Here is a 69,267-nt window from a genome sequence, read left to right as displayed (position 1 = left end):
GTATAGATTTCCCTTCTAGTCCCCTCTTAGTTAACCTGTGCCCAGTGAACAGGGTCAAGTGACGGAGAATTCTGACTTTTTTTTTTTTTTTTAGCTCTGTGAACTTGAGTGAAAGGTTTAATCTCTCTAAACCCATTTCCTTAACTGTAAAATGGGTTATTTACTTCCTCTCTGGGTTGCTTTGTGATTTAAATATGATGACACATAAAATAACTAGAATAGGGAATGACTGTAAAAGGTACTAAATAAAAGTTAGATCTCTCCTCTTCCTCTAAACTTCCCCCCTTCCCATTATATACCTTTCCATTTAAAATAATAGTAATAATAATAGTTATCATTTATTTAGTCTATTCTATGTGTAGGAATTGTTTCTTGCACTTTACTCTTTCACTTAATCCCTCACACAACCCAGTGACATAGTTGAATAGAGGCTTAAGGTCGACAGCTCTCGAAGTGTGGTCTACAGACCCCTGGAGTTCCTGAGACCTTCTCAGGGTTAAAACTATTTTCTTTTCTTTTTTTTTTAAGATTTTATTTATTTATTTGACGGAGAGAGACACAACGAGAGAGGGAACACAAGCAGGCGGAGTGGGAGAGGGAGAAGCAGGCTCCCCGCAGAGCAGGGAGCCTGATGTGGGACTTGATCCCAGGACCCTGGGATCATGACCTGAGTCAAAGGCAGTCACTTAACGACTGAGCCACCCAGGCACCCTTAAAACTATTTTCTTAATAATCCTAAAACAAGGGGGCTCCTGAGTGGCTCAGTCAGTTAAGCATCCGACTTTGATTTCAGCTCGGGTCATGATCTCAGGGTCCTGGGATCGGGCCGCTTTGGGCTCCATGCTCAGCAGGGACTCTGCTTGAAGATTCTCTCTCTCCTTCTCCCTCTGCCCCTCCTCCTGCTCACGTGTGTGCACTCTCTCTCTCTCTTTCATATAAATAAATCTTTAAAAAAAAAATCCTAAAACAGGGACTGAAAATCACTGCTGACATTCTGCTAATGGTGCAAAGCAATGGTGGGTAAAGCTCCTGGCACCGTGTGAATCTAGGCAGTGGCACTAAATGGTCCCCGTAGTCAAATGTACTTTTCGCTGTCATTTGCTCACAGTAAACAAAACAAAGCAAAAAATGTTTCACTTATGACTGTCCTTGATAAAGCAGTAAAAATTACCCATTTTATTAGGTCTTGCTTGACCCTTGAGTCTTTTCAATATTCTGTGCAACAGTGGAAAGCATGTATGAAGAACTTCTGCATACTGAAGTTATGATGGTTGTCTCAAGGAAAAGTACTGTTTTGAGTGTGAGCTGAATTAGCTGCTTTTCTTATGAAATACCAAAGGATAACTGACAAACTAGGGTTGTTCAGACTTGGTTTTCTCAAAATATGAACTGAGACTGTCACTCATGATAAAAGTTTTTGTTACCAAAAATAAAATTTGAGCTTCCCAGTGAATTTTGGAAAACTTACATCTACTATCATGAGCTTGACAGCTTTGCAATACTCCAAGACTTCTCTGATGAGACCAGGGGGGGATATTAATGAAAATTTATTCTAAACAATGTATAATAAAATGTGTAAACATTCGGAAGATCTGCATAACTCAGTGAAGCAGTATTTTCTAAGTGATCAGCACATGATGTTACAAGATCATGTGCAGATAAATCCATTCAAAGGGCAAGAGTCAAAGACCAGTGGATTTTAATGTAACAGCACAAAAAGTTCATTAATATGGCATCAGATTTCAAGTTGCAACTAACCTTTAAGAAACTACTACCTGCTGGGGCGCCTGGGTGGCTCAGTCGGTTGAGTGTCTGCCTTCAGCTCAGGTCATGATCCTGGGGTCCGGGAGCCTGCTTCTCCCTCTCCCACTCCGCCTGCTTGTGTTCCCTCTCTCGCTGTGTCTCTCTCTGTCAAATAAATAAATAAAATCTTAAAAAAAAAAGAAAGAAAGAAACTACTACCTGCTAAATTTTGGTATAGTATCAAAGAAGAACATCTAAAATGATCATTAAGATACCCCCCTCTTTTTCAACCACATATCAATGTGAGGCTGGATTTTCTTCATATAGTTTAACTAAAATAATATGAGAATACAGAATGCAGAAGTATGAGAAACAAGCTACTTTCCTTTAAGCTGGATGTTAGATTTGCAAGAATGTAAAACAATGCTCCTCTTCTCAATGATTCTTTATTTTTTTTTAAGATTTATTTATTTTCGGGGGGGCAGAGGGAGAAGGAGATAGAGAATCTTAAGCAGGCTCCGTACTCGGTGCAGAACCCTATGTGGGGCTTGATTTCAGGACCCCGAGATCATGACCTGAGCTGAAATCAAGATTCGGATGCTTATCCAACTAAGCCACCAGGCATCCCAGATTCTTTCTTTTGAAAAATTATTATTTTTTTAAAACTTTCCAAGATAGCAGAGGAGTAGGAGACCTTAGTTTTGTCTAGTCCCAGGAATTCAGCTAGATAGCTATCAAACACCTGTGAACTCAACCAGAGATCTAAGAAAAGAAATGCTGCAATTCTACAAATAGAAAAGCAATCACTTTCTGCAAGAATGACAAGACAGAAAAACTCACCTCAAAAAAGAGAATAAGAAGCAGTACTGACTGCCAGGGACCTAATCAGTATGGATATAAATAAGGTGTTGGAACTAGAGTTCAGAATAACGATTATAAAGATACTAGCTGGGCTTGAAAAAAGCATAGAAGACACTAGAGAATCCTTTTCTGGAGAAATAAAAGAACTAAAATCTAATCAAGTCAAAATCAAAAAGGCTATTAATGAGATGCAATAAAAAAAATGGAGGCTCTAACTGCTAGGATAAATGGGGCAGAAGAAAGAATTAGTGACATAGAAGACCAAATGATGGAGAATAAAGAAGCTGAGAAAAAGAGAGATAAACAACTATTGGATCATGAGGGGAGAATTCGAGAGGTAAGTGACACCATACAGTGAAACAATATTAGAATAATTGGGATCGCAGAAGAAGAGAAAAGAGAGCGGGGGGCAGAAGGTATACTGGAGCAAATTATATCTGAGATCTTCCCTAATCTGGGGAAGGAAACAGGCATTCAAGTCCAGGATGCACAGAGAACCCCCCCCCTCAAAATCAACAAAAATAGGTCAACACCTTGACATATAAATAGTGAAGCTTGCAAATCTCAGAGACAAAGAAAATCCTGAAAGCCACTCAGGACAAGAGGTCCTTAACCTACAAGGGTATAAACATTAGACTGGCAGATTTATCCAGAGACCTGGCAGGCCGGAAAGGACAAGCATAATATATTCAGGATGCTAAATGAAAAAAAAAAAAATGTAGCCAAGAATACTCTATCCAGCAAGGCTGTCACTAAAAATATAAGGAGAGACAAAAAAGCTCCCAGGACAAACAGAAATTAAAAGAATCTGTGACCACTAAACCAGCCCTGCAAGAAATGTTAAAGGGGATCCTTTAAGCGAAGACAGAGCCCAAGTATAACATAGACCAGAAAGGAATGGAGACAATATACAGAAACAGTGACTTTACAGGTAATACAGTGGCACTAAATCCATATCTTTCAATAGGTTCTCTAAATGTAAATGGACTAAGTGCCCCAATCAAAAGACATAGGGTATCAGATTGGATAAAAAAGCAAGACCATTGATACACTGTCTACAAGAGACTCATTTTAGACCCAAAGACACCTCAGATTGAAAGTGAGGGCGTGGGGGCACCTGGGTGGCTCAGTCGTTAAGCGTCTGCCTTCGGCTCAGGTCATGGTCCCAGGGTCCTGGGATTGAGCCCTGCATCAGGTTCCCTGCTCCACGGGAAGCCTGCTTCTCCCTCTCCCACTCCCCCTGCTTGTGTTCCCTCTCTCGCTGTGTCTCTCTCTGTCAAATAAATAAATAAAATCTTAAAAAAAAAAAAGGAAAGTGCAGGGGTGGAAAACCATTTATCATGTTAATGGACATCAAAAGAAAGCTGGGGTAGCAATCCTTATATCAGACAAATTAGATTTTAAACCAAAGACTAAATAAGAGATGAGGAAGGACCCTATATCATAATTAAAGGGTCTATCCAACAGGAAGATAAGGAGACCTAACAACTGTAAATATTTATGCCCCTAATGTGAGAGCAGCCAATTTTATAAACCAATTATTAACAAAATTAAAGAAACACATTGATAATAATACAATAATAGTAGGGGACTTTAACACCCCACTCACTGCAATGGACAGATCATCTAAACAGAAGATCAACAAGGAAACAAGGGTTTTGAATGACACACTGGACCAGATGGACTTCACAGATATATTCAGAGCATTCCATCCTAAAACAACAGAACACACATTCTTCTTGAGTGCACATGGAACATTCTCCAGAATAGATCACATACTGGGTCACAAATCAGGTCTCAACTGGTACCAAAAGATTGGAATCATTCCCTGCATATTTTCAGGTCACAATGCTTTGAAACTTGAACTCAATCACAAGAGAAAAGTTGGAAAGAACTCAAATACATGGAGGCTAAAGAGCATCCTACTAAAGAATGAATGGGTCAACCGGGAAATTAAAGAAGAATTTAAAAATTAATGGAAACAAATGAAAATGAAAACACAACTGTTCAAACCTCTGGGATGCAGCAAAGGCGGTCCTAAGAGGAAAGTATATAGCAATACAAGCCTTTCTCAAGAAACAAGAAAGGTCTCAAATACACAACCTAACCCTACACGTAAAGGAGCTGGAGAAAGAATAGCAAATAAAGCCTAAACCCAGCAGGAGAAGAGAATTAAAGATTAGAGCAGAAATCAATGAAATAGAAACCAAAAGAACAGGAGAACAGATCAATGAAACTAGGAGCTGGTTCTTTAAAAGAATTAGTAAGATTGATAAACCCCTGGCCAGACTTATCAAAAAGAAAAGAGAAAGGACCCAAAGAAATGAAATCATGAACGAAAGAGGAGGGATCACAACCAACACCGAAGAAGTACAAACAATTATAAGAACATATTATGAGCAACTATATGCCAACAATTTAGGCAATCTGGAAGAAATGGATGTATTCCTAGAAACTGAAACAGGAAGAAATAGAAAACCTGAACAGACCTATAACCACTAAGGAAATTGAAGCAGTCATCAAAAATCTCCCAACAAAAGAGTGCAGGACTGGATGGCTTCCGAGGGGAATTGTACCAAACATTTAAGGAAGAATTAATATCTATTCTTCTGAAGCTGTTTCAAAAAACAGAAATGGAAGGAAAACTTCCAAACTCTTTCTATGAGGCCACCATTACCTTGATCCCAAAATGAGACAAAGACCCTACCAAAAAGGAGAATTACAGACCAACATCCCTGATGAACATGGATGCAAAAATTCTCACCAAGATACTAGCCAATAGGATCCAACAGTACATTAAAAGGATTATTCACCATGACCAAGTGGATTTTATTCCTGGGCTGCAAGGTGGTTCAACATCCACAAATCAATCAACATGATACATCACATTAATAGAAGAAAGGACAAGAACCATATGATCCTCTCAATAGACGCAGAAAAAGCATTTGACAAAGAAGTATCCTTTCTTGATTAAAACTCCTCATAGTGTAGGGATAGAGGGAACACCTCAATATCATAAAAGCCATATACAAAAAGCCCACAGTGAATATCATTCTCAATGGGGAAAACCGAGAGCTTTTCCCCTAAGGTCAGGAACATGACCGGGATGTCCATTCTCACCATCATTCAACATAGTACTAGAAGTCCTAGCCTCAGCAATCAGGCAACAAAAAGAAATAAAAGGCATCTGAATTAGCAAAGAAGTCAAACTCACTCTTTGCAGATGACATGACACTCTATGTGGAAAACCCAAAAGACTCCTCCCCAGAATTGCTAAAACTCATACAGGAATTCAGCAACATGGCAGAATATAAAATCAATGCGCAGAAATCAGTTGCATTTCTATACACTAACAATGAGACAGAAGAAAGAGAAATTAAGGAGTTGATCCCATTTACAATTGCACCCAAAACCATAAGATACCCGGGAATAAACCTGACCAAAGAGGCAAAGGATTTGTACTCAGAAAACTATAGAATACTCACGAAAGAAATTGAGGAAGACACAAAGAAATGGAAAAATGTTCCATGCTCATGGATTGGAAGAACAAATATTGTTAAAATGTCTCTGCTACCTAGAGCAATCTATACATTCAATGCAATCCCTATCAAAATACTATCAACTTTTTTCACAGAGCTGGAACAAATAATCCCAAAATTTATATGGAACCAGAAAAGATCCTGAATAGCCAAAGGAATGTTGAAAAAGAAAAGCAAAGCCAGTGGCATCACAATTCCGGACTTCAATCTATACTACAAAGCTGTAATTGTCAAGGTAGTATGGTACTGGCACAAAAACAGATCAATGGAACAGAGGACCCAGAAATGGACCCTCAACTCTATGGTCAACTAATCTTCGACAAAGCAGGAGAGAATATCCAATGGAAAAAAGACAGTCTCTTCAACAAATGGTGTTGGGAAAATTGGACAGCCACATCCAGAAGAATGAAACTGGACCATTTTCTTACACCATACACAAAAATACACGCAAAATGGATGAAAGACCTAAATCTGAGACAGGAACCCATCAAAATGCTAGGGGAGAACACAGGCAGCAATTTCTGTGATCTCAGCTGCAGCAACTTCTTGCTAGACACATCTCCAAAGGCAAGAGAAACAAAAGCAAAAATGAACTATTGGGACTTCAGATAAAAAGCTTTTGCACAGCAAAGGAAACAGTCAACAAAACCAAAAGGCAATTGACAGAATGGGAAAAGATATTTGCAAATGACATATCAGATAAAGAGCTAGTATCCAAACTCTATAAAGAACTTCTCAAACTCAACACCTAAAGAACAAATAATCCAATCAAGAAATGGGCAGAAGACATGAACAGACATTTCTTCAAACACATCCAAATGGCCAACAGACACATGAACAAACGCTCCACATCACTCGGCATCAGGGAAATACAGATCAAAACTGCAATGAGATACCCCCTCACACCAGTCAGAATGGCTAAAATTAACAAGTCAGGAAACGACAGATGTTGGCGGGGATGCGGAGAAAGGGGAACCCTCTTCCACTGTTGGTGGGAATGCAAGCTGGTGCAACCCCTCTGGAAAACAGTACGGAGGTTCCTCAAAAAGTTGAAAACAGAGCTACCCTATGACCCAGCAATTGCACTACTGGGTATTTACCCCAAAGATACAAGTGTAGTGATCCGAAGGGGCACCTGTACCCCAATGTTTATAGCAGCAATGTCCACAAAAGCCAAACTGGGGAAAGAGCCGAGATGTCCATTGACAGATGAATGGCTAAATAAGCTGTGGTATATATATACAATAGAATACTACTCAGCCACGAAGAAAACAAAATCTTGCCATTTGCAATGACGTAGATGGAACTAGAGGGTATTATGCTAAGCGAAATAAGTCAATCAGAGAAAGACAATTATCATATGATCTCACTTATATACGGAATTTAAGAAATAAAACAGAAGATCATAAGGGAAGGGAGGGAAAAATAAAAGAAGAAGAAATCAGAGAGGGAGACAAATCATAAGAAACTCTTAATCATAGGAAACAAACAGGGTTGCTGGAGGGGAGAGGGGTGGCGGGATGGGGTAACTGGGTGATGGACATTAAGGAGGGCACATGATGTAATGAGCACTGGGTGTTATATAAGACTGATAAAACACTGACCTCTACCTCTGAAACTAATGATACACTCTATGTTAATTAAATGAATTTAAATAAAAATTTTTTAAAGATTTTATTTATTTATTTGAGAGAGAGAATGAGATAGAGAGAGCACGAGAGGGGGGAGGGTCAGAGGGAGAAGCAGACTTCCTGCTGAGCAGGGAGCCCGATGTGGGACTCGATCCCGGGACTCCAGGATCATGACCTGAGCCCAAGGCAGTCGCTTAACCAACTGAGCCACCCGGGCGCCCCTAAATAAAAAATTTTTTTTAAAAAAGTTTTTTTCACAAAAAATTTATTTATGTTTGAAAATATTGATTTATTTAAAATAGTAAAAACCTACTACAGGTTAACATAAATAACAAAAACAAAAGCTCTTTGGGTTCCTCCATTTTTAGAGTATAAAGAAGTCTGAGACTAAAATGTCTGAAACTCACTGACTTAGGGAAGTTAAAACTTGCCCAGTGTTCATACGTTAGTGGTGTGTGGTGTAAGTGGTGTAAGTGGTGGACCCAAGAGTCAAACCCAGGCAGCCTGACTTCCCAAGTCAGTTCTCATCATGAATTTTTTGATGCAGAGCTCCAAAAATATCTCTTACCTCTGAGAAACTGGGAGTAGATCACATCAGGGTTAGGGAATTCCAGGTAGGGAAGCAGAAAGGAGGTGCTCCTTGTTTTCCCTGATTATGCTTGCAAGAGCCTTAGCATTGAATGCTATTCCAGTTATGGACGCAAAGGCCCCTGCAGCCCTTCCCTGAGGCAGATGAAACTTCTTTCCCTTTAAATTGTGAATAAGAAGATGACCCAGTCCTGCCTTGTTCACACATCCCTCACATTTCAAACTTTTTTTTTGCCACAACCCATAGAAATAAGGGACTTTTACCTCCAATGCAGTAGATGCTTTCATAAGTATACATAAACCTGAAACAAAAGCTTCATGAAATAATATCTTTACCACATATAATTTTAACGTTGTTTCATTAAAAAAAAAGCCCGTCATAATTTATTAAACTGATTTTACAACCACCTGCAGTTTAAAAAACTGCAATCCTAGAGGACTTCTCTAGGATGGAATAGATCTAGGGCTGAGACTCGTTAATACAGGCAGTTCTCAACCAAGCATCAGAATCTTTCCAACTGATGCTCACGTTTTACTTGGTTATTTGAAATTTGGAACATTTCCCATGAAACAAGGTGGTTGGGAAGGGAGGCGGCATTTACTGAGGATATATTACATACATTATCTCATATATTACTCCAACAAATGACCCTGACAGGAAGAAAATATTCCACTACACAGATGGAAAAAGTGAGGCTCAGAGGCTAATAACTTACCTAATGTAGTAGAATTGCTAGTTGACCCCAGGTCATTTGAGTCCAAAAACTGTGCTCTTTGTAGTATACTACAGCATTTTATAGGTTTATAATAGCTCACTCCAAACCCCAACTCCTCCAAAAAACAAAACCAAATAATCCCCATTCAACTCAAATTTGGCAGGACACCATAGACTCTAATTACAACTTATGGGGATAATCTTTGTAGACAGTATCCTTAGTTACAACTTGGGCTCTCAAGAACACATTCTCCACAGTGGTAGCAAGTTACTCATACCCCATTAATGGCCCAGTTTACTCCTAAAACAAGCCACAGCAATGGGAACAGAATTCTCAGTGACTTCTGAGGCAGCAGGGAGACAAAGAGGAGATGGGGATGGCTTGAGATATTCCCAACACCCGTAGGGAAAATACGGGCATTTCTAGGGTAGAGAGTAAAGGAGGTAGCAGCCCTGAGAGTGCTACCTCATTTCCATACATATTCTGCTTTCTGACACCCTTCTCCCTACTCAGGAATATCTGGAAATGAAATATCCTGAAAGAACAAGTTCTGCTTTTGCTCAGCATTAACTCTTTTATCGTGAAAGCTGAAGTATGACCCACCATTCCTGATACGAATGTCTGAGGCAGAAACTTTGCACTTTGATACTTAAAGATGGCAGGTTGCATGGATGGGTGGGTAAATGGTTCTTGAGGAACCCGTCTGGGTATTCCTATGAGCAAACTTCCAGGCCTGATAAAGTAGCTCCCGGAATGAAAAGCGAAAAGCACCTGCACGCGTCTCCGCACTGGTACCAGCCTGCGGCTAGCTGTCCGTCACAAGGTGAGAAGGATCCTAGCTGCAGGCCTCTGCCCTGAGTACTGGCTCATCGGGGAATCGAGGCTCCCATATTTATACCCATGAGGCTAAAAACTTCAGGGCTGCTGGGTTTGCCGAGCTTTGGCCCCAGGAAGAATGAGAACTGGAAACGCTCACGTTCTTTCTCGTGTCCTCCCTTCCACTCCCTCCTGAAGGAGAAAGGGTTCCCTCTGCTCACCCCAACTTGTCTTACCTATTACATTCTTTCCGACTCCGTTTTCTATGGCTAGGCACCCCGAGCTAGAGTCTGAGCAAACAAACATTTTATTAGCATTTTATTTATATTTTTGGAGAGGAGCTACAGTTTCACGAGAAACACTGATTTTTCTCAAACAATAGAAAAAGGTTTAAAAAAAAAAGAATGTATCGTCTTAGAAGAACAAAACAAGTCTCTTCAGCAAGCATTGGGCCAATTCAGACTGAAGGAACCAGTGAAGCAGAAGGGACGGACGGGAAGTTCAGATTTATCCAGTTTCAGGAACAATGCAAACAGCTTCTTGTCTAGTTCTGTAAGGTTCCAAGTGGACCATCTCAGTGACACGGTGACGAGGCTGAGAAAGCCAGCCTCCGAGGCCCCATCTGGCTCCTGCATGGGGCGGCTCACTCTGCAGGAGGCTGCATCTGTTTACAGAACTCATCGAACTGCCGCTGCTCCAGCTCTGTCATGACTCTGTTGAGGGCATAGATCTGAAGGGGAGAAAAAGAGCCGTTAGCGGGGGAGGCAGCTGCCCCACCTGTCCTCGGACGCCACCGACGCCACAGGCCGTGGCGTTTGGAAATGCCAGTAATGCAGCAGAAGGGAACCAATTCCACCTGGAGAATCGGGAGAGATGCAGTGGCTTGATCTGGCTTTTACAGGGTCCGGAGGATTTGAACAAGTAGAGACTGGGGAAGGGCCATGAGAGGTGATGGCCAGGGGGCAGTATGATGAAACAAACATAATGGGAAGGTACAGGATGACTTCTGGAAACTTCAACGAGGCCAATATGAAGGATATTATAGAGTTTGGGGAGCTGCAGAAAGTGACAAGTGTGTTGGAGCCTTACATGCCATGCCTCGGCCTCTGGACTCTGGCCAGACTCTGGAGAGCCAGTGAGATTAGTGTGCAGGGAAGCAACCCGATGATATCTCTGCTTTGGGAAAGATAACTGGAGACCATGTGAGGGGTAAAGTGGAAGAAGAGATTAGAGGCCACTTATAGGCATCATTACAATAGTTCAGGGAGGAGGTGGCAAGAATATGACGTAGGGTAGGCAGTGGGGATGGAATGGAAGCTGCAAGAGACATTCTCAGGTGAAAGGTCGGGTATCCACCTCATTCCTCACCTTTCCTTATCCTTGTGGCGTCAATCTGTCCACTAAAGAGCAGAAACCTCAGAAAACTTTCCAATTTGTAGAAGGGAAAAATGAAGGAGTGTGTTTGTGTGTAGGTGATATAACTTGATTCATTTAAGAAAAGACAAGAAAGGGGGGGAAAAAAGAAACCGAGAAGGGAGACAAATAGAAAACAGAAAATAAAGAGCAGAAAAGGCAACCAAATGTGCGAGGATCACCAACCCTGAGAGATAGTTCTTTGAAAATAGTAGAGAAGATCCTGCAAATCTCTGACATGATTCAGCAAGATAAAAAGGGGTTGACATAAGCAAATATTATTGGAATCAAAAAGGAAACATAATTACTGATATAATGGAGATTAAATGAAAATATTATGAACTTTGTGTCAATAAGTTTGAAAACGTAAATGAAATAAATTGCTAGAATGAGTAAAATGATCAAAACTGACTAAATAGAAAGTTTGAATGATCCTATAATCTTTTCCACCCTTTTTTTTTTTTACTGTGGTAAGATCCTATAATCTTTAAGGAAAAGGCGATTCCACAGTGATGAAAACAAGTAATAAATCAACAACACAAATGATTCTCGAAAAGCATAATATTGATGGTTAAAATGGTTAACTTTTCTGTTATGTCTATTTTACCAGAATGAAAACAAACAAAAAAATTGATCTGAATAGTTTAAAAAAAGAAAAGAAGCTGAGTGAAGAGAGCCAGTCACAGAATGTAGTAACATATATAAATTCAGAAACGTGCACAACTATACATTTGAGAGAGAGAGAGTGAAGGTGAGAGAGAGCAGGAGTTGGGGGGCAGAGGGAGCGGGAGAAGCAGGCTCCCCGCCGAGCAGGGAGCCCAACATGGGGCTCGATCCCAGGACTCTGGGATCATGACCTGAGCCGAAGGGAGGCGCCCAACCTATCGAGGCACCCCAGAAACGTGAACAAGTAGACAGTATATTGTTGGGCTACAAAATATTATTTGGGGGTACACAGAGAAATACTAAACTAGTGCAGAACAGTAAGGGCATGATCAGCATTAAAATCAAGGAATGAGGGCACTGCTGGTGGGAAGGGCTGGGGACAGGACCAGAGTGGGGCCCGAGGAGCTTCCAAGTTACTGGTCACACTCTATTTTAGTTGGGTGGTAGACACGGGGTGTTGGTTTTATTCATCTTCTTTAACTGTACACATCATATATATGTGAATACACTTCTAATATATATTCATTTGAACCTCTGCTTCATCCATTCGTGCTTTAACGAGCATTTTAATCTGCATGTGACTGAGCTGCGGACTGAGAGGGCTATTAAGTAGCTCCTTGGGGACCTCTAGATCCAGAAGGCAGGCTGGTGGAAGGGAAAATAGAATAAGCAGAGAAAGAAGAGACTCAGAATGGGTCAGCAGGCCCAAGCCAAGGAACAAAGACTTTCAGGAAGGAAAGGGTGGCCAACTGTGTCAAATGCGGCTTCCCAGCCACATGTGCCCTCTCTTCCATTTACTCGTCACGGCGCTCCCTCACATCTTTCTGGAATGCGGCGTCTCTGTAGAACTGAATGGAAACTGTGTCTCTTCCTCCCCACGAGGGTCTTGTCACATTCCTATCTTAGGAGATTACATTCCAGGCAGCACAGATAGAGCCAACAGCAGGGCGCTTGTAGGGCAGAGCAAAAAGCAGGAGCCCAAGGTCAGATGTGTTGAGCCCGCAGTCTGCCCCTCAATCCCTGAGTAACGAGAGGTTCTGTGCTTTCAAGTGAGGATAATACCTTCTACGTCACAAAGTCACCTATTTTATATTTACATCTCCCGGCCTTATGCCAGCCGGGATTTACAAAGGTCGGGATGGGAGTAGCAACAATAAGCTTTCATGTGAGGATACCCGTGGTCAACCACGTGCAGGCTGGCCCTGGGCCTGGTGGTATTACATCGCAGTATTCCAATACTGAGTTCCAATATTCCATTTCCGCACGACACCAACAATGCGATCAGTCCTTCCACCCGGAGTCCGCACAATAAACGCAGGCCACCTGCTGGGAAGCACATGGTTCCTGCTGCCTTTTACTGAGGGCTTTCTCTGTGCCAGGCACTGCGCTGAGTGCTTTACACACCACATTTCTGTTCCTCGTAACAATCTTGTGAGGTAGATATAATCGCCCTCGTTTTTCAAGGGGGAACTGAGGCACTGAAGTGTAGGGAGCTGAAGCATCCTCTCCAAGGTCCCATGGGAAGAACTGGGGCTCATGATGAGCTGGAATTTGGAGTCGGACCAATACAATCTAACCTGTGGAACCTTACCAGAAGGATGTCAATAAGGACATGAAGAAAGCCCTCCACATCTATCCCTACAGTGTGCACAAAGGACAGTTTCCTCAGGCTGTTCCTTACAACAACCCTCCAACTGCTCCCCAAAGCACAATGCAGTACAATTATCTGGGGGCCTGGATCCAGGTGGCAATGGGGAGGTAAAGGGGAGAATAATTTGTTAGAATCCACGTCTACAACTCTCAAATGGTCTTTTTTTTTTATTAAAGATTTTATTTATTTGACAGAGAGAGACATAGCGAGGGAGGGAACACAAGCAGGGGGAGTGGGAGAGGGAGAAGCAGGCTCCCCACCGAGCAGGGAGCCCGATGCGGGGCTCGATCCCAGGACCCTGGGATCATGACCCGAGCTGAAGGCAGACGCTAAATGACTGAGCCACCCAGGCGCTCCTCAGATGGTCTGTCTTAAACCAAAGGTGGATTTCAGTTTATGGATTAACTCTGAACACACTATTCATTTTACTTATTATACTGACTGTCTGCCTCTCGCACTGAACGCAATCTCCATGAAGGCAGGGATTCTTCTCTGCCTTGTCCACTCGTGTATCTCAAGCTCCTGCAACAGTGTGGGGCACATAGCAGCTCGGGATTTAACGAATGGATCAAATCAACACAAATTTAATGTTGTGGAAAAGAAGTGAGGGATGAGAACTCTCTCACACTTGGTGAGGGGAGTAAACACTTGTACCATCTGTTTGACAGCCATCTGGCAATGTCTAGTAAAACTGAAACACACACTGTAATTCTACTTCTAGTCTATATGCTCTACAGAAATTCTAGCACAGGTGCCAAACATCTAAGTTTTTCACTACAGCAATGTTTGTAGGAGCAAAAAACCTGTAAGTAATTTAAATGTTCATCAGTGGAGGAATGGGTAAATATACTAAAGTGGATTCATAAAATGGACGACCGTATCTCTCTCTCTTCCCCACCCCCATGCTCATTTGTTTTGTTTCTTAAGCCAAGAAACAGATTCCTGAATACAGAGAACAAACCGATGGTTACCAGAGGGTGGGTGGGTGGGGAGATGGGTGTGACGGGTGATAAACACTAGGTGTTGTATGGAAGTGTTGAATCACTATATTGTACACCTAAAACTAATATTACACTGTATTTTAACTACTGGAATTTAAATGAAAACTTAAAAAATAAAAATAAAATTGGGGTGCCCAGCTGGCTCAGTAAGTTAAGCATCTGACTTTGGCTCGAGTCATGATCTTGGGGTCCTGGGATGGAACCCTGCATGGGGTTCCCTGCTCAGGGGCGGGGTGGGGAGTCTGCTTCTCCCTCTACCTCTGCCCCTCCCCCTGCTCTCTCAAATAAATAAAATCTTTAAAAATAAAAAAAAAAAAATATTACTGTAAGCAGTGATGAGGAATAAACTAGATTATATTAACATGAATAGTTCTAAACATAATGTAAGCAAAATGCAAAATAAAACAGAATTTTATTAATGTAAAATTTTAAAACACAAAAGAATATTGTATATTACTCAAGGATATCTATTAATATATCTGAGTGTAAAAGCATAAAAAATTATAGTGGATGCCCACAGAGAGGGAAAAAGGGTATAAGATAGGAAATGGACAAAGAGGACTTTAAATTCATATGCAATTTTTATTTATCTAAAAGGCTCCAGGCGAATATGACAAAATATTAACGACTACCAATATGGAGTGCTGAGTACGCAGGTATTTGTTTTAATATTTTGTTTTTCTGTATTTTAAAATTTCTCAAAAAAGAAACAAATACAATGCCTAGAAAGAGGGAAGAATTTGCAGCAAGCTTTCTTCTGATATTAAATACTAAAATAAAAATACGTGTCTGGATGTGGTTCCACATAGGTAGTGTGAACAGTTTAGCTTTTCATTCTCAACCTGATTCTAAGTGTTGATGGAACAAAGAAATACATTTGGTGGATGTAAAGCTTGGGCCTCTACTTCTGGTTCTGAGCAGCTACTCTCCAGGCCAAAGCCTAAACAAACATCTGTGCTAGGGGGTGTCCAATACTTGTCTCGCGCCGACCCTTCCCTAACATGTCCCTTCTCTTTTTCCGTTCTTTCTTCCACAAAAGCTCTGCACCAGGAGTCATCTGAAGATGGTTAGGGTTCTGACACTAACCTGGCATGTGACTCTGGGCTGCCACTTCATCATTCTGCACCTCAGTGATGTCCTCTTAGGGGAACAGCTGTTTTGCCTAGAGGCAAATAGCACTCCCCCCTCACAGCTCTCCCTCTCTATTCCAGCATCATCTACAGCAGACTACAGGTATACAGGCCTCCTCCTTAATCTCACCTCTGCTCTTTGTCTTTGCTTCAGCTCCTGCTGGGCTGATTTCTGCTTGGCCTTCTCAACTCTGCTGACAGGTTCTTTAACTTTGGATTTTTCTTTACGGGTAGGTTGATCCATGACTTGACTTCTGAACACTTCTTAGCTCTGACCTGGATGGTGCAGAAGAGTCTGCCTGATTAACAAAAGAAAGAAAGGAAAGAAAAGGAAAAGAATTTGCAGTCGCTGCCTTAACTAATATCCAAGTTCAGCACCCTCCTTTGACAGGCGAGGCAGAGTGGCCCCGTGGAAAGAGCACTGGATTTGGTGGACTAAGACCGAACCCACCGCCATGACCTTGCTGGGTGTCCCTGGGCAAATTGTTATAATATCTATTTTTCTGAAATTAAAAAAAAATTCTGTATTTTTAAATTTCTAAAAAAAAAAGCAAGAAAGAATAAAACTAATAGAAAGAAGGAAGGCAGCGCAGCAAACTTTCTCCTGATATTAAATACTTAAATACTGAAATAAAATCCCCTCTCCACTCTGAGCCTTAGTTTCGTGTATGCAAAATGGGACAACAACCCCTTCCCCGGCGTGAGGAGCAAGCGAGAGGGCCTGTGACACGTTCCTACACTGCAGCGCGCTGTTCTAACTGCGAGGCCACCGCGGCCCGGCGGGGCGAGCCAGTCCCAGCCTCGGAGCCGGGCAGCGGGGCGGCCCGGGCCTCGCGCTGTCTCAGAGCCAGGGCCTTCCCACCTCCGGCCGGTCGGACAGTTACGGCCCCGCTCGGTCGCAGGGCCGCCGCCCCGCCCGGGCCCGCCCTCCGCCACCGCCCGCCCTGGGCCCAAGCCCGGCCCCAGGAGACAGACGCTCCCCCGCCCGCCGCTGCCCTCTCCGGCTGCAAGATGGCGGCGGGCGACGGTCAGCAGTCGGCGCCGGCCCTCCCCGTCTCGGGACTCCGGGACTCCGCCGCGTCGCCGGCAAGGCCCCACGTGGGACACCCCGGCCTTCCCCTACCTCCCGGCCTGGAGTCGCGAGCCCGCCGCGCCTCGGATTGGGCGGGGCCGGGGCGGAGACCCGGAGGCGGGGCCGGGAGGCGGGGCGGTGGAGACCGGCGCGCTCTGTGGTCCCGTCCCCTGAGAGGCCCGCGCGTGCGCAGAGAGCATTTCCCGAGCGTGGGCTCTGGGACTGGGGAGCTTTAAACAATACCTTCCCGGGAATATTTTCTGGGGCAGCTGCTAGGCTTTGAAGGGTGAGACCTGGAACCTGGGACGAGAATTGTAACTTCCTGGGCCTCAGTTTCTTAATTTGAAAAGTGGGGATGGTGATTTGCGCCTTCTTGATTTATGAGCTTGTTAGGAAGACCAAGTGAGGTCCTGCTGGCCGCAGTGTTTTGAAGAAGGAAGTCAGGACAAACGTAAATAATCAATATTAGGTATAGAGAAATGTTCAAGCTCACTGATAATACATCATTTTACAATTACAGTTGTTTTACAATTAGAATTTTACAATTATTTATAATAATTTTACAAATTAAAATAGCTGGCTATCGTTTTTCATTTATTAGAACAGGATTGAAGAAAATAGTAGGTAAATGCTTGGACAACAGAAATCTTGTTCAGTCTAATAATAATAACAATAATAACAGCTGCCTCTCTTCGGGGCTTATGATATTCCACACACCGTTCTTAGAGCTTCACATTTATTAACTCATTTATTCCTGTTGACGAATGTGTACAGTAATGTACATGTATAGTGACATGTTATTATCACCATCGTACAGATAAGGGAAGAGAGGCACGGAGAAGTTAAGTGACTTGTCCGTGGTTACACAGCTAGTAAGTACCTCAGCAAGTACTTCAGCCAGGATTCAGGATAGGACAATGGCCTATCCAGAGGAACACATGTCCTCCAGATCCCTGCTTCTGTTCCTCTAAGAGTTAGGCAAGAATTGAAACAATTGATGGATGCTGAGCAGGAAGTTGTTCAATGGATATGGAGTTTCCGTTTTGTAAGATGAAAAAGTCCTAAAGATCTTTTGCACAAGAATGTGCATATATTTAATACCACTGTACTGTACACTTAAATGAGGTGGGAAATTTATGTTTTTTTAACCACAATAATTAAAAAAGCACAACCTTTGACTCAGCAATTCCACTTCTAAGTTATCCTAACTAGATAATCAGAGATAGCACTATTCTTAAGAGTAAGAAACTGGAGGGGCACCTGGGTGGCTCAGTCCGTTAAGCCTCTGCCGTGGGCTCAGGTCATGATCCCCGGGTCCTGGGATCGAGCCCCACATCGGGCTGGTGCTCAGCGGGGAGTCTGCTTCTCCCTCTCCCTCTGCCCCTATCCCCTGCTAGTGCTCTTTTGCTCTCTCTCTCTCTAAAATAAATAAAATTTTAAAAAAAGGTAAAAAACTGGAAACAATCAAAATAATTGTAACAGGGGTTGATTAAATAAACAATAGGATGGCTGGCATGGGATTCCATGCAGCCATTAAAATGACATAGAAGAATATTTATTGACATAATAATAAAATATCTTTATTAAATGAAAAAGTTACAAAGAGGAACATACAACATAATCACAGTAATCACATTATTTGTTTCAAAAAAGATTATGCTATGCGTACGGGAAAGAAGCTTATGAAAACACACCAAAACATAAATCCAGATTATTTTGAGAGTAGAGGGGATTTTTTTTTCTTTTTTTAGAGAGAGAGCTCACGGTCAGGAGCAGGCACAGAGGAAAAGGGAGAGAATCTTAAGCAGGCTCCACACCCAGAGTGGAGCCCAAAGAAGGGCTCGATCTCACAATCCTGAGATCATGACCTGAGCCAAAATCAAGAGTCAGATGCCTTAACTGACTGAGGCACCCAGGTGCCCCAAGAGTAGAGGGGATTTTTACCTTCTTTGTGATTTTCTTTATTTTGCAAAATTTCTACAGTGAACACTTATACTTTAGCAAGATTTATACTTTCTTTTAAAGAGAAGAAAGTCTAACAAATGTTATTTTAAACTTCTATATTAATTTTGGTTGGATTATTGTTAATAATAAACGTGGCCAGATTAGATTGGACTATATTACAGCTGGAAACAGGGCAGGGACCTTTGGAAAGCTTTAGAAAGCCAACTAAAACAGACTGGATATAGGGTATGAAGGAGTGGAAAAGCCAAAGAATATTGGAAAAATAGTGGAGACACTGATAAAAAAGAAGGTATGCTGAGTTGGCTTGGGAAAGGATTGAGGAAGAGGGTAAGTCAGAGGGGTGTGTGTGCGTGTGGCTGTAAGACAGAGTTAGTTTAAATTTAGAGGGTGCAAGAAGAGTTGTCTAGCTCCAGAAAGGTACAGGTGTGGAGACACTGGTTTGGAACGCTTCATCAGGAAAGTGAGGCTGGAGTCTGGAGGGAGTGAAAGTCCCCTCCTTGTTCTTCCTCTATGAGTTTATGATTTCTATCTATCCATCTACCTCTCTGTCTTTCTGTCTTTTTGTGACCATCAACAGACTTGGCCAATGTGCACAATTCCCTAGTTGGCTGAGCCAGAGTTTACATTAACATAACTATGGAATATTTTTACAATTGAGCTGTACATCAGACTGATTACTTTTCACTTTATTGAATAACACTTCTCTCCTAGAGTCAAAATTTGCCTTTTTTTTCCCCATTCACTTAATTATGCATCTATTGTTAATTCTTCCCCCAAATTCTCCATCTGGACTATAAAACATTTCTTGATCTGGTCATGTGAATCTGGTGATCTCTCAGTGTCTTTTTTTTTTTTTCTTGGAGACATCCTTCCTCGGGCCCATCCTCCTCTCTCCAAATTGTCATCTTGGCCTCACGGTCCAACTATTGTCCTAGGATTTCCCCTAACCACATTCTGGGGATTCCCATCTCTACTCTCCGGTGCCAAATCCCCTGATCATCCATTTGTGGTTTATTCTCTCATTTCAGAAGAGCACATTTTCCGGTAACCTCCCCAGAAGGGGTTCATGGGAAGTAAATTTTTGAAAACTTGTCTAAAAATGGCTTTATTTTCTCTCATACTTGACAGTTTGACAGGATACGGATTTCCAGATTGGAAATCATATTCTCTCAGAATTTTAAAAGCATTGATCCATTGTCCTTTAGCTTCTCATGTGGCTAGACTCTGGAGAAGTCTGATTTATTCTGATTTCCATCATGTCCTATGTAATTTTTGTTTGTGAGTTTGTTTTCTGGAATTTTTTAGGATATATATTTTTCCTTCATCTTTGGCACTCCAAATCTTCATAATGATGTGTCCTGGTAAGTCTTTTTCATTCATTGTGCTAGGCACTCAGGAAATGTATAGGCTTTGGGGAGACTTTCTCTGTGATAGATTTTCTTGTTTTTAAAATCTTTTCTTTCTCATTTTCCATCTCTTGGTTTTGCTTATTCTACTTTGTCAGAGATTTTCCTGAACTTTATCCTCTAGTTCTTCTGTTGAATGTTTTAGTTTCTGCTATAAAATTTTAATTTCCAAGACTTTTTCCTGGTTCTTTGGCTTTCCTTTTGGTAACCTCTTGCTTTGTGTTGTGGATTCAGGACCTTCTCTTCTTTCATATTTCTGAGGACATCAATTGTGATTTTCTGCCATTTTTCTTTTACTTCCTAGATTGTCTTTGTTGTTTATTTATTTATTTATTTATTAAGATTTTATTTATTCATTTGACAGAGAGAGAGACAGCAAGAGAGGGAACACAAGCAGGGGGAGTGGGAGAGGGAGAAGCAGGCTTCCCGCTGAGCAGGGAGCCCGATGCGGGGCTCGATCCCAGGACCCTGGGACCATGACCTGAGCCAAAGGCAGATGCCCAATGACTGAACCACCCAGCCACCCTGTCTTTGTTGTTTATTTTAGTCTCTGGCTTTGGCTTTGAAGTTGGAGGCTTTCCTCAAGTAATGATAACAGCTACCATATATTGGGTGTCAAGCACTGTTCTGAGTATTTTACATGTTTTAACTAATTTAATCCTTATGCTACTCTAATGAGGTAGTTACCATTCTTACCGGTAACGAAACCGAGACACAGAAAGGCGAGGCTCTCACCCAACTCACGGAGCTTAGAAGTGAACCTGAATCTAATCAAACCTCTAGCTTTCCAATTCAGCAGAAATATGAGGGATAGAGAAATAAATTAAATGATACCACTCAAAAGCAATCAGCCAAATCCAGAATGTAGGACATTGTACAAGACAAATTTCTAAGTTTTACCAACAATCAATATAAAGAAAATTTTAAAAGAAGGACAGAGGGACACTTTAGAAACTTAACAAAATGTAATAATGTGTATCTTGCTTGGATCCAGATTTGAACAAACCACGTGTAAAAAGACATGTTTGACACTGAAAATGTGTGAACGCAGACTGTATATCAAATAATATCAAGGGATTATTGCCAGTTTTGAGAGGTGTAGGGGTAGCGGGATGTATGTAGCTGGGTGTGTGTTTATGTGTACCTTAAAAATTACTGAGGACCCTAAGGAGCTTCAGCTTATAAGGGTTATATTTTTTGAAATTTGCCATAGTAGAAATTAAGGTAAGAAGTTTTAAATATAATTATTACTTCACTTAAAGACAATAATGGGGGGTGGGGGATGGGGTAACTGGGTGACAGGCATTAAGGAGGGCACGTGATGTAATGAGCCCTGGATGTTATATAAGACTGATGAATCGGGGCGCCTGGGTGGCTCAGTCAGTTAAGCATCTGCCTTCAGCTCAGGTCATGATCCCAGGGTCCTGGGATCGAGTCCTGCATCAGGCTCCCAGCAGGGAGCCCACTTCTCCCTCCCCGCTTGTACTCTCTCACTGTCTCTCCTCTCACTTTCAAATAAATGAAATCTTTAAAAAAAAAAGACTGATGAATCACTGACCTCTACCTCTGAAACTAATAATACATTCTATGTTAATTAATTGAATTTAAATAAAAATTTTTCAAAGGCAATACACATAAACACTTATGTTACCATAAACATGTTAACATAAACATATGTAAACAAAAACACGACATAAACATAACAAATACACATGTTAACATAAACAACACGTTTTATGAAAAACAACTTTTCTGAAACAAAAAAATTAGTGAGAAGAGTGGCACTGTTTTACATATCTATACATCTCTTAAGTGTCTGGCTGGCTGGGACAGCTGGATTCTCATATCAGCTCTTGCATTTAATCTGCGGCAGGAGGCTGTGTGGTTGAAATGGATGGAAAAGGGCATTTCACTCGCCTCCTCAGGTAACTGTGGGTATTCTTCTTTGATACTATAGCCACACTTGGCGAGTGGTAGTTTCTGAAAGGTTACTGCAGCATAGGATCTAAAATCATACCAGTAGGGCGCCTGGGTGGCTCAGTTGGTTAAGCGACTGCCTTTGGCTCAGGTCATGATCCTGGAGTCCTGGGATCGAGTCCCGCATTGGGCTCCCTGCTTAGCAGGGAGTCTGCTTCTCCCTCTGACCCTCCATTCCTCTTGTGCTCTCTCTCTCTCTCTCTCTCAAATAAATAAATAAAATCTTTAAAAAAAATAAAATCATACCAGTAAACTTTTCTTGTCTTTTTCCCCTCAGCTTTATTGAGATATAATCGACAGATAGGTTTACAACTTGTAAGACTGGATACATTTATATGTCGTGAAATGGTTACCACCATAAAGTTAGCTGACACCTCCCCATCCTGTCACATAATTACCATTTCTTTGTTGTGGTGGGAACATTTAAGATGTCCTTGCTTAGCAACTTTCAAATGTATAATACACCAACGAACTTCTTATACTCTGTTACAGTTAAACCCACTGGTTTATCTTGCATATTGAATAGATCTTTTACCTTTGCGTGATTTTTGTCAAGACATGCATTAGCCATTTGGAAGTTATTGGTTCACAGAGTTATGCAGCTCTTTCAAATGTTGACACATTTCATTACACAACATCAAAAAACCACTAATCATTAATGTCACTGCCAGTCTCATGAGAACAATCTTTTTTTATTGGGAAGCTCTCAAGCCCACAGGAACAGATGAAATGTCAACACAGCGAAAAAATAAATAACAGCCTAGTAGTATTATGGACATAAGAATACTGGGGGACCTTATGAAAGGATCTCAGCGGCTCCCGGAGTTCATGGACCCCAGAGACCCCACACATGGCCGTCCTAAAGAAACTCTTGGGCACGTGAACCAGGAAAGAATGTTCCTAGCAGCACTGTTTGTAAAAGCCACATTTTTATCAATGAGGGAATGGGCGAAATGTTGGTATATTCATACACTGTCTACCACACAGTGAGGAATGAATGTACCAGAGCTCTGTGAATCCATCTGGATGAATTTCAATATCTTAATCTGTACTCCAACAAAAAGCAGAGTGTGAACTGAGTCCTTCAGTGCAAGTGCTTACTTGAGAGGTGATCCCAGGAATCAGAAATGGTGAGTGAGAAGAAAAGGAAGAAAAATCACTAAAATGTGCATTATTGAACTACTGATGTCTATGGGTTACTGAGCTCGTTCCCTCTGGGAACTCTCTGAGGTATTGTGTAGAGTACAGCTCAGAACTGTCCCTCCAAAGCTGTGAGGCAGGAGCATTTTCCACTGACGCCTGTCACTGCCCAGTTGGTCCCCTGGGCTATTCAGGTTCCTAAACTCCTGGGCTGCATACAGGTTGAACAGCCTTCCCAGCCTTCATAGATTCAGATAAACAAAGAGACACTGTGGCTTTTGAGGTGGCTTCCTGGCAGCTTGCCTGCAAGTTTCAGCTACCCTAGAATCGGGCAAAGATTGGGGGGATGCTGAGGGTGTATGGTGTGGGCCACCACAGGTGTCTGCTAGACTCAGAAACTAAGGTTGAGTGAAAAAAGGAAATCACAGGGAATTATGTACAATGTGCTCCATTTGTATAAAGTTCAAAAATACATAATGTGTTGTTAGGGATACAATTAGGGATATTATGAATATAGAGTTATGGATATTATGAAAGCAGGACAGGCAGGAAAGGGTTTACATGTTGGGAGACAGTAAGCAAGTCCGTTTTTCAGAAAGCACACGTCAGGGTGCAGCTGGAGATAAAGGTAGTGGGTTAAAGAAGGCAGCTAATTGGTGGGTGTCTTTGAAACCAAACTTCAATTTTACTCTAATATGGGAAGTAAAGGGGAGCAAGCTTGTCAGAAAGAGTGTGATAGGATTGAAATATCTTGAAGGGAACCACTACCTACGCAGTTAGCTTGGGAGGGAAAGGGGGCAAAGGTCCCTTACACCGGGTAGCACTGGGGGGGCTTCCCTCGCTTTTAGGGAGCCTCCTCTTTGCTCTGTTCCTTTATCAGGAGCAGACAGGCAGGGTGTGGCTTGTTGGTGTGTAGGAGACAGCTAGAGAGAAGTGTGTGGGACAGGGGGAGCCCCTGGCTTCGGGCTTCTTCGGGCTTCCAATAAAAATGTGAATTCTTGCCAGGCTCACCTCCGTAGCCTTCCTGATTTTCCTTCCTGATGCCTCATCTCCCTGAATGGACGGAGGGAGCGTTCCCAGCTTGGAGAGTCCAGCTCTGCTGGTGAGGAACAAAGGGCCCTCGATTCCAAAGGTGGTAAGTCCTTCTCCCTCTCTCTTCTCTTCATTCTTTTTAGTCCTCCAGCTTTCTCAAGATCCTCAAGTTCGTTGGAGAAACCATCCCCTTTGTCGTCACTCACATTTTAGAGGACGAAATGGGGGAAGGAGCAATGAGCACAAAAGGATGAGTGACAAGGGGGCTGGATAGGTTTTGACGAAAGACTCTCATTGAAGTATTATTGTTATCATTATTAATTATTACAGGTATCATCTATTTAGCCCTTATTATTAGCCAGGTCCTGTGCTGTGTGCATTTAGACGGATCATTTGTAGATTTTCAGGGTCTTCTTAGCCTGCTTGATGTTGTCAAGGGAACTTCCATTGTGTGTTAAAAGTTTTGAAATTAAACTCTTTAAAACCTAAATGTAAATGAGTGCCTGGGGACAAGATGTTTCCAACATGTATAGTGGAAAAAAATTGTTACTGTATGAATAATTTTGCAAACCATTAAAGAGACAAATGCCCACATAAAAAAAATGGACAAAGTATTTAGACAGGTAATTGACAAAGTCCAAATAACAAATAAGTAATCAAAAAAAATAACTTAAAATAAAACACCATTAATTCTTTTAAAAGAGATGCCATTTTGTTACTCATTAAAATGACAAAGATTTTTTAAAAACATAAAACCCTGTGACAGCAAGGTTGTGAGAAATAAGCAATTTCCTAACTTCGATAAATTAATCTGACCTTTCTAGAAGGCAATTTGGCAGCGCACATTAAAAGTCTCTCTATTTTGGGGCACCTGGGTGGCTCAGTTGGTTAAGCAGCTGCCTTCGGCTCAGGTCATAATCCCAGGGTCCTGGGATCGAGCCCCGCATCGGGCTCCCTGCTCAGCGGGGAGCCTGCTTCTCCCTCTCTCTCTGCCTGCCTCTCTGCCTACTTGTGCTCTCTATCTCTCTGCCAAATAAATAAAATCTTTAAAAAAAATAAAAATAAAAATAAAAGTCTCTCTATTTTAAAGATGGGAAACCCAAAGCCTAAGAGTTTAAGGGACTTGCTTAAAGTTACAGAGTTAATAGTTAGTTAGGGACTAAACCAAGATTAGGGCTAAGACTTCTAACTCTGGCCCTCAATGCATTACCAACTGTAGTAATGCTTATAATAGCAATGTGTCAGAAAACCTAAATATCCTACAGTATAGAATTATTTTAAAAATCCTCTGATATCCATGATGGAACACTTTAGTCATTAAAAGAATATTTGATGGTATGGGGAAATGTACATAATGTAGTGCTTAGGGAAAATGTCAGGTATCAACAGTACATACAGTGTGGTCCAATTTTTTAAAAAAGTTACACACATGCACTGAAAAAATATTTGAAGAAACATGTCTCTGGGTGGAGGGATTACAAATGATTTAAACATTTTTAGCCATTTTTTGGGGTAATTTCCAGATTTTCTACAATAAGTAGGAGAGAGAAAGCAATGCATTTTATTTAGTAAAAACTTTCTTAAAAAAAGATTTTATTTATTTATTTGAGAGACAGAGAGAGAGCACAAGCAAGGGGAGTGGCAGGCGGAGGCAGAGAGAAGCAGGCTCCCCACTGAGCAGGGAGCCCTGTGTGGGGTTCGATCCCAGGACCCCAGGATCATGACCTGAGCTGAAGCCAGATGCTTAACAGCATGAGCCACCCAGACTCCCCCCCAAAAACTTTTTTTTAAATGGCTGAAATGTTCTTTTCAGATGAGATTATGAATGAAATTCACATCTTTAATAAAAAAGCTAAGATCTTACATCACACTAGTCACACTCTACCCAACAAAAGAATACACATTTTTTAAAAAAGACGCGTGAAACATTTACCAAAATAGACCATATGCTAGCACATGAAACAAGTCAGTAAGTTTAAAAGGATTCAAATTGTACAGTGTATGTTTTTTGCCCATGATGGAATTAAATTCAAAATTAATAACAGAGGGGCACCTGGGTAGCTCAGCTGGTTGAGCGCCCAACTCTTGGTTTCAACTCAGGTCATGATCTCATGGGTTGTGGGATTGAGCCCCGGGTCTGGCTCCGTGCTCAGTGGGAAGTCTGCTTGAAGATTCTCTCCCCGACCCCCGCCCCTGCTCACCTTTCTTGTCATGTACGTGCTCTCTCTCTCTCTCTCTCTCTCAAATAAATAATCCCTAAGAACAAGAAATTAATAACAGAAAGGCATCTTGAAAGTTCCCAAATATTTAGAAACGAGATAACACACTCTGAATAACCCATAGGTCAAAGAAGAAATCAAAAGGGAAATTAGAAAGTATTTTGGTGAACATAATGAAAATAAAAACCACCACATATCAAAATTTGTGGGATGTCACTAAAGCAAAAGCTAGGGAGAAATTTATAGTACTACATGACTATATTAGAAAAGATCTCAAATCAATGACCTAAGCAACAAGAAAAAGATAAACCCAAAGGAAGCAGAAGAAAGGAAGTAATAACAATCCTGAGCAGAAACTGATATAGTAGAAACCAGAGAAACATTAGAGAAAATCAATGAAATCAAGAGCTGGTTCTTTGAGAAGATCAATAAAAATGATAAAGCTCTAGCCAGACTATTCAAGAAAAAAGAGACACAAATTACCAATGTCAGGAATGAGAGAGGTGACATCACTACATTAATTAATTAATGAAGCAGATTTTTTTTTAAGATTTTATTTATTTATTTGACAGAGAGAGAGAGACAGCAAGAGAGGGAACACAAGCAGGGGGAGTGGGAGAGGGAGAAGCAGGCTTCCCACTGAGCAGGGAGCCTGATGCCGGGCTTGATCCCAGGACCCGATGCCGGGCTTGATCCCAGGACCCTGGGATCATGACCTGAGCTGAAGTCAGACGCTTAACGACTGAGCCACCCAGGTGCCCCAGATGAAGCAAATTCTTGAAAGACCCAAACTACCAAACTCTCTCAAGAAGGAGTGGATAATCTGAGTTACCCTATGTTTATTAAAGACATTGAATGTGTAGTTACAAACCTTCTCATAAAAAACACTCCAGGCTCAGATGGCTTCAGGAGTGATTTCCATCAAACATTTGAGGAAGAAATAATATCAGTGCTGCATAAACTCTTTTAGAAAATTGAAGAGCAGAGAATACTTCTCATCTTATTCTATGTCAACAGCATTACTCTTAATTACCAAAATCAGAGAAAGGTATTACAAGAGAAATACTGACCCTATCTTTCATGATCTAGAGGTGAAAATTCTTAGCATTTTAAAAAATTTTATCCAAAGATATAGAAAAAGGATACTACATCATGATTGACTGGGGTTCATCCCCAGAATACAAGGTTGTTTAATATTTAAAAAATCAACCAATGTATTTACTATGTTAAACAAACTAAAAATTAAAAGTTATCTGATCAGCACAATAGATACAAAAATGTCATTTGACAAAATTTAACATCCATTCCTGATAAAAACTCTCAGTAAACTAGGAATGGAAGGGAATTTGCTTGATTTAATACAGGGCATCTATGAAAAGCTTGTATTACACCCAATGGTGAAGAAGGAATGTTTTCTGCTAGTATCAGGAACAAGGCAAGGAACCATGCAATAAGGCAAGATAAGGAAATAAAGACCTCCAGATTACGGAGGAAGAAGTAAGACTTTCTTTATTCACAGATGATGTGATCACCTATGTAGAAAGTCCTATGGAAGCTACGGAAAAACTCCTAGAACTAACAAGTGAATTTAGCAAGATCATGGATATAAAACCAATATACAAAAATCAACCATGTTTTTATATGCTAGTAAGGAAAAATCAGAAATTAAAATTAATAACAATACCATTTACAATAGCATCAAATATTAAATATTTAGGAATGAAGCTGACAAAAGATATGTAAGATTTATACACTGAGAACTATAAGATACTGCTAAGAGAAATGAAAGAAGATGAGAATAAGTGGGGAGATAAGCCATACTCATTGGCCAAAACACTCCATGTTGTTAAGATATCAATGGTCCTCGAATTGTGTATGTATATTGAACTTTAGGAAGTGAAATCATATTTTATATTTATTACGAGGACTTTCTTCATAAAGGAATTCCATGATAATCACTCTGAAAAGTGAGGAAGTCATTTGCCCCTTTTGTATCTCATGCTGCAGGTGTATGCCTTCATTCATTCCTTCATCTATTTATCCACGTTTTACATTCTACTTACTTCCAGAAAGGATCCTGTCAGTTTGCTTGCATAATACCCTGGTGTGTGCATGATTGCCTTTCTTATTCCAAGTGTAAAATAAGGAAAGTAATTTCTACTTTTCAGGGTTATTGTCAAGACCAAAGATAATATATGTAGAGTACCTATAGGTATAGGAAACGGGAGCTACTGTTAATATAGAACAATATTAGCAATTCAAAAACATATTTATGATTTAGTGTTAATTCAATCCTACATTAATATAATGTTGATTATTATAATATCGATATATGTTAACTGAGAACTTGTTAATTTTCCATTCCAAGCTCTGAGAATAGGGCTGGCTGAGCAGCTATGGCTGCAGCTTCTGGCTGTGGACGCCGGGGGGGGGGGGGGGGGGGGGGGGGGGGGGGGTGGGCGGGGCACTTCCAGCTGGGCTTCTTTGCCTTCCTGGGCTGTCTGTGCCTTTGCTCAAAGTTTACTCTGTTTCTCCTCCTTCTCCTTGCTTCCTGGTCATCTTCCTCCTCTGTCTTTTAATATTCACTGTGTTTGTTTTGTGATCATCAGAGTTATAGGTATTCAAGGTAGAAAATTTGGAAAATATAGAGGAAATAAGGTCACCTTTAATCCTCACTGCCACCCCCCAGAAGTAGTCATTTTTTAGTATCTACATTCTTGCCTTTTTTTCCTAAGCACCTTCTCCCTAAATGGTATCATACTATGCATGTTGTATTTAAAGTTATTGGTTTGGATTATAGTAAAAATTTCCCGGGGCTATTAAAGATTGTTCTATGGCATGATTATGAAATGCTGCATAGTATTTCATTGCAAGAATGTATCATAAATAGTTCACTATTTTCATTTTAAAGGACTTTTGGGTTTCTTTCAGTTTTTCCTTTTCAAAAATAACTTTGTGATGAGCATGCTCACCAGTTAAATCCTTATGCACATCCTTACTGATTCCTATAGGATTCTTTTCTGGAAGTAAAATTACTGGGTTAAAATTTTGCATATTTACACATCATTTGATACTTATGGCTAAATTATCTTTGTGACAGTTGTTTTGCAATGAACAAGAGAGTTGGCTTGCCCACATGTGTGATAATTCTGGGGATTTTTTTTTTAATATTAGATAATTTGAAAGGAAGACAAAACATATCTAACTGTGGTCTTAATTTGCATTTCTCTTTTTGACTAGAGTGTGAATGTCCTACTGATGTCATCCTCCCCGGGGTTAGTCTGCTCCTACAGCTGCTTTCTGTTCATCAGTAACTTGGTAATGTGCTTCAGGGAGACTCCCCTCCTCAAGCCACCTCAGCTGCCCTCTTACAGAGTGAACAGTATGCTGGAAGGACTTCATTTGCTTTTTTATTTTTAGAATCTGGTGCAAATGATTTCACATGTATTTTCTGTGAATCCTTACTATAGCCCTAGCTATGAGATAGGTACTATTATTAGCTTCCTTTCAGGTGTAAATTGAGAGGAGACTTGGAAAAACTAACTAACTAACTAACTAACTAACTAACCTGTCTAAGGTCACACAGCCAGGTAATGGCAAAGCCAGGGCTGGAACCCAAGCTGACTCTAGAGCCCATCCTCTTAATCACTTAATAATCTATCTGAATCTCAGAAGATGGGGCTGTGGGGGTCTCCTCTTACTTGACTTCAAGCAGCCTTGATTCAGCGTGGAGCTCTGTGTCACTCTGGGCACGTCTATTCAAGGGGTGTTACAAAAGCACCTTCTATTTGAGGGTTTTAGGGATTGGAGTAACTCCTGGGGATCCCAGGCCCTACTTATTTCCACTTTGGATGATAATTTTTTTTTTAAGATTTCAATTACTTATTTGAGAGAGAGACAGAGAGCATGAGTAGGGGAGGAGAGGGAGAAGCAGGCTTCCCGCGGAGCAGGGAGCCCGATGCGGGGTTCGATCCCAGGACCCTGGGATCATGACCTGAGCCGAAGGCAGCCGCTTAACCAACTCAGCCACCCAGATGCCCCACCTTGGATGATAATTGATAAGGCAGAGAGATTTTCTCCCTTACCGAACTTCTCTTGTTCAATTTTCCAGTAGCTGGTAACCTGTGGGAAAATGGGTGGGGTAGAGGAAAAAAAAAAAGTCCTAACTGTAATCCTAATCACACTGTGTCCTGATCTTGTGTTGCCAATTGCAACCCCAGGGGATTAGAGATGGATGTTACATGCATCATGATTGAAAAACAAAAGCAAAACAAAAACAACCCTAAAGCAGTGTGCTGTTTGCCATGAAAGAAACAGAAATGGAAATTTGTTCAAAGTTTAAGTCCAGTTTCCCAACCTCCCTTTGACGGCCCCACCCCACCAAGTCCTGTTTTGCCCTATTCCAAGAGCTTCAGGGGCCTGGCCTGATGACTTCTACAAAAAACCCTCCTCTTTGAAAAGGATTTGAAATCTTGGGGAGAATTCAAGAGACATTATGTCTTCCGGGAGTTTTTTGTTTGTTTTTTTAGAGAGCGAGAGCACGACTGGGGCTAGGGGGACAGACAGAGGGAGAGGAAGAGGGAGAGAGAGAATCTCAAGCAGGCTCCATGCCCAGTGAGGGGCTCGGCGAGGGGCTCGATCTCACAACCGTGAGATCATGACCTGAGCTGAAACCAAGAGTCTGATGCTTAACCGACTGTGCCATCCAGCTGCCCCACTTCCTCCAGTGTTTTTACATTTAAACTTCAACCCCAGTTGTGGCATGAAAGATTTGTTTCTTTTTTTTTTTTTTAGATTTTTTTTTTTTTAGAGAGAGAGAGAGAGAGAGAGTACAAGCAGGGGGAGCGGCAGGCAGAGGGAGAAGCAGGCTCCCCACCGAGCAGGGAGCCCGATGCGGGACTTGGTTCCAGGACCCTGGGATCATGACCTGAGCCGAAGGTAGATGCTCAACCAACTGAGCCATCCAGGTGTCCCAAAAGATTTGTTTCCTACTAAAGGGATTTCTGGCAGTAGCAAGCAGGTGGGGAGAGAATTTTCTAGTAGGGAATCCTTTGGGGTGTGCTTGTGGTTCATGCGCTAGGTGATTTAGTAATACCGACTATAGCACATTTATTGAGCACTTGTTCTGCGAGGCATTTGTGGCAAGAGCTTTCCATGCATTGTCTCCTTGAACCTGGGAAAAAGTTTCCACCTTTATAGATTAAGCACTGGAGGCCCACAGATATTAAGCAATGTTCCCAGGGCCACGGAGCTAGTACGTGAGTGGAGCCGAGACTTGAATCCACTGTGGGTGGAAGATGGGCTAGCAACAGGCCCTTTCCAGGGCTGGCTTGGGACACTAAATGCTAAAAGAAGCCAGTATTCTGGTGTGCACCTGTTTAGTCCTGGGTGCAAGTTCTTGTTCCTGCAGACGGAAGCCCTAAGCCTTCCAAATCACACTCAGTGCCTCACCCTCCGTGTCACCATGGTCCTCACTCATGGCATTTGTAGACACCCCTGACACCAGCCTCCACGTTGAGAACTTCCCTCCTTCAATCCTCACAATAATCCTGCCAGGAGGCACAGTCATTATACTCATTTTGAAGACAGAGAAACAGAGTCTCAGTCACAAGGTTACCCAGAGAAGTTAAGTTGTAAGTTGACACGGAGGTAAGTAGCAGAGCTGGGATTCCAACCCTGGGCTGTGTGATTGCAGAGCGCTTGCTGAGCAGCCTGCATCTGCACCCCACCTCCTTACATTGTCCGCTCGCCCACATCAAGCTCACCAGCCCCTTCTGGTGTCTCCTTGCATCTGTCCTTGCATAGTTCGAAGGGAGATGGCAAGTTCCTCTGGCTCCTGGCTCTCTGGCTGCCTCGTGGCACTCGTGTTCCTCCGGCTGCCGGCGCCCTTGTCAGGTAGGAGTTGGTGAACCTCTTTCCCTGCCTGGGAAGTCGGCTGGAGGAGTCCCAAGAACAAGAGGGCCTTATTTTTTGCGCGCATTCTGTTCTCCACCCCACGCCCAGTCCTTTCCAATGCCCTCCCCAGGCCCTGCCCTTCGCCAAGACATCCCTTTCATCCGCCGCCCAGCTCCTGTTCTCCCGTCCCTCCCAGACGCCCTTGTCCCTTTTCTGTCCACACCGCACAGGGGACGCCGACGACTACCACCTGGCCCCGCTAGGGGGCACAGCCCAGCTGCTCTGCCCGCTCGCCCTGTGGCCGGTCACCGTGCCCGCCGTGGTGACGTGGCTGCGGTCCCCGAGCCCGGACCGCTCCCAGGTCGTGCACGTGTTCCGGGACGGGAGGGACCGGGAGGAAGGCGTGATGCCGGAATACAAGGGGCGGACGGCGCTGCTGAGGGACCCCCGAGAGGGGAGCGTGTCCCTGGAGATCCGCCACGTCCGGCTGGAGGACCGAGGGCTGTACCAATGCGAGGTCCAGATCGGAAACCTGACTCGAAACGGCACCGTGACCCTGCAGGTGGCAGGTTAGTCATTTTCAAAGGGGGGACAGAGGTGCCCCCAAGACCTGAATCGTGGGATGCAGTTACCCTAGAGGCAGATTTGTGAAGGTGTGAGGATGAAGCTAGAGACTCTCTCACCGGGTTGGGAGGAGCACGGGGGTGGGGAGAGGGCAGGCACGCGAGTGCCATGAACAGACCCGCCACCTGGGGGAGGCTGCGGGAGGGGGGCCGGGGCTCCCGCGGGGACCGTGCCCCCACTGCCAGGCGTCTCTGCTCCCTGTCCCCCTCCAGTTCTAGGCTCGGACCCTTACATCCACGTGAAAGGCTACAACGCTGGATGGATTCAGCTGGTGTGCAGGTCGGCGGGATGGTTTCCACAGCCTTTGGCCGAGTGGAGAGACCCTCAAGGCAGGGTGCTTCGACCCCTGTCGGATGCCCATGTCCTGGAAGCTGGGCTCTTCCGGATAGCGGTGTCCAGCAGAATCAGGGACAGCACGCTGGGGAATGTGTCCTGCACCGTCCACAATTTGGCCCTTGGCCAAGAGAAGACCACAGCCATGCTCATAGCAGGTAAAAGCCAGGGCAGTAAACGGGCTTGAAGCCCTTGGCAAAAACTCCTACCTTAACGGAAACTTTATAAAGAATTTTTAAATTCTAAAAGTAACACGTTTGTGGCAGCAAACTTGAAAAAATGATGAACGTTTTAAAGAAACCAAAAATGGCCTATTATGTCATAAATTAGAACCGCTGCTAACCTTTGGGGGCATTTCTTTCAAGACATTCTAGTATGTCTGTATCTCTGAGTGTGCATGTGTTTGCATATATGTATTCTGCTGGGTCTTTTTCCCTTCAGTTACAATGTCATGGGCATTTTCTGCCCATGCCCTTAAGTAGTCTTCTGCAACATGATTTTTAAGGGCTACCCAGTACTTCGTTGTGTGGTTATAGCATAATAAAATTAATCAAAGCCCTATTTCTGGACATCTGGATGGTTTCCCATTTTTCCTCCTATTATAACAAATGGTGCAGTGAACATCTTTGCACATATTTTGGGAAGTGATACTGATTATTTTCTTAGAATGCATTTCTGGAATTAGAATTAAGAGTTTCAAGGGGTGTGAATCTTTTAAAGACCCTTGAAACACGGAGCCATGGGGCAGAGCAGCGTGGTTTTGGAGCCAAGAAAAACAGACTGTGGCCGGGGGTCCCAGATAAGACGGGGTCATGACTTCTGTGAATCCCTTCTTTTTTCTCTGTCCCCCTCCCTTCCCTTACTACAGCCACTGCCCTCTCACCAAGTGCTAAGTGCTTTTCTTGCCTGACCTCTTTAAATCTCCCAACAACCCAACAGGACAGGGATTATATCCTCTCTATTTTATAGATGGTCACCCAGGCTTGGGGAGGCTCAGTCTCTTGCCCAGGGTCACACACCGTTGAGTGAAGTCTCGCATCCAGCTGAGACTCTTCCCACTGGTCACAGAGCTTCTTCTGCTCTTTTTTTTCTTCTTTCCTTTCTCCTTTCTTCTTGCCCAGGCTTTAGGTCTGCTGCTGTATGTAGCACCACAGAAATTGTTCTGCCCCTGCTGGTAGGGCTCAGGGCAAAGATGTCACTCACTGACTTGTTTCACAGCAGTGTGAGGACTTGATGGGGAGACAGGTGGGTGCTCATGAGAAGACTAGAGATGATCCCTGAGGAAGCCCCTCTTATCCTCCAAAGTCCCCAGATAATGGCTCCATATAGGGCAGGACAAGGTTGTGGTTCAAAAGTGGAGTTTCACCCGTTGTCTTCAGGCAGGACCATCAAAACCACTCCTAAGAAATGAATATCTCACTTTAAAGTCATCCCTGAGTCATCCAGGGTTGGAGTTGCTGAGAGAAGCAAAGACCCTCACCAGTCTTGGCTGGAGGTCTCTCCCTAGACCCGATAGAGACAGTTGGAATGTGCTTGAGCCATCTGCCATCTGAAGCAGAGTCCTTGGCATGGGAGAAGCTGTCGAATGTCTCTTTGAGGGTGGCCATTGGTCGTTTCTGTTTTAGCCCCGTCTCCAGGGAGGATCTCCTCCTCAGCAGTGGCTCTTGCTGTGATCCTGCCTGTCCTGGGGATTCTCATCATGGTGGGCATTTACCTCATCTGGAAGCAAAGAAGATCAAAAGGTAACTAATTGGTAAGGGAGCCCCGGCTGGTCAGAAGTGGGACAGGCTTCTCTAGGAAATGGCCGGGAGGAAGTAGACGTGGACATGAATTATCCATAGGTTGGAGACCCTGCAAAATGGCTGAGAGAGAACTAGTAGAGCCATGCTTGGGGACTCCCAATGCAGAGAGGGTCAGAGAAACTGCAGAAAACCCCTGGGCAGAGCTGTGAATCCTTATCTTTTGATAAATTAAAAAATAACTGATCATGCCAGCCTTCTAGTTAATGAAGAAACACAATTCTATCCATGAGATAAAACCCCATGAATACAGTTGAATTTCACAGGATCGCAGGGTTGCAAATGACCCTGAAAGTCACAGAATCCAATACTCCTTCCCCTATCTGATGGTTTGAAGACCCTCTAATCCTTTCAAAGAGTCGCACGCCCACAGTGACAAGGAGCAAAGTCCTACTCGGGCAGCTTGGGTCATCTTTGGACAACCCTGCCTGTTAGAAAAAGCCCTTCCTTAAACTGAGCTGCCATATCTCTCTCTGTCTTCTAGAGAAGCTTCTCTATGAACAGGTGATGGAGGTAGGTAAGTGTCCTGAGCTGGGTGGGGATGTTACTGTGTTTTGTTCGTTTTCTGCTCCCAGGGCCCACTAATCTAAATTGTATACCTGAACATCCCACTATCTGCTTTCCTTGCTGCCAGGGTGGTGGGGCATCTATACCTGTCTTTTCCAATTTTCACAGACTCTTGTCAGAGCTTGCCTTCCAGTATGTTCGGTGATTTTTGTATGTGAACTCACTGCTTGATCCTATTCTGTGGGAGTCTTGTAGATCTAACATGGGGGGAGCTTTTATTCATTCAACAAACAATTAGTAATTGTCTACTAAGTGCCCCAGACTATACTAGACGCTGGGTCACAATGGCGAGTAAAAGCAGACACAGTCTGTGCCTTCTTGGAGCTTTCAGTCTAGTCAGGGAAGCATACCTACGTGAATTAATTACACAACTAAATGTGCACAAAGGCCACGAGAGAAGCCCCAAGGGCCATAAAGGCCACAACCAGGAGGAAGCAACTGACCAAACTTGAGGGACAGGAGCGGAGTCCCCACAAGAAGTGATGTTTGATCTGGAAGACAGGCAGGCTTGGAGGAAGCGGGAACAGAAAAGCTTCCACAGCAGAAAGAACAATATGCAAAAGACACACAGTGCAGAAGTGAGGCGAAAGTTGACAGGGGATGAGGCTGTGGACTTAGCAGGGGTCAGGCCAGGGGAGGCCTTGTAGATCATGTGAAGGCTTTTGGTTTTTCTTCTCGGAGCAGTGGTAAAGCAGTGAACAGGGCAATCCTGACCAGAATTGTGCTTCAAGAAGCTCTCTCTGGCTGCGGTGTTGAGACGGGACCAGAGGGAAGAAGACAGGATGTGGGGGGCACCATTTCTGTCATCCAGATGAGAGATGGTGAGGGTCTGGGTCAGGGAGGTGGAGATAGGGAAGTTTAAGAGCGGGTTAACTCAGTAGGAGTTGGGGACTCTCAAAGTAATGGCACAGAATCTCATTTACTTTTCTTCCTCTAGAAAATCTTCTCTCAGACCACGCAAAAGAAAAAGGTAATTATATGTATAGAATAAAGAGTAGGGAACAAATAACAAAGAACATATTCTTTCTACTTCTACATGAATGCCGACAGTCTATCATACATACATTACACACACACACACACACACACGCACACACACACACACACATCTTCCACTAATATTATTAGAATTTACTTTACCATATCAAGGGGCTATAGGGTGGCCATAGTGAGGGGATGCCCTTGGTCAATATTCATAGGTCTGGATTGTCCTCAGCTCCCTTCATCAGCCTTTCCACCAATCACTTAAAAATACTATTTAAAAAGGTATAACACTCACAGGAACCAAAAAAATTTGGTCATATGGGGTGTATGAGCATCTCAAAAATCCATACAACTTTTGCATTGAGAGAGGGAGTATGATATGATGGGAGGATCACAGACTCTACAGAAAGTGACTGGATCAGTGACACCCGTCTGCCACTTACTGGCCTTGGACAAGGCACTTTACTGCTCTGAGCTTTGGTTACCCCATCTGTAAAATGGGGACAGTAAGACCCTTCACCTGATTATTTTCAGGATTAAAATAGACAACTTAAAAATTTCTTATTACAAAGCCTGATACCCCTTTCCCTTCCCATTTTTCATCTTCATTAATTGAGTATTTGCCCCGGGGCCACTGTGAGTAAAAGTTAGACACACCCAGGGTACTCCCAAAATGGGAGCTCTGCCCTTGGAAGGTCTTGCTGGGAAGACAAGTCCCTGGCTCAAAAATGGCTCCATCTGCACTGGTTTCCGCATCTCCTCTCCTCCAAGGTGGTGAAAGTGTGGGCGTGCACACCTCAGGGACGCTATGGCTATTCTGTCCAAGGGCGGAGGCACAGTGTGGTGTAGTGGGGCCGTCCTCTGACTGGGAGCCAGACAGACATGGGCTGGAATCCAGCCTCCCTGGCCACTTATTAGCTGGATGACCTGGGCAAATCTCCATGTCCCTCTGAGCCTCAGCCCACCACTCTAGAAAATGAGGATACTAATTATAGGCACCTCACATTGTTGAGGGGATTCGGTGCCCACCTCATTATAAGAACAGGACACAACAAATGGAGGCTATTAATAACGGGAATCATAAAAATAAACCATAAGTTCCTTAAGGACCATATCATATTCGGTTTCACTGCCCGAGCGTGCAATGCCTAACACATGCCCAGCCCTTAGCACAGGGCATGGCTGTGGACTCAGATGTATAACTTTAATTCTCTGGCAGGGCCAGCGCTAGGAGAAAATGTGGGCTGATGGCCTTTCTGGAAAAGCCACAAGTACAGTACTCCCCAGAAGCCTAAAGCTTATGTCCCCGAACCTGGGATCTCCAAATGTATCAGTCGGTCTGCAAGACTTCAGGAGAGTCACTGTCGAGAATAATAGAGCCATGTCCACGAGCTGATGCTAGGCCCTTAGCTAGTCTTACAGCATAGCTATTACTAACAGTAGGTTATTAAAGGGCAGCAAGACAAACACGCATGAGCACACAGTTAGAAACACACAGAAACACTCACAGGGACCACAGAAAAGGAGCCGGACAGAAAGGGAGGGCAGAGAAAGGAGAACCCAAAGTTCCAGGCAACTCGGGTCATCAGGAAAGTGGCACCAGCACCAGCAAGTTCTCCAGTCCAAACTTTGAGAGATGTGACTGGTTTTAGGGTCCGCAGGCTGGTCATCGCCCTTTCCACCAGGGGGGATGGAGTGATGAGCCTTCCTGTGTCCCGTCTATTCACTTGTGCCTTTTTCTGTTTTTTTAGGAAGGCTCCATAAAGCCCTCAGTAAGTTCCACTCCTCATCCGTGGCACAAACCTCCTTCTGCTGATGTCTTTGCTTTAGGATGAGTGTCTCGGTTTTACTTCTTGCAGCAGAAGAGGGCGGCAAGGGTACTTGACGTCATGGGGGTTGGAGATGTACTGGCTCTCAAAGTCCTCTCTTCTCAAATATTCCCTGTTCCTCTTTCCCATAGAGCTGTTATCTGGAAAGGCCTGACTAGGAAACCCTCACCTCCCATAGGTGAAGCCACCTGGGAGACCCTTTATATTCCCTAGGCGTGACATTCCCTTAGGAGGGATCCAAAGCATATGGATCCTCATTAAAGTGAATATGTGGAGCAGTGTTTCTCCACCACTTCACGTATGAGAACCTCTTGATAACCAAAAAAATCTTCAGACACGGATGACATGTCTATTTTATTTTACATTGAGAAAATATACCTAAGGAAATCAAATGGAAATTGGGTGATTGTTTTAAATGAACTTATACTTTATTCTTCTCCCACAACATCCTACAAATGTTTACATTGTCATGACCTATATGCAGAAGATGTGTCATTGACTCGGTCTGCTGGGACATTCTGGTGGACACAGGAATTGTTTGACCCTCTGCCATGTCACCAGAGAGCCCTGGTCCATGGCTGGGAGCCACTGCTGTTGCAAGCCCCATCATGGGGAAGCTCAGTGTATTGCTACTGAGGATTCGATGTGGGAATGTGGTTGGGATGGGACTGCAGTGCTCCGGGCACATAGAAGCCCTTGTTCTGATTGGTCCAACTGTTTTTATTCTTTAGAGAAACTCCGGAGTGAACTGAGTAAGTGTCCCATGCTCTTCTAACTCCCGTACCACCTGATCTCCTGTTGGGTCTGTATTTCCAGCAATAGCTCACCCCCTTCTTTCTTCTTGTATAGAGTTGAAAAGAGCTGCGGCGAACTCAGGTGAGGCACACTTTTCCCACACTTGGCCCCCATGCCCCAGGAGTTCTCCATTTTTCTATCTGTAATTCAAGCAACCTCTTTATGTCTTTCAGGCTGGAGGAGGGCGAGGCTGCACTTCGGTAAGTTACACCAGTCAGGTCATCCACAAGTTAGAGCCCATAGCTCTGGTCCTGTGGAATGCAGACTGTCATTTAAAGCTTTTTAAAATCAAATCTCTTTATCTGCTTATCAAATTAAAAAAAATCTTTGTGATTTTTGGGGTCACATTTAGATTTAGAAAGTCTCCCCTCTTAAAGAACACTGATAAATATACATGTTGATCTTCTTTTATTTATTTATTTTTTTATTTTATTATTTTTTAAGATTTTATTTATTTATTTGAGAGAGAGAGAATGAGAGATAGAGAGCACGAGAGGGAAGAGGGTCAGAGGGAGAAGCAGACTCCCTGCTGAGCAGGGAGCCTGATGTGGGACTCGATCTCGGGACTCCAGGATCATGGCCTGAGCTGAAGGCAGTCACCCAACCAACTGAGCCACCCAGGCGCCCAACATGTTGATCTTCTTATGGGTTCTCTATGATTTTTGAGATTTATCTTAAGTTTATTGGTTATTTGTGCATCATCTTTGTGACTTGTCTGCTCCTGTCCTGTCCTGGGTACTTTTTGATTTGTAAGGATTCTTTCTATATAAAGTATACTAGTTCTTTTCATATTTTTCACAACTTATTTTTCCAAGTTTTTTCATTTTCATTTTACTTTCCTTATGGTATTTTTTGAATGCATGAGTGTTTTGTTTTTATGTAGTCAAGTTTATTCGTCTTTTCCTGTGTAGTCTCTTCCATGCTTTCAAGTTTGGGAAGTCCTTCCTAACCCACAATTGGACCAATAGCCAGTGCTCCTATTTCTGTCTACACACTTGCCACATCCTTCTTCAAAAATCAGTTTTCTTGGGGGGGTGTTGACTGAGATTCTCAGAGAAGAGAATGGGTGAGGCCCATGCTCCCACAGTGCAAACTACAAAAAGCTTTCGTAGTTTTTATTCTAAACGATTTGCACATCTCTTTTCATTTTATTCCTAAGTAGTGGGCAGTTTTTTTGCTGTTATTTTAATGAGAACTGTTATTTTCACTGCTTTGCTTATCAGTTTTCTGGCTGCTCATCCCCCTTCTGTTCACATGGCTTCCTTCAGGCAGGCAGGTACAATAGAATTGATGAGTTGGCACTTGAGAGAACACCAGATCACCAACCAAGGTGCTCAGAAACCCTTCTGACACTCACGGTCTGGCTCACTCCCACCACCTGACTGAGTACAGATTTCACGGGTTCACTCTCCAAGAAGAGCCTGTTTTCTGTACGTAGGGAAGGGGGGAGACTCACTGTGACCCTCGTAATCCACAATTTTAAAGAAGAATCCTTCTCTCTATATTACCATTTAGAACTGATAATTATAAGCAGTGATTTTAACTACCAAGCATCACACACTCACTGTGTGAACTAGGCACCATCTCCTATATTAGCTCATCAAATTTGTACAAATTTATAAACATTTTTTTAAAGATTTTATTTATTTATTTGAGAGAGAGAGAGAATGAGAGAGAGAAAGCACTAGAGGGAAGAGGGTCAGAGGGAGAAGCAGACTCCCTGCTGAGCAGGAAACCCCATGCGGGACTCGATCCCGGGACTCCAGGATCATGACCTGAGCTGAAGGCAGTCACTTAACCAACTGAGCCACCCAGGCGCCCCAAAATTTATACACATTTGTACAAATGGGAACCCCTACTCCCATTTTACAGAGGAAGGAACTGAAGTTGGGAGATAAATAACAAGCCCAAGGTCACAAAACCAGCAAGTGGCAGAGCTGGGACTCACACATCCTAGCTGGCTACTGGGTCTAACATCAAAGCCTATGTTTATTATCATACATTAGATTCCCTGGGACCATTAAAGACAAAGGCAGTGTTTCCTAAGGATTAAGGCAGCTTCACAGACAGATGAAATACATTTTCCTCTTTCAACTTAATACACTGCCAGCAGATCTAGGAGACTGGAAGACAGTTTCTCTTTGGCTCCTGAACATATAGGGGAGGGGGAACCATGAGATCAAATAGGCCAATGACAGTGGTCACAGACCTAGGGATTATCTTTCTCTCCAAAGCTACCCAAAAATCCCCTAAGACCTTGCCTTTCCCAGCCTCACCTGTCAGTGACTCTCTGCAGTGGCAGTGACCCTGGACCCAGACACAGCACATCCCAAACTCATCCTGTCTGAGGACCGGCGATGTGTGAAGCTTGGAGACAGAAGGCAGCCTGTACCTGATGGTCCCCAGAGATTTGACTTTGTCGTCAGCGTCCTGGGCGCTGAGTACTTCACGATGGGCTGTCACTACTGGGAGGTGGACGTGGGAAACAAGACCAAATGGGCCCTGGGAGTGTGTAGTGAGTCCGTGAGCAGGAAGGGGAAGGTCACTGCCACGCCCGCCAATGGACACTGGCTTGTCCGCCAGAGTAGCGAGCAGGAGTATGAAGCTCTCACATCCCCGCAGACCACCCTGCGCCTCAAGGAGCCCCCACGGTGTGTGGGGATTTTCCTGGACTATGAAGCAGGCGTCATTTCCTTCTACAATGTGACCAGCAGATCCCACATCTTTACTTTCACCCACACTTTCTCTGGCCCCCTTCGCCCTTTCTTTGAGCCTTGCCTTCATGATGGAGGGAAAAATACAGCACCTCTAGTCATCTGCTCAGAACTCCAGAAATCAGAGCCACCAACTGGCCGCAAGTCAGAAGAAAAAGGCCATGCAAATGGAGACGTGGCCATGAACGTGGACCCTTCCTTACTCCCTCCTCAGGCACCGGAGCTTTTCCCACCTGGGGATATGATCCTGCCCTGGCCCACTGACCTTGCCCCAGCCCTACAGGGGCTCAAGGTTCCTTCTTTTTAGGGCTGTACCTCATTACCTGCTCCCCCGATGGTCCAGGACCCTGCCCTGGATTTCAGGCTGTTGGCCCAACACCTGATTCTGAAACATCCCATTGTCTTTCTCCAGTTCTAGACCTTGTGGTTTTGATTCAAACCACCTTTCACTCAGGGCTCAGTTCTAAACTCTGTCATCCTTCTGGGGACTTAAAACTCCCATTCCTCTGGAAGAATTCCTGAAAACCAAATGAAGGTTTGGTGATGATTAGGTTTAGGTGATGATGGTGAATGTGCGTCATCAAGATACAGGGGTTCTCTACTCGAGGAGCTATTTAGAGGAACTTCACCCTGCCTCATCCTGCCCTTGACCGTTTAGTCATGAAGTTATGGTGCCCAGTCCCTGACTTCTCTCTTGTTCCCTCCAGAATGGCTTTTTTCCTTCTCTCAGTGCAGACCAAAGCCAGCTTTTTAAAAGTAAACATGTTTTGGGTCACACGCTCTTCCTTCTTTCTTCTGGAATATGGGGTGGGGAAGCTGGAAGGGTAAAACACGCCATCCGTTTCTGTTTCCTTGATGCTTGTTTACAGTATAGTTTCCTGACATCCAGAGCTAGTATACACATTTTCAAAGCTAACTTACCTATTGATGCTAACTAGGTGCAGGGATTTTAAATGTGGTAGCCATAATCCTGAAAAGCCTCAAGAGCACAATCAGGGAGCTGGGAGGCACAGTTTCAAACACAGCAGCCCAGCTGTGCGTGGCCTTGGAAAGACAGCCACGGATGAATCTGTCTGTTACCCTGGCCTTTTCAAATTTCCTCCTGGGATTTAGAGAAGTCCAGCTAGAAAAGTGGCAGTTTTAACCACCAATGTAGAGGCCTTTTTCCCCCCAAGACCATTATCCTAGAAGACGTGACTAGTTGTCTAGCAAACAGCCTCTTAGGTGAGAGTATTGATTTCAAATAGGAAGTTGGTAGCTCCTGTGTGAGGTTAAAATAATGAACCTCATTTTTTGGCATGGATCGCAGAAAGAAGCCTACTCACTTTCAAGTCATTCCACATATGTGATCTGGCCTCTTTGTGGAAATACTGGCTGATCTCAGTTTGCAGATGAGTACACAGTTCTACCCAAAAGAAACTGGATCTTTCTGTCAGAAGTGCTCTCTGTTAGTGCTTGTAATAGTTAGGATCCTCCAGGGCAATATATATTTGTTATATTTATATGTATAAAGAGATTTATTATAAGGAATTGGCTCGCATGATTATGGAGGCTGGCACGTCCCTAGATCCACAGGGTTAGTCAGCAAGCTGGAGACGCAGGGGAACCAGTGGCGTAATTCCAGTTTGAAGGTTGACAAGCTTGAGACCCAGGAAGAATCAGTATTTCCATACGAGCCTGAAGGTAGGGAAAAAAGTCGATGTCCCAGGCTAAAGACCATCAGGCAGGAAGAATTCTCTCATACTAGGGGGAGGGTTGCTTTTTGGTTCTATTCAGGCCTTCAACTGATTGGATGGGGCCCACCCACATTAGGGAGCGCAATCTGCTTTACTCATTCTACCAATTTAAATGTTAATCTCATCCAAAAACACCCTTCACAGAAACAGTCAGAATAATGTTTAACCAAATGTCTGGGCACTCTGTAGCCTGGTCAAGTTGGTATCTAAATGTAATTATCACAATGCATGGGTGAAATTTTTGGTTTGCTTTTGTACAGTTCTTAAATAAAATTTGATATTTGTTGTTCGGCATGATGTTATTTTCATCATGAATGAGAAGTTGTGGGGAAGGGCTTTACACTGGTAATAGGAAAACACCTTATGGGATTGGTTTTTGAACAGCCTTGAATCCACCCAGGCAAGCTTTAACCACAGTTAGAAATAAAGCCACAGTTTTATTTCTGATCTGCCTTCTCAGTATTTTATTTATATCAATTTATAAGCAATAGTGTATGTGGGGGATTTATATTTTACTCATTCATACTCAGTTTCAAACATACTTTCCGGAATATCTTAATCTTAAAAACGGATTCCCATTGTTCACACTAGCTGCACGCAAGAGAATTTACCAGCAGGAAAGAGAACTGATATTTGCGGAAGCAGAAGCTTTACCTCATTTAATCCTTAAAACAATTCTGCTAGGGATTTTGTGGGGGAGGAAAATGGTGCTCCAAATGGTTGGGCGGTAGAACTGGGATTATAAATCTAGTTTATCTAGCTCTGAAGACAATATTCTTTGCTCTTTGCGCTGAAATACCGTGCAGGTATGAGAATATTCTATTAGACTTTTTTTTTTTTTATTAACTAAAACTTGGGGGGAAAAAACCTTCACCCTGGATATACCTTAGAAGTCTTATTGTGCCGGCTTGATGAATGGCGGTCAGCTTTATCCAGGTAGGACGCAGAAAAATCCCTGTGCAGAAGCGTTGGGGAACCCAGAGGCAGCGCCTCATACGGGGAACGTTTAGTTTCTCTGACAAACGGATTGGGTTAGTTGATCTTTAATCTCCCTTCTAGTTCTACAATCTTTTGACTTTTAATTATAAACCTCAAGTAAAGCGCGCGACTCAAGGCTTCACGGGATGTCTACAGGATCGTCAAGGGCCACCTACTCAAAGTAAAGAAGAAACTGAGTTCATGATCCCTTGGGGGTCATGCACGTTACCTCTACGTATTCTACTGCTGGCCAGACCAGTGGCCCCGCACCTTGGTCTTTTAACGCGTGAACGTAGAAGGAAATCCGAGCACCTTGTAAGGGAACTCAGTCTCGGCTACTCAGTTCTAAACTTCGCAAATTCCTTCTCCGACGCTACGCTCTTCCTCAGGACTACAACTCCCAGCAGGCCTTGCCCGAGGCCAAAGCTTATTGGCGGCTCCGCCTGGGTTTCTTGCGTTGTGGCAGCCAACATAGCCAGTGGGAAGGAAGGATCCCCCTCAGGAACCAATCCTGGAGAGGTAGGGCGGGTCCTTTCTGGGTTCCGGCTCCGGCTCCTCCCCCGGCCCACCGAGGCGGCGCTGTCCCTGACGGAGCGGCGGGAGCGAGGTGGGTCCGGGTTGGGCCCGAGGTCGCGGGGGGAGGTGGAGACGGCTTCGCGGGGAACCCTGAACGTGGCCCCCTCCCTCCCTCCGGGGAGTTAGAGGCTGTGGCTTTGCTCCCTGGATCCGGCGGGGAGCAAATGGGACCCAGTGGGTCCCCTCGCCCCGACCCCCGGCCCCCGCCCCTGGCCCGCGCGGCCAGGAGGCTGCCCTATCCCCTCCCCACAGGCCCTCCGGTTGGCCTTTCAGTCCAGGTCCCCCCCACCCCCGGCACCGACCATACCTTGGGGGCCAGCCCCTCCCCCTCTCTCATCCCTCCCTCCCAAGCCATCCGGCTACTCAAAACCCAGACCTATGCTCTAGGACGCGCGTTTCCTAGACTCCGCCGTCGGCTTCTCCGTGCTACTCACAACCCGGCCTCTTGGGCCGCGGTCCCGACACCTCTGATTGCAGCCCGCGCCTCCTCTCCCCTGCCCACCTCCTCCGGACCCTCTGACCTCTTTCGTCCCCTCTCTCCGACCCGTTATGCAGCTGCCCGGTACAGTCCCCTGTTCTTCAACACCTTGTCCCTGGTCTTTCTAAAATAAGCTCCTCTCTCTGCATCATCCCCCACCCCCTACCCCTTAACTTGACCCCAAAGACCCCGAACTTTGGCTCTTCAGACCACTTTCCAGCTTGGCCCCTTCACTCTAACCCAGGCCTTGGACCTTCAGCATCTGTGATCACCAGCCCTGTCTTCTTGGCTTTTACTTCTTAGCCCTGGCCGCTTTTCCACTGCCCCAATCCCTTCCACCCTTGGTCCTCCCGGTACCTCTGAGCCTCCTGGGAAAGCAAGCCCAGTGGGCCCTTCTCTCCCCAAATCCTTGAAATGTGACATGAAAGTGCTTCTGTACTTTACCTGCCACTGTGTTCTCAGTAGATAGCGGGCTCCCCATCTCTGCAAGTCCCAATCTTGCTCACCCATCCTGCAAAGTCCTAACTCAGATACCGCCTTATCCATGCAGCTGCGCATCCCTGATCTCTTCAGGGAGACACGCCTGTGTCATTTGAACTCACCTGGCTGGCACTGTTCTTATTCCTTCCTCCTTCCCTTCACTGCCCCCCCCCCCCAGGTCTCCTATCTCCCTTCCCTGCTCCCTCCCTGTCTTCCTCCCTCTTCTGTCCTTTACTAGTGTCATGCTTAAAAGCACTGGTTTTGGAGTGATGGGCATAGGTCCCAGTTCTGCCACTCACTTGCTGTGTGCCCTGGGGCAAGTTACCATTTCTCTGAGCTTCAGTTTCCTCATCTCTAAAATAAGTTGTGAAAATGAAATGACATGATTTGCATATAGTGTTCAGTCCAGGGCCTAGCACTTAGTATGAGCTTCAAAAATGTTTATTATTATTGGTTCCTGTGTAATATGCCAGGTGCTGTGTGAGGCATTGAGGAGTGGATACAAAGATGACTAAGGCACAGTTCCTGACCCCCCAGAACTGAATCTTCTACCCTCTATGCCAGTTTCTGGAGTTCATGGCCTATTTCCCTGCACTGTGCCATAAACTGAGGGTAATAATCATAATCCTAAATCTTTTTGCTCTTATTTTGATCCAGCATTCAGTCCTGAGTAGACTCAGAGCCTGGTATATTGCAGGCTCTTAGAATAACAGGATTGGATGTGAGAGGGGGCCAGGTGGCCCCCTGCATAGAGAGAGGTACTGGAGCCCTAGGTGGGGTGGGCAGGGCTGGGGACTGAATTCAGATCATATCCATTGACTCATCCATTCAGAAAACATTTAAGCAGTGCCTCGTGCTGGGGAGAGATTGCCAAAATGACCCAGTCTCTGCCCTCAAATTGCTTATTAACTGCTAGTGGAAACAGATATGTGAAAAGATCATTGCAAATCACTGTAAAAGCAAGTACGTACAAGATTCTCTGGGTGCCTAAAGGTGGAAGAGTGGGCAGATTCCTGAGGAACAGTGGGTGAGACAGCCACAAATAAGCATGAAATGGGTTCTGGAGACAGGCCTGCCCTTCACTCAGCTCATTCAACGAATATTTATACTAAAGATCTGCTATAAATGACTGTCACTACTTGAGGAATTTGGGTTACATTAGAAAACAAAGACCCTGTCCCTCATGGGACTTACGTTTTAGCAGGGGGAGGCAGACACTAAATAAGAGACATAAGAAATAAATAGAATGTTAGCAGGTGAGAAGTGCCGTGGGGCAGGAGGACTGGGAGTGTGAGAATGGGGTTGTGATTTTTAAAAGGATTGTCAGGAAACAGTGAGTAAGTCTCAAGGAATAAATTGTTTCTGATGTTTACTTGCATTTTTTGAAAGTGAAGCAAGCCTCCTTCATGTCTCTTACCTAGATTCTTCAAGAAACACTCTCTAACAGGGATTGGTAAACTGTAGTTCACCTCCCTTTGTTTTAAATAAAGTTTTATTGGAACACAGCCACACTCATTCCTTTATGTATTGTCTGTGGCTGCTTTTATGATAAGAGGGCAGAGCTGAGTGGTTGCAACAGAGAGCCTGTGGTCCCAGATATTTACTAAATATTTACTGCCTGGCCCTTCCCAGAAAAATTTGCTGGCCTCCACTCAAAGATTTGCGGCTCTGTCAGTATTTCACGTTTTACGTGATACAGAGCCTCATACCATTTTTTTTTCTTGTACAAAATTTTTTTTCTTTTCTAACAAGATCACATAAGGGATCTTTTTCATTCTTGTAATCTGTGCAGGGCTAGGATACAGTGTCCTCCACAGTGGTCATAGCAGCTGTCATTTGCTGCATTACTCGTACGAGCCACAAGCACCCTGAGCACACTGGGGGCATCTCCTCTGCCACAGGGTCTTGCAGTATAGACGGGCATTGTGGTGTTAGCAATGTGGGAGTCGAGGCTCAGAGGGCTTGAACGATTTGCACAGTTGTGTAGCGTGTGTTGCTGTCGGGATCCAGCCCAAAGTGTAGTCAGTGCCATTTCTGTGACTGCTCTTGTGTGTTCCAGAAATACTTGCTGACCTGAAGGAATTCTGTCATGTTCTCCCCTCGCTGGCCTGTCACAGCCTATGCTTCTGCCCCTCGTCTCTTGTTCGCGTCACTGCACAGCATCTGCATGTGCCCACCGGGCCTTCCCTGACATTATTGCCTCAGGGCCCAGAGGAAACACCACCTACACTGGCCCGGAAGTACTTCATCCCCTTGTTGCCTGTCCCGGGCTGTAGGAGCTCAGAGTCTGTGTCGCCCAGCAAGCATTTATTGATGTTTGCCTAAGTTGGCAGTGTGTACGTGTAGCTGTGTGTGGGGGAGAGAATGTGGTTTGTGTCTCCGAGTCTTTGTAGGTGGCGTGTGTGTGTGTGTGTGTGTGTGTGTGTGTGTGTGTGTGTGTGTGATTTTGTGTGGGGTACGGATATAGCTGTATGTGATTGTGTAGCCACATACGTGGCTAAATGGAAGGGCTGTGTGTGTATATGTGATGTGTGTGACTGTTTCTATAAGTGTATGTGAGTGTGTGGTATGTGTGTGTATGTGTCCGTGTGTGGCTGTGTATGTGTGACTATGGTATGAGTGTATGGTGTGAGCATATGGTTGAGTGTGGCTGGTATGTGAGAATGGCTGTGTGAGTGTGTGTGTGAAGTGGTGTGCATGTGGCTGTGCATGGTGTTGGAGAGTGGAAGTAGATATTGACCAATCAGCAGACATAGCCCAGTCCCCTCAGTGGGTTGTGGAGGGCCCCGATGTTACCCCTAGTTGTTAGGCTAGGCTGCGGTCTGGGGAAGGGAAGAGTGGCGGAACATTTAAGAGAATTTAAACAACTGGGAGAGCCTCAAGAATGAGAGGTTCTGTTCATTTTGAAAGCAGGCAAATGGATACTTTTAAGGAAGGTTTTTCAAAAAAGATTAAAAATAAAAGGAGTTTCAGTTAGCTTAGAGTTAGGCAGAGAAATGGAATCGTCCTCAACCGGAAGCTCCTTTAGCTGCACACAAATTCAAGTCTAGACTGTCATTGTTTAGTGGTATGAAGAAAAGTGCCATTATTCACACTGCACAACTATCTGTTGGGAGGGGACAAAAGTGATGCCTTCTTTTTACTCTGATGGGTAGCTTTAAATATCTGTGGAAGGGGCGCCAGGGTGGCTCAGTCGGTTAAGCGACTGCCTTCGGCTCAGGTCATGATCCTGGAGTCCCGGGATTGAGTCCCGCATCAGGCTCCCTGCTCAGCAGGGAGTCTGCTTCTCCCTCTGACCCTCTTCCCTCTCGTGCTCTCTATCTCTCATTCTCTCTCTCTCAAATAAATAAATAAAATCTTTATAAATAAATAAATAAATAAATAAATAAATAATCAATCTGTGGAAGTTTGTCACTTGAGAGTTATTAAGTAAAGGCATTCTCTCCAAGTATTCCCGATAATTGAGGTCATTTCTCATGGATGGTTCCATGGGGAAGGGGTACACCCCTTCAGCCAGAACAAAGTTTCCCTGTGGTGGAGCCAGACCCCAGGAATAAAGGTGTTGGCCATTTGTGTTCATTCTCAGGGTTCAGAAATGGGCAGTGAGAAGGACCAGAATCCGGAACAGCACCTGCCTGAGGAAGGGGAATGGGGTAAGCCGTGGAGAGTGGATGACTCAGAGGGTTTTCGGATCCCAGATGGGGAGAAAGAGCACGGGCAGGAGAGCCCATTGGAGGGTCCGCAAGAGATTCATCCCAAAAAGCCATGGCAGAAAGTCACTGTCCCCACGGGAGAGCCCGGGGACCCCACGGCTCACCCGAGGCCCGAGACCGACGAGAAGCCCTTCATATGTGCCCAGTGTGGGAAAACCTTCAATAATACCTCCAACCTGAGAACACACCAGCGCATCCACACGGGCGAGAAGCCTTACAAGTGTTCCGAATGTGGCAAGAGCTTCTCGAGGAGCTCCAATCGCATCCGGCACGAGCGGATCCACCTAGAAGAGAAGCACTACAAATGTCCCAAGTGTCAGGAGAGCTTCCGGCGGCGCTCGGACCTCACCACGCACCAGCAAGACCACCTGGGCAAGCGGCCGTACCGCTGTGACATCTGTGGCAAGAGCTTCAGCCAGAGCGCCACGCTGGCGGTGCACCATCGGACCCACTTGGAGCCAGCGCCCTACATCTGCTGTGAGTGCGGGAAGAGCTTCAGCAACAGCTCCAGCTTTGGCGTGCACCACCGCACGCACACAGGCGAGAGGCCCTATGAGTGCGCCGAGTGTGGGCGGACCTTCAGCGACATCTCCAACTTTGGAGCACACCAGAGGACCCACAGAGGGGAGAAGCCCTACTGGTGCACTCTGTGCGGGAAACACTTCTCCCGGAGCTCAAACCTCATCCGCCACCAGAAAACACACATGGGAGAGCAGGCTGGGAAAGACTCCAGCTGAAGGACGATGAGGGAGAGAGGCGGAGAGACCCCAGCCTCATGTAGGAAGATCTCTAGGATCTGCTGCTGCCCCCTTGACCTCAAGCCCTTCATCCCACTTTGGAGAATGATTTCCTGTTGCCTCTGAAGCCAGGATCTCTGGAAAGTTCTGAGAAGGGACTCTTGAGTAAGAATCCTTGCCGCTTTCCGGGCCAATTTCTTGCCTTGGAAAGTTTGGAGGATCCGGTCTTGGCTTCATCTCCTTGGGAGGAAAGAGAAGTAGGGTAGGCTTAGCACATGCCCGTATCATTAGGGCAACCATCCCCTGGCCTTTGAGGAAGTACCTGTGAGGTGGGCAATCACTGTCTGAAGGTCCTCCAAATCGTAGATGAACTGCTTAGGGCGTATTGTGGTGGCTCTCAGTTCCCATCTGCTGTGCCCCACCTGCGCTGGGAGGAGCTGCCTTCCCAATGGAAGGGGCCTCCTCAGCCTGGAGAAGAGGTCTGGTCCTGCCTTAGGAACGAAAGGGAAGCCCTCAGGGAGCCACGATCCAGGGACCTTCACAGTCCCCCACGTTTGTGACTTGTTCCCCCACCCTAACCTGCATCTGTGATTCGCAGTAAAACCCTTCAATGAAAAGGACCTGTGTACTTATTTGGGGCATCAAGGAAGTGGGAGCTGGGGAGCTGGTTGCACTGCAGCCTCCCTGCAAGGGGGCTGGATCCCAGGAAGACTGGGTGGCTGCTCTGAAAAGCAGAGGAAAGCAGGCTGAGTTTCTGGGGCCTTTGAGGAGGAAGACAAGAGGAAAGAAAGAACAGTGAGCATCCACATCTGCTGTCACGGGTCACATTTACATCTTTGTCTCCTTGAGCTGGCGCAGCAGCCCTCAAGGGAATAAGATGAGGGCACAAGTGAGGAGATGTGAAGTCACAAAGCAGGGCTGTGGTGGGGCCAGAGTTCACACTTGGGCCTCCCTTGATTCGGAGCTGGTGCCCTTTCCATTGCTTGCACCTAGTGGCTCCAGAAGGAGGAGCCACTTCGGGGGGCTGGCCTGGGACCAAGTGAGTCCCTGGAAGGGGGAGCTAGGATGGCTTCTTGATGTGGCCCCGCACCATTCGCTCTGTGGGAAGTCAGTGCCAAGTCTGAGAACCTTTTCTCCTTTAGATTCTTGATTGGTACTTCCTTGTGTTTAGGAAGAATGATAGTGTTGGGGAGCAGGGGGTGAGGGCTGGGATGAACCCACAATGGCAGTCTTTGCCTTTAGTGGCAATAGTTTAGTTCCCAAGGCTGGGACAGCTTGGCAGGGGTCCTCCCAGCTTCGTGCTCTCCTGGTTTAAGCCTGGCTCCACATGGCGGATTTCAGTGTTTTCTGCATGGCAGTTTAATGTTCACCCAGATTTCCTCCAACAAATACAGAAGACCCCACTCTACATCTTTTGCCAATCAGGTCCTGCTCTTCCAGAGTGAGGGGACTTCTTCATTGTAGCTAATTGCCAGAATATGATTCTGACACCACCCATAACCTGACCTATCACATGGGATCCTGCCACCCACCCAGGAAGGGATGTGCTAGGAGCTTTATACTCATCATGTTGAATTCTCACGTAACCCTGGGAAGTAAGAATCACCCACATATGACAGTTGGAGAAACAGGCAGACAGGAAGTGACTTACTCGAGATTACTTGGCAAGTAAATGGCAGGGTCAGGAACTGAACCTACTTCTGCCTAAATCCAAAGCCTGTATTTTTTCCAACTATAAAAGACTTCCCAAACAATTCCCTGACATATGTAGGATACTACAGTTTACAAAGTACTTTTTAAAAAAACTTTTATTTTAATGACCCAGTGCTCATCACAAGTGCACTCCTTAATCCCCTTAACCGGTTTCATCCATTCCGCCCCCCCTTCCCCTCTGGTAACCAGTTTTCTATAGTTAAGAGTCTGTTTCTTGCTTTGTCTCTCTTTTCTTTCCCCTTTGCTCATTTGTTTTGTTTCTGAAATTCCACATATGAGTGAAATCATTATGGTATTTGTCTTTCTCCAACTGACTTATTTCACTTAGCATTATATCTCTAGCTCCATCCATGTTGTTACATATGGCAAGATTTCATTCTTTTTTATGACTGAATAATATTCCATTGTCTGTACACCACATCTTTATCCATTCATCAGTTGATGGACATGTGGGCTGTTTCCATAATTTGGCTGTTGTAAATAATGCTGCCATAAACAGGGGTGCATGTATCCCTTTGAATTAATGTTTTTGTATTCTACAAAGCACTTTTATTGCATATACATTTTCCTGCTCCTTGAAAATCTGCATACAAGATATTTTAAACATATAGTCACCCAAACTTGCATGTATGAATTGGCACACTCCCTAATAGTTAAAGTTGCCATCAAACACCACTGAGCACCATTTCTCATGCATCTATTATCTCTGATCTCCATAACTATCCTGTAAGGTGGTAGTATCCCCATTTTTGAGATAAAACAAATCTGAAAGGTTAAATGACCTGACCTAATGGCTAAGCTGATCCAAATCAGGTATGTGGGATTCCAAGGCCATGCTCTTCATTATATCCACTAACAAGTTAGGTCTACTGGTCCCCTGTCTGGGGAGCTTGATATCATCCTTCCAGACCTAGAGCCTTAGTGACAATTGCTGTGACTTTCTGGGAGTCTCAGCTGCCAGTAAGACCCAGGACCAATGTACTGGGCATTTGCTTTGATCTTGGGACATGACTTGCTGGCCAATCTCATTTGCTCCTTTTTGACCCAAGTTCATAGGCTAGGGTTTCTGTGTTGGTTCAGACCTGTGAGTCCTGACTAGTCCACTTATTCACTCTCTGACCTCCTTTTTTTGTTAACTTCCCTAATTTCCTCTTTCATTCTCTTCATTTTCTGAGTGTAGGAGATTGGCACATAAACCCAGAGTTACAGTGCAGGTTGATGGGTGTCATTACGGTTGTACTTAGGGTGCTCTAGGAGCCCAGGGGAGGGCCTTAAACTGGCCTGTACTGGACATTGGGGTCCAAAATTGAATAAGACGATCTTTCCTGCAGGGAACTCAGAGGAAGACAAACTCCTCAAAACAGAGTACTGGGAGACCACGGGTGGGAATGGCTAATTCTTTGGAGGGAAGGAGAAGGTGAGATGATGATTGAGCCTGGTCTTGAGTGAGTCGGTGTTTACTAGGCAAAGAAGAGGACGGTTACTTCAGATGGAAGGGAAAGCTTGGTGTTTTAAGGAACAGTGAAACATTTGACATAATCAGAGTGTCCTGTGAGGAGGAGATGAAGCTGGTAGGTAGTCAGGGACCAGATTGTGAAGGGTGTTGGATGCCAGGATAAAGAATTTTGAACTGTAGACCATAGAATTTTCAAGCAGGGGAATGGCATGATCATTCAGGCTAGTGTGGAGGGTGAACTAAAGGGGGTTAGGTAAGTTGGAAATATGCCGAGTGCCAGCTGGGGCCCTCCTGACCCACAGAGAGCTCTGTATGATTGCCTCAGAGCCTTGCCAGTTCCACAGCGTGGGAAAGTCCAAACCCTCCACACAATTTCTGCAGATTCCTGAGATTCATATTCTCATGGTCTCCTCTTGCCTGAGGTTCCCAAGACTGTACAAGCCTCTGTTTTGTCCCTGTCCGCCCTGTCGCAGAACTAAGCACCTTCATTGGCTTCCCCAAGAAATTCTGCCACACCAAGCATTCTGTAAGTTTAGAATTCCTTTGAGAGACTGGAAGTCTTGGGGAGGGGCTCCCATCGTGGCATGTCCCTAGCTTCCTCTCTTCCCTCCCATTGTTGCCCTTATCCTTTTCCAGTTGCCCTGGAAACCAGATTCTTTCACTCTCTTATGAAGAGATTTTATTTATATATTTGAGAGAGAGGGAGGGAGAGCTCAAGCAGGGGAAGGAGCAGAGCGGGGGGGGGGGTGAGAGGGAGAAGGGGAAAGAATCTCAAGCGGACTCCACGCTTTAGACCAACATGGAGCTTGATCTTAGGACGCTGAGATCATGACCTGAACCGAAACAAGAGTTGGGCACCGAATTGACTTAGCCACCCCGATGCCCCAGCTTCTACTCTATTACAAAAAGCTGTTTGGCTTTCCTCAGTCCCTGATGCCAATTTGCATACAGAAACACATCAAGGAGCTCGGCAGAACAAAGGCCTCACCATTTAACAACATAACACCTACCTCATGAAGCAGTTGTGAAAATAAACCAATAAATACCCTTGGAGATTCACAAAGCATGTAAGCATACTAAAGGTTTAAGACTCTAGTCTGAACAAAAGTGATTGTTTCCCCTTCCTTCTGAAATAACATAAAAGGAATCGAAACATAACAGCAGAGAGAATGGCAGGGAAGAGGGGTGGCATGTGCAGAGACTTCAACAATTTCTAAAAGTCGATGACACACACTGATGACTTAGCAGGGTGGAGGAAGCCACAGCCCAGAATTCAGACGATGGAAGTGAGAGCCAGTCTTCCTGGCAAAACCACAGAGAGGCTCTGAGTTCATGGTTGGCAGGTACTGATGACATGAAAAATGGGTCTAAGAACTATAGAGTTTGTAGAAGGTCTGTCTGTGCAGCTGCACCAGGCACCTCCCTCTCACCTCCAGAGTGGAGAGTAACTGATGCTTACCTCCAGACAAAAATAAAACACACATAGCAGGATCCCAGAAGGCTCATTCTATAGAAATCCAATAAATCTGGAGAAACCTGGTGTGTTTAGTATAGCATTGATATCCCAGAATAAAACTTTTGTCATTGTGACATTTACAAAGCCTCTTCCCACCTCATCCTCCAACAATGACCCATCCACTCACACTACAGAAAAGCCTTCCAGAAGACCCCCTCAGCTTTCCTGTTCAAGAGAGTGACCTCTCAGGGAAACATACAGCAACAGAGGGAACCAACTCAATTACTGAGATTAATCAACTTGGTTTGTTACTCCATAAACAGTCAATGAGGAACACCAGAGTTAAGAAGATGGCTAGAGGCATGAAAGAGAGAGACAAGGTAAATAGAATAAGTGACTCCAGACAACAGAAAGTTATAATGGAGCAGTAGAATCTTTTAAAATTCTAATTATATCCTCAGGAAGATCTGGGAAGATACCACCTCCATAAAACAAGCAACGTTGCTAGTGGAAAAGGGAAAATTGGAAAATAGCAAATAGCTTTTGGAAATTAAACATATGACAGCTAACATAAGATATTCAAGAGACCACTTGGAAGAGAAAATCAAGATAAGCCTCTACGATGTAGAGCAAAAATACAGATAAGGAAAGAAGAAATAAAGCACACAGAACATCAACCCAAGAGGTTCTTTTGATGAAGACTGTTGGTCTCGTTTTTTTTGGAGCACTGAACTAACCAACATTTCCCAGCCTCCTTTGCAGTTAGGTATAGTCATATAACTTAAGTTCTTGTCCCTGGAAGATGAGCAGAAATGGTATGTGACATTTCTGGGCTTAGACCTCAGGAAAGCAGCATGTCTTCACCTCATTTTCTTACCGCCTTTCTCTAGTTGTAACCTGCGGGAACCCAGCTTTGATAGTTGCAGACTATATAGTGCCCTAGTGTCAATTTGCCAGATAGAACACAGAACACCCAATTAAATTTGAATTTCAGGCAAACGACAAATAATTTTTTTAGTATAATTATGTCCTGGATGTTGCGTCATAGTGGGTGGCAGAGCAATGGAATAAAAGGGAGTGGGGTCTTGAGCTCAGCATGCAGCAGTGCTATCCCACTCACCTGCCTGGATGCGTCACAACTATTAATGAGAGAGAAACAGAGTTTTTTGTGCTCCAAGCCATTGCTTTCTTGGGCCTCTTTTTTTATAGCACCTTAACCTTTCACCCTAATACTTAGAGGTGAGTTCCTGCCATAACAAGACTGTGGCATATCTTACTACAGATGGTGTCTTACATTGCTATTGGTCATTCTCCCCACCCCCACATTTTAACATCTCCAAAATTGGAATATGTCCAGAAATTGATGCTAGTTCAGATTTGATGAAATATCACATTATAAGAGAGACAAGGCAGTGATATCACCAAGATGGTGGAATAGGAAGTCCCAGCCTTCATTGCCCCAAAGAGACAACGACTTAACAACAAAATATAGACCAAAATACCTTTGTGAGAACTCCAGAAGCCTACAGCTAGCACCGCTCAGCGCAGGTAGTTCTGCCTGGGGTGGGGGTGTGGGGGGGTGTGGTAAGAAAGGCAGGGGAAGAGTGGAACATGTATCCAACGTTCTGGATTTTCAGAGGGCTGCCCAAGGGCCTGGTTTCTATCTTACCTGATTTGGGGTACTGATGGGGAAACCATACTTTCGATGGCACTTTGGATGTCATTGAGTGGGGTGGCTTCATGCTGTTAACACCAGAGAACCTGCAGTACTACAGATAGGCACCAGAGGGAGCAAGAGATAAATGAGCGCCTGAAAAAAAGAAACTAGCAGACTTCTCTAATTGGGAAATTAGAGCATAAACTCTGAGAAATTACATCCACCAAAAAGGCTTTCAGAAGTCCCAGAATCTATAGCCAGGCAGATTATTAAAGGTTTTCCCTTACCTGAAGCCAGTTTGTACAAAAATCAGGAAAATAATACATGAACAAAATGAGAATATCAAGAAAGAAATAGAAACTATAAGAAAGAACCAAACAGTGGCACCTGGGTGGCTCATTTGGTTAAGTGTCTGACTGGATTTCAGCTCAGGTCATGATCTCAGAGTCGTGAGATCAAGCCCTGCGTTGGGCTCTGTGCTGAGTGTGGAGCCTGCTTGAGATTTTCTCTCTCCCTCTACCCCCCCCCATTTGCTTGCTCGCTTTCTCTCAAATAAATTAAGAATAAAAATTCCAGAGCTGAAGAATACAATAGCTGAGCTGAAAAATTCATTAGCGGGGTTCAACAACATGCTTAACCAAACAAGAAAGAACTGGTTATTTGAGATTATTGCGTTAGAGGAACAAAAACAAACAAGAGTGAAGAAAAGTGAAGAAAGCCTAAGGGATTTATAGGATATCATAAAGCCAACCAATGTATGTGTTATTGAAGTTTCAGAAGGAGACGAGAGAGAAAGGGGCAGAGCATTTAAAGAAGTAATGATCAAGGACATACAATTTCAAGACTCTAAGTATGACGAATCCAAAGAGGCTCACAGCAAGACAAATTATAATCAAACTGTCAAAAGTCAAAGACAGAGAGTCTTGAAAAGCAGCAAGAGAAGAACAACTCACTATGGACAAGGGAGCTCCCATGAGATTATTGCTGTATTCTCAGCAAAAGCCTTACAGGCCAGACGGGAGCAAGATAACATATTCAAGGTGCTGAGAGAAAAACTGCCAGCCAAGAATATTATATCTGGAAAAATTGTCCTTCAAAAATGGAGAAATAAACACTTTCCAGATAAACAAAAGCTGAAGGACTTTATCCACTAGACCTGCCTTCCAAGAAATGCTAAAGGGAGTTCACAAGTTGAAACAAAAGCATTCCAGACAGAAACATGAAAGCATATAAAAATATACAGCTTGTTAGTAAATGTAAAAAAAGACAAATAGAGAATACTTTAATACTGTAATGGCATTGCAAAAAACACTTCTAATTCTGGTATAGAATTTAAAAGACAAAAGCATAAAAACAACTATGACTATAAAACTATGTTAATGGATACAATAAATTATATAAAGATGTAATTTGTGACATCAGTAACAATGTTGGGGGTGGAGAGATGCAAAAGAGTTGGGTTTTGCATATGGTTAAAGTTGTTGTCAGCTTAAAATAGATTATTATAAGATGTTTTGTGTAAGCCCTATGGTAACCACACACACACAAATACCTACAGAAGATACACAAAAGAAAATGAGGAAGGAATCAAAGTATGTGAATACAAAAAGTCAACAACATACAAGGAAGGCAGAAAGAGAGGAAACCAGGGACAAAATAGCTACAAGACAGAAAGCAATGAACAAAATGCCAATTGTAAGTCTCCCTTTTAGTTAGTTTAAATGTAAATGGACAAGCTCCTCAAAAGACACAGAGTGGTTGAATGGATTAAAAACAACAACAACAACTATACCCAACTATATACTGTTTACAGGAGATCCACTTTACATATAAAGACACACATAGGGTGGAAACAAAAAGAAGGAAAAAGATTCCATGCAATTAGTAACCAAAAGAGAGCAGGAATGGCCATATTTATATCAGATAAAACAGACTTTAAGTAAAAAGCTGTCACAAGAGACAAAGAAGGACATTATATAATGATAAAAGGGCCAGTTCACCAGAGAGAATATAAGAATTACAAATATATACTGACTGAACATTATAGCACTCAAACATATGAAACAAACATTACCAGAACTGAAGAGAAAAATAGAGTGTAACACAATAATAGTAGGATATTTCAGTACCCCACTTTCAGTAATGAATAGAACAACCAGACAGAAGATCAGTAAGGAAATATAGGGCGTGAACAACACAATAAGACAAATGGACCTAACATGTATATACAGAACATTCCACCCAACATCAGCAGAATACCACATTATTCTCAAGTGTACATGGAACATTCCCCAGGATAGATCACATGTTAAGCCACAAAACAAGTCTTAACCAAATTTAAGAGATGGAAATTATACCAAGTATCTTTTCTGACTACAATGGAGTAAAACTAGAAATCAGTAACAGAAGGAAAATTGGAAAGTTTACAAATATATGGAAATTAAACAACACACTCTTGAACAACCAAGAGGTCAAAGAAGACAAGGGAAATCAGAAAATATCTAGAGATAAATGAAAATGAAAACAAAATGAACCAAAATTTGTGGGATGCAGAAAAGCACTATTAAGAGGGAAGTTGATAGCCAAACATGCCTACATTGAAAAAGAAGAAAGCTCTCAAACCAACAACCTGACTTTATGCTTCAAGGAACTAGAAGAAGAACAAACTAAACCCAAAGTTATCAGAAAGAAGGAAATAATAAAAATAAAGGCAGAAATAAATGAAATAGAGATTAGAAAAACAATAGAAAAATCAACAAAGTACTGAGTTGGTTTTTAAGATCAATAAAAATGACAAACCCTTAGCTATAATAAGTAGGACAAAAAAGGGGAGGCTCAACAAAAATCAGAAATGAAGAGGAGACATTACAATTGATGTCACAGAAGTAAAAAGGATCGTGAGACTACTATGAACAATTCTATGCCAACAAACTGGATAACCGAGAAGAAATAAATAAATTCCTAGAAACATACAACCTGCACAGACTGAATCATGAAAAAATAGAAAATCTGAACAGACCAATAACTACTAAGGAGATTGAATCAGTAATCAAAATGCTCCCAACAAAAGAGTCCAAAACCAGATGGCTTCAAGGGAGAATTCTACTAAATATCTAAAGAACACCAATACTTCTCAAATTCTTCCACAAAATTGAAGAGGAAAGAACATGTCCAAACTCATTTTCTGAGGCCAGCATTACCCTGATACCAAAGCCAGACAGACACTACAAGAAAATGACAGACCAATATCCCTGATGAATACGATGCAAAAATCCCCACTAAAATAGGAGCAAAGTGAATTCAGTAGCATATCAAAACTATTGTGTATCATGACCAAATGGGATTTATCCCCAAGATACATGATACATGATGATTCAACATATGAAAACCAATAAATGTAATATACCATTATCAGGTGAAGGACAAAAATCACATGATCATCTCAACTGATGCATAAAAAGCATCTGACAAAACTCAACACCCTATCTTGATAAAAACACTCAACAAACTAGTGCAGAAAGGGAGGTACCTCAACAAATTAAAGGCCATATATGAAGAGTCCACAGGGAACTTTATACTGGATGGTGAAAGACTGAAAGTTTTTCCTCTAAGGTTAGGAACAAGGCAAAGATACCCATTCTTACCACTTTTTCTTTTTTTTAAAGATTTTATTTATTTGACAGAGAGAGACACAGCAAGAGAGGGAACACAAGCAGGGAGAGTGGGAGAGGGAGAAGCAGGTCTTCCATTGAGCAGGGAGCCTAATGTGGGGCTCGATCCCAGAACTCTGGCATCATGACCTGAGCCGAAGGCAGACACTTAACAACTGAGCCACCCAGGCGCCCCCATTCTTACCACTTTTATTCAAAATGGTACTTGAAATCTACCCAAAGATATTAGATAGATAAATAGACAGATGAAAAATTAAAAGGCATCCAAACTGGTAAGGAAGAAGTAACATCATCTCTTTTCACAGATGACCTGATCTTATATGTAGAAAACCCTGAAGACTCCATACAAAAAACTATTAGAACTAATAAATGAATTCAGTAAAGTTGCAGAATAGAAAATTGACATACAGAAAGTTCCATTTCTTTTTTTTTAAATTTTATTTACTTATTTGAGAGAGTGTGAGAGAGAGCACAAGAGTGGGGTGAGGGGCAGAAGGAGAGGCAGACTCCCCACTGAGCAGGGAGCCCAATGAGGGGCTTGATCCCGGGACTCTAGGATCATGACCTGAACCGAAGGCAGATGCTGAAATGACTGAGCCACCCAGGCACCAAGCTAGTTGCATTTCTATACACTAATGATGAACTAACTGAAAAGGAAGTTAAGACAACAATCCCACTTATAATGGCATCAAAAGAATGAAATACTGGGGTTCCTGGGTGGCAAGGTCAGTTAGGCATCTAACTGTCAATCTCAGCTCAGGTCTTGATCTCAGAGTTGTGAGTTCAAGCCACACATTGGGCTCCACACTGGGCGTGGAGCCTACTTAAAAAAAAAAAAAATGAAATACTTAGAAATAAACTTGAGAAAGGAGGCAGAAGACTTATACATTGAAAACAACAAAACACTGCTGAAAGAAATTAAAGTAGACACAAATAAATGGAAAGACATTTCATCTTCATGGATTGGAAGATAATATTGTTTAGATGTCCAAGTACCCAGAGCAATAGATTCAATGTTACCCCACTGAAATCCTGGCATTTTTTACAGAAATAGATAAAGCAATCCTAAAATTGATATGGAACCACAAAAGACCAAATGGCCAAAGTAATCTTGAGAAAGATTGACAAAGATTGACAAAACTGAAACCTTACACTTTCTGATTTCAAAATATATTACAAAGTACAATAATCAAAACAGAATGGTATTGGTATAAAGGTAGACATATAGAACAATGGAACAGAATAGAACCCAGAAATAAACCCATGCACATATAGCCAGCTGATCTTCAACAGAGAGCCAAGAATTCACAATGGGGAAGGATAGTTTCCCAACAAATGGTGTTGGGAAAATTTGGTATCCACATGTAAAGAACGAAATTGGATCCTTAGCTTATACCATACATAAAATTCAACTCAAAATGGATTAAAGACTTAAATGTAAAACCCAAAACCATAAAACTCCCAGAATAAAACATGGGGGAAATCTTCTTGATATTGGTCTTGGTAATTTCTTGGATATGACACCAAAAGCTCAAATAGACAAGTGAGTCAACACCAAACTAAAAAATCTCTGAACAGCAAAGGACACTATCAATAAAATGAAAGGTAACCTACAAGAGGGGAGAAAATATTGCAAACCCTATATCTGATAAGGGGCTAATATCTAATATATAAGGAACTCCTACAACTCAATTGCAAATAATAAATAATAATAATAATAATAATAATAATAACAACCTGATTAAAAACTAGGTAAGGAATTGAATAGATATTTCTCCAAAGAAGACATACAAGTGGCCAACAGGTATATGAAAAGATGCCCACCATCACTAATCATCAAGGAAATGCAAATCAAAACCACCATGAGATGTTACCTCACACTTGTTAGGATGGTCACTATCAAAAAAGAAAACAAGTGTTGGTGAAGTTGTGGAGAAATTGGAACCCTTATACACTGTTAGTAGAAATATAAAATGGTGCAGCTACTACGGAAAATAGTATGGAGAGGCTGCAAAAAATTAAAAATTGAGCTACCATATGATCCAGCAACCCCATTTCTGGGTATATATCTAAAAGAATTGAAAGAAGGGTCTCAGAGATATCCACACTCCCATGTTCATTGCAGCATTATTCACAATAGCCAAGATGTGGAAACCACCTAAATGTACATGAATGTAGAACAGATAAGGAAAATATGGCATATACATACAATGGAATATGAATCAGCCTTTAAAAATAGGGAAATCCTGCCATGTACAACAATATGGATGAAACTTGAGGGCATTATGCTAAGTGAAATAAGCCCACAGAAGAATAAATACTACATGATACCACTTATCTTAAATGGTCAAACTCATAGAAGCAGGGAGTAGGATGGTTGGTTGCCAGATGCAGGAGAAATGGGGAGGTATTGTTCAATGGATATAAAGTTTCAGTAAAAAATAAATAAATTTCAGTCATGCAAGATGAATGAGTTCAAGAGACAAGATAGCACCTATAGTAATAATAATACAAGATAGTGCCTATAATAACAACACTGTTTGTACACTTAAAAATTGTTAAGAGGGTACATCTCATGTTAAGTGCTCCTACCACAATAAAAAATAAAGTAAAATATATAGGCACAGAAAAGTTGAAAGTAAAAGGATTTAAAAAGATAGTGTAGGCCAATAGCCAAACTGTGGAAAGAGCCAAGATGTCCATCGACAGATGAATGGATAAAGAAGATGTGGTATATAAATACAATGGAATTATTATGCAGCCATCAAAAGGAATGAGATCTTGCCATTTGCCACGACGTGGATGGAACTGGAGGGTGTTATGCTGAGCGAAATAAGTCAATCAGAGAAAGACATGTATCATATGACCTCACTGATATGAGGAATTCTTAATCTCAGGAAACAAACCGAGGGTTGCTGGAGTGGGGGTGGGGTGGGAGGGATGGGGTGGCTGGGTGATAGACATTGGGGAGGGTATGTGCTATGGTGAGCGTTGTGAATTGTGCAAGACTGCTGAATCACAGATCTGTACCTCTGAAACAAATAATGCAATATATGTTAAGAAAAAAAAAGAAGATAGCAGGAGGGGAAGGATGAAGGGGGGTAAATCGGAGGGGGAGACGAACCATGAGAGATGATGGACTCTGAAAAACAAACTGAGGGTTCTAGAGGGGAAGTGGGTGGGGGATGGGTTAGCCTGGTGATGGGTATTAAAGAGGGCACCCTCTGCGTGGAGCACTGTGTGTTATGCACAAACAATCATGGAACACTACATCAAAAACTAATGATGTAATGTATGGTGATTAACATAACAATAAAATTTTTTTTAAAAAGATAGTGTAGGCAATTACTAACCAAAAGAAAGCCACTGTGTAGCTTTGTTAATATGAGAAAACATAGACTATAAGGGGAAAGGAATTTCTATGGTTAAAGAGGGCCACATAATGATGAGTTACAATTTATCAGAAATATATAATAATCCTGAAGCTATGAGCACTCAGTAAAACCTCAACAGTTAGGAATGACCTTGCTACTTCTAGGTGAAAGCTCTAAGAATCAGTGTGTCTCTTCCCTCTGCCATGGCAATCAGGACTGTTCCAGATAGTGCCTTCTCCATCAACCTGGGTCCCAGCATGAGGATGATGATAATAATGACAATACCCCTAGCCAATTCATGATGGCATGGGACATGAACAAGAAATAAATGTTTAATGAGTTCTTTGCTTTTGACAGCCTTATTGAGCTATAATTGGCACACAATGAACTAAACATATGTAAAGTGTACAATTTGATAAATTTTGACATAGGTATACACCTATAAGGTCATCAGCACAATCAAGATAATGAACATTATGAGTTTGGTCTGAGATGGTGACCTAGCAAGACTCTGGACTCACCTCCTCCACAAACACACCAAATCTGCACCTGTTTATAGAGCAATACCTCCCAAAGAAGAACTGAGGGCTGACCGAACAGTGAGTGTCTACACAGCAAAGGGCAAAAAGACCACACTAGGAATTCCCAGACAGAGACACAGTAACAAAGGGAATCCCCAACTACTCGAATATAAAAGATCCAGCCCTAGAACTGTGTCAAATGGTGAGAGAGCTGCCTCGGGGAGCAGGGGCCCCGAGCTCACACCAGCCCTGGACCCCTGGGGTACAGAAAAAAAGCCATGGTTTAAAACAGCAACTAGAATATAAAAGATCCAGGGCTAGAACCCTACCAGACAGCGAGGTAGCTGCTGGAATTCTCTCTGAGTCAGAGGGGCTGACGAGTGTGATGGTTTACCTTCCCCTCCACCTTGATGGTATGGATGGGAGCAGGGTCCAGGCACCTTAGCCAGCCTACCACCTCAGTGAACCCTTAGCCAGCCTACCACCTCAGTCAACCAAGGTGACCCCAGCATGGTGCATGTACACCGGGATGTGCCTGGTCAGCACTCACTTTGGCTCCAGCTGTCTTGCCAAGGTGACACAGGTGCAAAGCACCCTGGAACACTCCAGGCCTGTACCACTTTGGCTCCAGGTGATGGAGAGAAGGTATATGGACAGGTACTAGTGACTGAGATGTCTTATGTGTATGGGTGCTTGTTGGCCATGTTTCACTACGTTAAGTACCTCTGTGAAATAAACTCTGTTATGGTGACAGTTCTCAAAAACTACTATGAGAAATAAACTAGATAGGCAAACATAACATAAAACATGTATTTAAATTTTGAGCAATTCCTAAAAGATAAAAATTGGTATTGTTAGGAGTGTGGTATCTTTTTAAAGCCCAACTATCTTTTGACTCATTGTTTTTGGATAATTTTTATCACCACCATTCACTCTCAAATCAATATATGACTTTAACAAGCTGTAACCACCAGTTTAAGCAACTTGAATTAAACTAGCAGTTTATGTAATTTCTTAAATTTCTCATCTTCAGTGCACATTAATCTTGGAACTTCTCTTTTCAGAAAGAGAAATAAATTTAAATATAGATAATATACAGTGAAGGCTTTCTACTCTATTAAAATTTGCCACAATGTTAAGCTTATCTATTAAAGAGAAAATTTGTGAAAAAAAAAAGTTAATGAACATGTCCATCACCTTCAAAAATTTCTTCATGTCCTTTGTGATTTCCTCCCTCTCAGCCCTCTTCACCCTCTCTTTGGTTCCAGGTGACCACGGAATCTGCTTTGGTCATTGTAGATTAGCTTGCATTTTCTATAATTTTATATAAATAGAATCATATAATATGTATGTACTCTTGATCTTTTTTCACTCAGCATAATTATCTTGAGATTTATGCATGCCATGGTGTTCATAAATCATACATCTATTTTTACTGTTGAGTTGTATTCTATTATATGGCCATACATTTATAAGCTAATCTATTCATCTATCGATGGACATTTTGATTGTTTCCATTTTTGGCTATTACAAATAAAGCTGCCATGAACATTGTTATATGAACATATGCTTTCATTTCTCTTGGGTAAATACCTAGGAATGGCTGGACCAGATGAAGTGTATGTTTATTCATCTAGTGACGGACATTTTGATTGTTTCCATTTTTGCGTTTTACAGATAAAGCTGCCATGAACATTGTTGTATGAACATATGCTTTCATTTCTCTTGGGTAAATACCTAGGAATGGCTGGATCAGATGGAAGTGTATGTTTACCTTTTAAAGAACGTTTTATGGGGCGCCTGGGTGGCTCAGTCAGTTAAATGTCTGTCTTTGGCTCAGGTCATGATCTCAGGGTCCTGGAATCAAGCCCAGCTTCAGCTTCCTGCTCAGTGGGGAGTCTGCTTCTCTCTCTCCCTCTGCTTCTATCCCCCCACCCCCCACTCATGCTCGCATTCTCTCTCTCTCTCTCAAATAAATTTTTAAATTTTGTCATATAAATAAAATCCTTAAAAAAATAAAAGATTTTATTTATTTGTCAGAGAGAGAGTGAGTGAGAGAGCACAAGCAGGGGGAGTGGCAGGCAAGCAGACGGAGAAGCAGGGTCCCCACTGAGCTGGGACCCTGACGGAGGACTCGATCCCAGGACTCTGGGATCATGACCTGAGCCAAAGGCAGACGCTTAACGACTGAGCCACCCAGGAGTCCCAATAAAATCTTTTTTTTTAAAGATTTTATTTACTTATTTGAGAGAGAGAGAGAGACAGCAGGAGCAGGAGGGGCAGAGGGAGAGGGAGAGAGAATCTCAAGCAGATACCAGGCTGAGTGTGGAGCCCGATGTAGGGCCCCATCCCAAGACCCCGAGATCATGACCTGAGCTGAAATCAAGAGTTGGTTGCTTAACTGACTGTGCCACCCAGGCGCTGCATAAATAAATTTTTTTTTTTTAAAAAAGAACGGTTTATAAAAGTGTATTGTTGTGGTTTTAATTTTCATTTCCCCAATGACTAATAATGTTGAAAAACTTTTTATGTGCTTATTTGGCATCTATATATCATCTTTGAAGTGTCAGTTCAAACATTTCCCAATTTTTTTTAAAGGTTTTATTTATTTATTTGAGAGAGAGAGTGATAGAGAAAGTGAGCATGAGGGGGGAAGGGGAGGGGTAGAGGGAGAGGCAGAAGCAGACCCCCCTGCTGAGCAGAGAGCCCGATGTGGGGCTCGATCCCAGGACCCTGGGATCATGACCTGAGCTGAAGGCAGATGCTTAACCCACTGAGCCCCTCAGGTGCCCCCAAATATTTCCCTTTTTTTAATTGGGTTGTTTGTTCTCTTTTTCAACTAAAAACTTGTGGTCTTTGAAAGATATTGTTAAGAGAAGGAAAAGATGATGAGGGGATGGGGCCGGGATGTGATTATGAAGAGTAGCACAAGGAGATCTTTGTAGTGAAAGACTAGTTGTGTCTCGATTGTGGTGGTGGTTACACAAATATGCACATGTGATAAAATAACACAGGTCTATACACATACATCATACATCATACTAATGTTATATTCCTGGTTTTGATAGTGTATACTAATTATGTAAGATATAACTGTAAGATAGTAGAAACATATATATTAGTCCCTGCCCCCAGTTCCTGGCACAGAGTTCTTAAAATTCTTATAATTCCCTAAGTGGTAAGAGCACTAGGAACATCTTTTGTTCTAATATTTGTTCTTTGACCCTGGTTCCTAAGTCTCTGGGAATTTCTTTTGTTCTAGGTGACTCTTGATGGGCCCTTCGATGGGGACTGGTCACCAGAAAGGCCAAGCCATGATTAGAAGCTTGGAATATTCAGCCCTCCCCACCCCCCGCCTTTCTAGAGAGGGAAATGGAGTTAATAATTGAGCATGCCTATGTGAGGAAGCTTGTATAAGAATCCCAATAGTATGGGGTTCAGGGAGCATCCAGGTTGGTGAAGATATCCATATACCAGGAGAGTGATGTACCCCAACTCCATGAGGACAGAAGATCCTGCACTCAGGACTCTCCCAGCCCTTACTCTATATATCTTTTCTGGCTGTTCATCTGTATCCTTTATCATATCTTTTAATTAACCAGTAAACATAAGGGTTTCCCTGAGTTCCATTCTGGTAAATAAGTGAGGGAGAGGAGGTCATGGGAACTTCTGATTTATAGCCAAGTCGGACAGAAGTTGTGGGTAACCTGGGGACCTGTTACTTGCAATTGGCATCTAAAATAGGGGGCAGTCTTGTGGGACTGAGCCCCTAACCTATGGGATCTGGTGCTATCTATAGGTAGATAGTGTCAGAATTGAGCTAAATTGTAGGTCACCTAGCTGGTGTCATGGAGAATTGCTTGTTGTGGGGAAAGCCTCCCACACATCCAATGTCAGAAATGTTGTAGGTATAGTAGTGATGTGAGATTAATGCAGAAACACAGGTTTCCAACTCAGTAGTCATCGAGAGAAACTAGGTGAAGGGGACATACGATTTCTCTGTACTATCTTTGGGAAAATACCTGGGAATCTACAATTATTTCAAAACAAGAAACTAAAAAGAAAAAGACAAACATGAACTTCTGAAATAAATAGTTCCTGGACAACTGATTATCTATTAGGGAGAAAATAAAATGGATCTCTATCTCACAATATACATAAAGTCAATTCCTAGAGTTTTAAAGCCATTAATAAATCTTTAAAAAAAATACAAACAGAAACTTATTAACAAAAACAATATAAAAGACTGTCTTTGTGACTGCAAGATAGGAAAATATTTCTTAATCTGGTTAAGAAAGAAAAGGAAGAAAATTAACAAATCTAATCATACGAACATTAAACATTTCTAGTCATATAAAGAGAGTGAACAGCTACAAACTGAGAATGATTGAAACACATAAAAGTAAATATAATACCTAGAATATATAATGTCTACAGATCAATAAGAAAAGACAACTCAGTTAACAAAATGGACAAAGAAATGAACAGTGTTTTCACTCAAGAGAAAGCATAAGTAATCCATAAACATATGAATGAACATTTCAGGTTCATTTGAAATCAGGGATATGTAAGTTGAAAGCACAACGAGATCCAATTTCACAACCACCAAATGTAA

The 69,267-nt window shown here is 43.2% G+C and overlaps 3 protein-coding genes across 8 annotated transcripts; 2 read left to right on the top strand and 1 right to left on the bottom strand.

Annotated features, from left to right (window-relative positions):
* Positions 1–10,195: 10,195 nt before the first annotated feature.
* SVBP (small vasohibin binding protein) lies at positions 10,196–16,996 on the bottom strand. Of its 2 annotated transcripts, none has more exons than XM_025857116.2 (3): positions 16,879–16,996; positions 15,886–16,054; positions 10,196–10,624 (listed from the first exon to the last, which is right to left on the bottom strand). In XM_025857116.2, the coding sequence occupies exons 2-3, from the start codon at positions 15,997–15,999 to the stop codon at positions 10,538–10,540; spliced, it is 201 nt and encodes a 66-aa protein (XP_025712901.1). In that variant the 5' UTR covers positions 16,000–16,054; positions 16,879–16,996; the 3' UTR covers positions 10,196–10,537. The 2 variants fall into 2 exon arrangements, with proteins under 2 accessions (XP_025712901.1, XP_073758879.1); XM_073902778.1 differs by lacking the exon at positions 16,879–16,996 and adding an exon at positions 16,751–16,855.
* A 7,243-nt stretch (positions 16,997–24,239) lies between these two features.
* ERMAP (erythroblast membrane associated protein (Scianna blood group)) lies at positions 24,240–44,196 on the top strand. 5 transcript variants are annotated; one of them, XM_073902775.1, is made up of 13 exons: positions 24,240–24,447; positions 31,977–32,199; positions 32,372–32,461; positions 32,692–33,030; positions 33,298–33,576; positions 35,044–35,160; positions 35,702–35,734; positions 36,722–36,754; positions 38,520–38,540; positions 39,329–39,349; positions 39,447–39,473; positions 39,566–39,592; positions 41,689–44,196. In XM_073902775.1, the coding sequence occupies exons 3-13, from the start codon at positions 32,383–32,385 to the stop codon at positions 42,411–42,413; spliced, it is 1,701 nt and encodes a 566-aa protein (XP_073758876.1). In that variant the 5' UTR covers positions 24,240–24,447; positions 31,977–32,199; positions 32,372–32,382; the 3' UTR covers positions 42,414–44,196. The 5 variants fall into 5 exon arrangements, with proteins under 5 accessions (XP_073758876.1, XP_025712892.1, XP_025712895.1 ...); XM_025857107.2 differs by having other exon boundaries at positions 31,977–32,215; XM_025857110.2 differs by lacking the exon at positions 31,977–32,199.
* Positions 44,197–45,374: 1,178 nt separating this feature from the next.
* On the top strand, positions 45,375–51,421 carry ZNF691 (zinc finger protein 691). The gene is made up of 2 exons (XM_025857148.2): positions 45,375–45,427; positions 49,941–51,421. Exon 2 carries the CDS (start codon positions 49,950–49,952, stop codon positions 50,802–50,804), a length of 855 nt encoding a protein of 284 aa, XP_025712933.1. The 5' UTR covers positions 45,375–45,427; positions 49,941–49,949; the 3' UTR covers positions 50,805–51,421.
* The last annotated feature ends 17,846 nt before the right edge of the window (positions 51,422–69,267 follow it).

The sequence above is a fragment of the Callorhinus ursinus genome, unplaced genomic scaffold (genome assembly GCF_003265705.2).
Source record: "Callorhinus ursinus isolate GAN/ISIS: 27379988/994484 unplaced genomic scaffold, GSC_fseal_2.0 scaffold18, whole genome shotgun sequence".
NCBI lineage: Eukaryota > Metazoa > Chordata > Mammalia > Carnivora > Otariidae > Callorhinus > Callorhinus ursinus.
The sequence above is the reverse complement of the archived record's forward strand: the minus strand, read 5'-3'. Positions and strand labels throughout refer to the sequence as shown.

Bases quoted from the DNA above. Each gene is read 5' to 3' on its own strand.
- SVBP (XM_025857116.2), bottom strand. From the start codon at position 15,999: ATGGATCAACCTACCCGTAAAGAAAAATCCAAAGTTAAAGAACCTGTC. The intron at 10,625-15,885 runs GTGAGATTAAGG...TCTCCCCTTCAG, and splicing joins AGCAAAGACAAAGAGCAGAG to ATCTATGCCCTCAACAGAGT.
- ERMAP (XM_025857110.2), top strand. From the start codon at position 32,383: ATGGCAAGTTCCTCTGGCTCCTGGCTCTCTGGCTGCCTCGTGGCACTC. The intron at 33,577-35,043 runs GTAAAAGCCAGG...TTTCTGTTTTAG, and splicing joins CACAGCCATGCTCATAGCAG to CCCCGTCTCCAGGGAGGATC. The intron at 35,735-36,721 runs GTAAGTGTCCTG...TTCTTCCTCTAG, and splicing joins TGAACAGGTGATGGAGGTAG to AAAATCTTCTCTCAGACCAC.
- ZNF691 (XM_025857148.2), top strand. From the start codon at position 49,950: ATGGGCAGTGAGAAGGACCAGAATCCGGAACAGCACCTGCCTGAGGAA.